The sequence below is a fragment of the Castanea sativa genome, chromosome 3, assembly GCF_040712315.1.
Source record: "Castanea sativa cultivar Marrone di Chiusa Pesio chromosome 3, ASM4071231v1".
In the NCBI taxonomy this organism is placed as follows: domain Eukaryota; kingdom Viridiplantae; phylum Streptophyta; class Magnoliopsida; order Fagales; family Fagaceae; genus Castanea; species Castanea sativa.
Genome location: NC_134015.1, coordinates 7685218 through 7744084, shown reverse-complemented (window position 1 = coordinate 7744084; position 58867 = coordinate 7685218). Strand labels below are relative to the sequence as shown.

Below are 58867 nucleotides of genomic sequence, written 5' to 3'. Positions count from 1 at the left end.
AATGGAAGCTGAGGTTTTTATATTATAACTCAAAAAAGGGTTGATTTTACTGTTTACAAGTTGAATTTGATGCTAAAGTAGTTATTGAATTCATCTAATTAAAGGGCAGATTTCAACTAACGACTTGATTTTTACTACTGTGGATGAATGTAGACTGTAGAGAGTCAATGATGACATTTGAGCATATTTTACGGTGAACACAATTGGGAAGACAAATTCATGTGCTAATACTTTTTTATTTTTGATAAGACATGTGATAATACTTTGACTAAATGGAAATGTACTCATTCCATTTCACTTCTTAGTCTTATTTTAGGTCTACCTTGTTTTATAATAAGGTGGACTATGGAGATAAATAATAGAATCATCAATTATTAATATATTTTACAGAGTCGTGCTTGACTCAATAAAAGACTGTACTATTGAATCAGGATTGAACCAACGATCGTTTACTTGATCTTGCTCAAAATTTTAGTCATTAGAAACCATATATACTACTTGAGCTTAGCTAGAAAATCTATTATCAAAGTGGACTTGGCTCATTTCTAACTCCTCATTATTCGTAGCTATACAGCAATATCATAAAGTAAAACATAATAATCTTTGCACTTTAATGCTAACTTTCCCTTGACAAATCCAATTGGTTTTGAAAAAAATCACGGTAGTGTTCTACTTCCCAATCTTGTCAACACGTGGTCTTTTGCTAATCATAGTTACATGGAATGTGAGACAAAGCTGTTTATCAAACCAACCCATCAAACTATGCTATGAGAACCTAAAGCACAAACCGTGCATTAGGTAAATGCATGTAATTAAACATAGTGTTTGTACCATTCGCCCAACTTTTGGGTGGTTTGGTATGAAATTTTAAGCAATAATTTTCAATTTTTAAATAATATTACACATATTTTTACATTTTTTTTAATGTTTCTCTAACACATAACACATAAAAAGAAAGAAAATGAGTTATTTTTAGAAATATTTTATTGAAAGAATAATAAAACAATAAAATGTTAATAACTTTTTATATTTCTCATAAAAATTGTGTAAAAAATTTTGGTTTATAATTTATTAACAATTATTCTAATTATATTAGTTAATATGACCCAAACATAAAGAATAAGTATCGTGTCACATAAAGTGGCCCAACTCACCACATATATAGCAAATTGTGGTTGACGAAAGAGTTGTGCCACGTGGCACTGGAAGGACTCAAACATAAAATGTTGATGACCTTCTTGACCAAAGATTGATGGCAGTGAAAGATTGGATGGTGGTCATGAAAAGCCAGAAATGTGTTTTTGGTTTTGGTATTTTGAAGATTAGATAGTGGTGGTAAATGGTGCAGAGAGAGAGACACAGTTTTGGGGGGCACTGCAGCACTGCACGTTGGGGTTGCGTGTTGGACACAGGCTTTTGATTAAAGAGAGTGAGAGACTGTGTGTGAGAGAGAAATATGGGGGATTGGAGGAGTTTGTGTTGGTTTTGAGGATAGCAGGGTGAGTCCCAAGGTTGATATGATTCCCTATCTTTTTATTAGTAGAACTTGGCCTTCCCTACTCTATTTTTATAGTATTTTTTTTTCCCTTTCATGATCCCCCATGGTTTATGGTGGATTTTTAAAATTCTGACCAAAGACCTTTCTGAATTCTGATGACCCACATCATAGACTTTGAGTGGTTTTAAATGTTAATAGTTGCAGCCCAGTCTTGGGTTTCTCCATGCAAATCTGGCTTAATTGTTGTTTTGTGCATTGTGCAATGGAATTTGGCTAATTCCATTATCTATATATTATTATAGCATTATCTAGATATTTACTACATTGGTATCTGTCTTCATGACCATTTTCACAGCTAGCTCTCTCTCTCTCTCTCTCATTTTTGGCTTTTGTTTTCATTAATCTTTTGGAAATTCATATTGTTGGTGAACCACAATCATGGGATTAAGATAGGACAGCATGATGCTTTTTTTTTTTTTTTTTCATTTTAAAAACATGAAATCATCCCCCTTTCACATAAGTTTGATAAGAAAAATAATAAGATGGACTAAATGGTTCATATTGAGACCCACTTCATAGTTCATACTTCATACCAGCTAAATTCATGATGTGAATTAGATTCCAGACTTTTAAAATAAACAAAATATTAATGATATTATTAATTTTATTATAAAAAAAACTTACAAACTAATGTGATAATAATTATAATGATTAACTCAACAATATTCATCCCATCAAAAAAAAAAAAAAAACTCCACAATAATCATATAATAAATATATTTATTAATTACTTTTTGTGTTTAAAAAGTGACATTGATTTACAAACTAATACATATTACTAACTGCTAAAATTATTTCCATAATCCTAAGCATTTAATCAAAGAAAATATGGCTTATGAAAGACCAAAACATAATTAAATTGCAGTGGCTCTTGACCAGAAAACTGTACTAAGGTCATATGGAGACAGTTTATAGAGTTATGTTCATTTTTTTTTACTAAGTATGAATCACTTGTCATTACTAGTATGTTCATTAAGGGCTTTTGTTCTATTGCTTGATGGCTAGATCTTGTTTCTAGTTGGTAGTTTCTGTGTTTGATGTTGATGGGTGTATTGTTGGTTCTCTTCTGTGTATGTCTATCGTCGGCGTCTTCTTGTTGTTGTTTTTTCAAAGTTATCTACCTTTCAGCAAAAATAATAATATAAAATCCAAAAACTACTAAATAATTTTTCTCAAATGGGATTTTTTTTTACGCTCTGTTTGTTTTAGTATTAATATTTTTTGAAACAATGGTTCATTTTTCAATGAGTACTTTTTAGAAAACTATATCATTTTTTAGTGTTTGGTAACGACCTTAAAAATGAGCTTGAAAATGTTTTCTGCTGTATGATATGCAAATTTTATTTTTATTTTTTTATATTTTTTGTGTAATTTAAAACATGTGTATTATGTAAACCAACTAATGTAATCAATATAAATAATAAAAAAACCAAGAATGAATTTGATTTTCATACTAAAATTTTGACAATAGATACAATCAAAATTAATTGTCAAATTTTCATAATTTCTACCACTCATCTTGCTCATGTATATGGATAGAAACGTCTACACACACACACACACATATATATATTAACCATTTGTTTATATACATAAATTGATAGGGGAATACATCTTTAATAAGTACAAATAACAATAACTTTTAATTGTCTATTTTTTTTGCTGGTACACTAATTGTCTACTATGGTCAACCATAAGTTTTTAATATTAATCAAAATTATGTATTCATATAATGTATCCATATAATAGATCATCACTACATAGTATCTGCATAATGTATCTATTAACGAAAAAGATTATCCTATGTAAAAGCAATTTAGAGCCATATAGGTACTGTGTTTAAACTTTTCGTCTTTTACTTCATTCATTCATTCTTTCTTCTTTTTTATTTTTATTTTTTTAGCACTTTTATGTGCAAAAAAAAACTTCTTCCTGGAATATATCAAATCAAAAATATCTTAGAGAAAAAATAAAATCAAGTTTGAAATTCAAAGTAAAAATTTGGGATTTTGATAGAGATGAATGAAATAATTATCGTTGCAAATATGTTATCTTTTGCAAGTTGGTAGAGAGGAATGAAATAATTATTGAGCAATGAGGGAAAAAAATCTACTCAGAGAACTGTGTTATAAAGGGGAAGAGAAATATAGAGAGAGTGAGGGAGAAAAATCTATGGAAGAGGAGAGACTAGAGTTAGTGACAGTGAGGGTGTGAGGAAAGAAAAAGAAAAGGAAAGAGAGAAAGAGTAAGAGAGCGTACTGTGAGAGCGAGATTGTTTTCCAAAAATTTTATTTGGAAAACAACCTATAAAAAAAAAAAACCTTTTTTTTATTAGAAATTTCTATTGATTAAAGATAGTTTTCCGTTGAACAATTTTTTTTTTGTGCTACCCAGTATTAAAAAATGTGGAAAACTATCTTTACAGAAAGTTTTCCAGCAAAACAAACAGAGCGTTAGATTTCATTTAAAAAAAAAAAATCTCAAATAGGCATTCGACCATGGCTTTTAAAAATTGGACCGGACTAGCCCATTGAATCAAGAATCGGGCCATAATCCAATATGATGAAAACTGTAAAACAATGTCAGTTCAACCAAAAAACACCAAAAACTAAACCCTTTTTTAGTTCTTTGACCAATTCAGTTTTTAAAACCATAGATTGAACACTACTTGTTGTAACAATTGCATATGAAATAATGGAAGGGGAGGAGATAGGTCATAGGGATTCCATTAACCGAACAAAAGGGAAAACAACAGTACACATTTTCATCAATGTTTCACTTGCATAAATAAATAAATAAATAAAAGAATTCGCTACATTCATTTTCTTAGAACAAAAGGGAAAACAACAGTACACATTTTCATCAATGTTTCACTTGCATAAATAAATAAATAAATAAAAGAATTCGCTACATTCATTTTCTTAGACGTACATAATATATATATATATATATATATATAGACAATTATTTAAACCCTAATCCCTCAAAACAAGAACAATAACATGCCAATGGCTTTTCATCCTAGTGGCACCTCCACCCTTGTCAATGAAAAATTATTAAAGTTCAATCCCTTCTGCTTCCACTTTAATCACATTTCCAGTGTCATTGTCAACCTAACATAATGCTTTCACCATTGATGTTCTCTCCAATCTTTTCACATTTTTTTGCTCCATCGGAAATTCCCTCGGCCCTTATATAGGGTGTGTTTGTTAGGAGGTGAAATAAGGTGGATAAAAAACTTTAAAGAGAAAATGGGAAGAAAAACCTTTCTAGAGTATGTTTGGTTGAGTGGAGAGGAAGGAAAATAAATGGTAAAACCCAGGTGTTTTCTCTCCGAGTCTACCAAAATGTTCTCTCTAAAATAGAAATCGAAAAAATTGAAGGGAGAAAATGAAATTGCTTAATGGACGAAAATGCTCATGTGCATTTGCATATGGGCAATTTGTCCAATTTTTTTTTTTTTCTTTTCCTGGACGTTTCCTTCTTTTTTCTTTTTTTTTTCTTCGTGGACGTTGCCTTCTTTTTTTTCTTTTCATTTCCTGGACGTTGTCTTCTTCTTATCTTCTTCTTCTTCTTTTTTTTTTGGATTTCTTGGGTTGTGGGTTTGTTAGTTGGTTTTTTTTTTTTTTTTTTTTTTTTTGGATTTCTTGGGTTGTGGGTGTGATAGTTGGTTTTTTTTTTTTTTTAACTAGACATGATTTTTTTTTGGAACATGATTTTTTTTTAATTAAATTGAGTGATTATTATTATTATTTTTGGTTGTTTGTCACTTTTTTGTTTTAATTGGCCATCATTTTTAATAAGTGTATATGAGTAAATTTATACAAACTCACTTTTTCTATCCTTCCACTTTTTTCACTCCCAACCAAACAAAAAGGAGAGAAATTAAAATATTTTCTATCTTCTCACTTTTTCATCCTCTCACAATTTTTTATCCTCCCACTTTTTCACCCATTCAACCAAACCAACCACTGCAGCCTAGTATTTTCCACCACAGAAAAATTTAAAAACCCACCAAAAAAAACATATAAACAACAATGCAGCCTCAATGCCCAAACTTCATATGGGCCTAGTCCAAACCCAATGGGCCGAGCTATTGGGTTACCAATGCTTTTTTTTTTTTTAGAAACCAAAATTTGGCATTTTCAGTGAGACTTCTCGATGTAGTTCTTTTGTCTGTGTGCTCGCTAGAGTCTGAACAAGTGCAGAAAAAAAAAAAGAACCCATCAGGTACTCCCTCTCTGCATTTTCTATTCCTCTCTGTTATTTTCAAAGTTTCTCCATAAAAATGTTACCTTTGCTGTTATGTTCTCTATTGATTTGGTTCCTGGAAATCACAGTTATCTGAATACTTTAGAGTAGTTTCCATTGTTAAAGGGTTTATGGGGTTTTAGGAATTAAAGAACTTGAAATGTCAATGCTCTGAATATGCATCCGGTTTCATTATATTTTTTCCTTTGTTTTTTCGGGGACCAAACAGAGGTCTAAGTTTAAATGAAAAGAAAGGTTTTTGCTGTACTATGGGTCGGGTTATGAAGAACCCATGTCCTGAAATGTGTTAGATTTGCATGTTTTGTTTTTTATTTTTTTATTTTTATGGTTTAGAAGTTGCAGGCTCATTGTTTGATTGAAGTTCCGAATGAATAGCCAAATGTAAACGAAAAGGTAAGAGCTTAGTTTATTATTGTTCGTCTGTGCTTGCTCCTTGGTTTGATACATGCCAATCAGCATGTTGTAAGTAGTGGATCATGTGGGTCTGAGACTCTAAGGAAACAATGGTTTTCGTTCATTCATTTTTTTTCTTAGTAAATTATTGCCCTGTATTTTCTGGAACTGTTTTCTCCAACTGATTGCATAATTTTTTCAGGTGCTTGTTCTTGTGGCAGCTCTAAAGAATGATTAAAAGTTAAAAATATTGAGAATTATATTGCTTGTATATTGAATCTTAGCCATCATCACTATGAACTACAACAAGGACGTAGTTCCAAAATTTGGGGTTGGCTATGAATTCTTATTAGAGTAATTGGGTCAAGCACGTGTATTCTTCTCCACTATTCTATCTGTTTGGAATGTTTACACGTGGGTCATGTGGTTAGCTAAGTAGTAAAGTCCCACATTGAATACTAACTCATGACAAGAACCAATGGTTAATATATCATAATTGGTACCAAACCCATTGGCTTAAGCATTTGGGTCAAGTGGTACCCTATATGTTATGTTAAACCCTCAATTGGATTCTCCCCAAGGTGTTATCTCCACCAACACTATCTTATCCAACATTATACTTCATTCACCTCTATAATTGAATCTCAATCAACAAAGAAATTTTTTTTTTGAATTGAAAGTATTCAAAAAATAATAATGATGTCCGCTCTTCAACTTTCAAATGATAAATAATAAACATAGAAATCAAGATGAAAGAGTTCTTGTTAGCTTAACCTCAACTTGTACTTTCTGTGATATATTTCATTTGAATTATGTCTGTTGTTGTTTTGGACCTTTTGGTTGTGAGATTATATAGGAAAAAGAATTTAAATATTTTAAGATGGAAGCAGCATAAAGCATAGGATTCAAAAGTAATATTCTTTTCAGTTTCTTAGTAATTAAACAAGAGAATTCTGGCAATTTGTCTTTTTTGTGTGGGGTGATGATAAGATCTTATTAATCAAAAGATAACTGCTTTTGGCCAATTGACTGTCTTATAGAACTTTTGTGATATTGTCAAAACGTAATGATAATGAGCAAGGAAAAAATTAGAGATTTGTGTTAGTACGAGGCTTAATTCAAGTTTGGTTGCTAAACAAATTATGGTTTGGTGGAAATGAAAAGATAATGCTTTTGTATTATCTGATACTTTCAGATTTTTTTTTAATAAAAAAATAATAAATTTAAGGGTAAAAGATAGTTATTTGCACTGTGTTGCTTTGATTATAGAGATACAAAGATCTTTGACTAAATTTCATTGTTTGATATGTTGTATTTTTTAATACGTTGGTGAAATTGGCAAGAAAGTTGTTCATTTGTCTTGTGCATGAACACTAAGCATTTCCAATTGATTGCTACAAGAGATATGCAGTAACACAAAAGAAAATGAATTGAAGAAATGACTTATGTAGTTTGTTTGGTGAGTTGGATTTGCCTATAAGGTTGTTGGGCAGACCACAATTTGGCTCCTTATGACTACTCTAAAAGTAGGTCTGCAGATTGCGATATTGAATACCATAAAAGACTTGAATGTGTTTTCCCCATCATTATTGGTTTTGAGGTGGAGTGGCATAGTTTTTGGTCTAACAAATGGTATGAGAACCAAAGTTCGGGGTTTGAGTTGCGGAAGCGTCATCATGAGGGGGAAATGTTGGGGGAACCACAATTCAACTCTCTATGACCACTCTAAAAATTGACTCTAAGTGTGCGATGTTGAATGTCATAAAAGACTTGAGTGTATCTTTCTTATCACCAATTGGTTTTGAGGTAGAGTGGCACTGCCCACGGTCCGACAAAGGTGAAGTAAACTTTTAGAATATACTGACATGGAAGCTCTTACCTAGATAACAATTTAGGGCACTTCTTTTTCTTTTAGTCTTCTTGTTGTTATTATCCTCCCATTAGACCAGAGTGTAAGGTCAGGGGCTGAAGGCATGACCTAGATAACAATTTCGGGCACTTGTTTTTCTTCTAGTCTTCTTCTTGTCATTATCCTCCCATAAGACAGGGCAGAGTGTAAGGTCAGGGGCTGAATGCATGTCTAATTTATCAACAACAAAAAAAATTAAAAAAAAATCTCCATGCCTTAAACCAAAAAGATTCCTTTCATCTCTCTTGTGGTGGATATGAAAGCTTCCATACCTGATGTTCTGTATACCTGATGTTCTGTTCTAAAGAAAGAGAGAGAGACTGTCTATCAGTGTTTTAGTCCAAATTGAAGAAACGATTCATAAAATATAAGCATGTGGTCCTTAGGTCTGATACCATGTATTACTCAATGGTAGAACTTTTCAAACACAATATTTGTATTTATCCTTTACTTTCAGTTGCCTGAAGTCCAGTGTCTACTGATCCTATGAACCACTTTCCATTAAAAATTCAGGTATTTCCCCTTTCATTTAGGGAACAATAGCCTAATTTTATAAAGCAGCTGTCTCTCTTTGGCTTTCAAATAATTTTTCAACCAAAGTAGCTGGTGGTAATATGTTCCAGCACAAGTAAAAATCATTTAAGATATTTTAACCATATAATGTTCTTGAGTATGCTATTTGAGATAATTAAAAGTTCATAGTTCTATATTATGATTCAACTTCTAATTTATATGTGAAACAGAATGGTTATTCCTCCACCAGTTAGGCCTCCAAGAATTATGCAGTATCTGAAGCCTTATGTCCTGAAGATGCACTTTACAAACAAGTATTTGAGTGCCCAGGTTGTACACATACCAACTGCCACTGTTGCCTCTGCTGCAAGTTCACAGGAGAAGGCCTTAAGGTCCTGCATGGAATCTACTCGGGATGTGGTTGCTGCTGCAAAGATTGGAAAACTATTGGGGGAGCGCCTGCTGTTCAAAGACATCCCAGCTGTTGCTGTTCATTTGAAGAGGGAACAAAAATATCATGGTAAGGTCAAAGCTGTTATTGATTCTTTGAGGGAAGCTGGTATCAAACTGCTTTAAATTTTCATATGCTTTATACAGTGAAATGTATTGCTAAATTTACTTTTAAGTTTGTAGTTTCTAGCAATTCTAAGAAGATTACTGGGGGGATATCATTGGGAAGAAAGGTTGATGGAGTTTGTGTTCCATGCTGTTCAATGTAATCATGATGAAAAGGTTTCCTGGGAATTCAGATTTTTACTGTAATTGTATCATTTTCCCCGTTTCTTGTTGCATGTTAATTTGTAGACCAAGTAAATGCAACATATTCTCATGGAACTTAAACAACTTAAACATATATGCTTTCCATATAAAATGATGACAGGATCTGAATGTGATTTGCAGATGTGAGTTTGTAATTTTGCTTAATATGACCTGTTTTGGCCAGCCAGGACTTAGACTATTGACCATAGCATACTGTACCCTCATTACATTACCTTTGTTATCCATTGTGGTGGCTGTGTCATGGTGGCTGTGGTATTGGCAGTGATGTGATGGTTTGTGAGCATGCTAGCACTAGCATTGTGGCTAATACCTAATGGTGGGTCATGGTTCTGGGGCTATCTGTCTTTTACTCTCTTTTTGTGTGTGAAGATATGTGGGTTTTATCTTTTGGACGAAATTTTTCTTCAAACTATATTGAAAATCTCTTTCAACTCATTACACAACAATTCATAAGATCAATCACATGTTTAAATAACATGATTTATTAAATCATTTAAATAAGGACTCGTTTGGTTGAGTAGTTTAATAATATGTTTTTAGTTTTTAAACAACATTACACGCATTTTCATACACTTTTCCACTCGCATGTATTTCAAAAAAAATAAACAATATTACTAGAACAACGTTATCAAATGGCCCCTAAGTTACTAAAGTATATGTGGATACTCGTTTGAGTTGTCATGTAGTGAGAGAGAGAACATATAAATGCACATACACATAGGCAAATCTTTCCTTCTTTTTTGTTTCTTGGCTCTTCTTTTATTTCTCTTTGGTAGTTGAACAATGGGTTTCAGGCTCAAGCTCATTGTTCAAAGTTTAAAGAAGATTCAGTACCTACATCTTTACCTTTTTGCAATTTCAAAACAGTGAAAAGGTGAAGGGTATGATCAACTTTGTACATATAGATGACTAGTTACATTCTAAGTGACATAGAAAAGGACAAAAGCAAACTTGTCTCCAACCAAAATGGCCGTGGATAATGACACTTCAATGCTTGTATTATAAATAAGTTTTGCTTCTAGTTCTAGTGTGAATCATGGCGTTTGCTTTATTTTTAAATTTTTAAAGGGAGTAGTAGTGTTTAGTAAGGCATATTATGTTAGGTAGATTCATACATCAAAAGCAGGAATCTTGACCCTATGATTTAGGAATGAGACAGAGAGAGGAGGGCCACAATATGATAATCTAGTTACAATAATGTTGCAAGAAAAAGTAACAAATTTCACATCAACAACTTCTTTTTCTTATTTTCTAAACTCACTGCAATCTTTTCATTGGCGAGTTACCTCACGCACAAACATGATGAGTAAGTGGTTCTTTTGTCTCTTTGATGTGGATAAGAGCCAATTTTCCTGAAAATTACTTCATTTGTGGTAGTGTCCCATACGTTTTATTAGATTCTAATCTCTTCTAAAATTTGCTTAAGACTCTACTATAATTACCAAAAAAGATGGATTCTACTATTTATAGCAAGTGACCGTTTGGATCACGTCCACGTTTTAGCGTTTTACGTTTCAGACTTTTTTTTTTTTGGACCAGTGCCTGATGCACTATTCATGGGACATGAATAGTGCATCAAGGCAATATGAACAGTGTTTTTTAGTGTCAACAGTAACCGGAAATTATTTTTTTATTATTTTCAGTTTTTAGCAAAATAAGTGGTATCTAAACGCACCCTAACAATTAATCTATGTTTTGCTTTCCTCAAGCAAAATATCTAGCATTAGAATATTTATACGCTAAAAAGGGTTTCTTTATATATATTGTAAATTGCAACTATCCACAAAAAATTATAAGTAATTGCAACATGTTTTTTAAATTTCAAAATTTACGATTTACATCTTAATTTAAGAATAATTTATGATATCTATCCATCATCCAAATTAGAGTCCAAATTAGTGATGCACATTATAAACGTTATTTTAATTTAGGGCAGAGATCGCAAATACTCTCATAGTTGAATTGGTATATTTCTAGTGTTATCATAGTTCAGGCTCCCTAGGGTAGATAGTTGCCCACAAAATTGTTATTTTTTTATTCCAATTTGATTGTTAGGTTGGACATTGCTAGTTAACATTTGATGAAAGTGTTCTTTATAAAATTTTGAAGTGTGAGGCTTATATTTCAAATACCCTATAGTTTAGGATGGGTGGTTGTAATTAACCCTTTTTTTTACCAATTTATTGTGCAAATACTTTAAGAATCTTAATCCCTTGTGTTTTATATAGGAAAAGAAGATAAAGATGACATAAATAGAGAAGAAAGGATAACAGAAAAAGTAGAAAGTTGCAGCCAACTTTAATAAGGTGCCTAACTTTGTAAAAATATTTGATGGTTGGATTATCTGTGGGGACCTAAAGCATAAGTTAAGATGCATTTAATATTTCATTCATTGATATTTTTATATATTTATTTTCAGAAATTTGAAGTGAGAGAGTTATTCCAATATATATTACTACTAAATTAGACTTCTCTAGAGTTGTTAAGGCAACTCCATCATATAGTTCTTAAAAGCTACCAGTATATTTTGAAGTGATTGGATTAAATTTTCTCATGTCATAAACTTTTTTTTTTTATAGAATTATTTATCTCCATTTTGGTATTTATTTAGGTTATTAATAATGCATCAAAATCCAATCCACTCATTTTAAAATGAATCAATGGGATTTTAAGATCTATGACTATGCTAGAGTTACTCTAGAAAGTCTTTAGGACTTTTTATCATTAGACTAAGATACCAATCTGTTTTTGTTGTAGGTAGAAATTGAACCCAAAATCTCTTATTCAACCATCCGAAACTTTATCAGTTGAGCTAACTAGAACCTACAAGTCTTTTGTACTTAAATCATATTTGTCATTGTCAGAAAAGAAGATAAATTTTACTAAATTAGACTTCTTTAGATTTGTTAAGGTAACTCCAACATAAAGTTCTTAAATGCTATTAGTTTATTTTTAAGTGATCTCATTAGATTTTATCACATCATAAACATTTTTAAAAAGAATTAATTATCAACATTTTGGTGTTTATTTAAATTATTAATTAATATATCAAAATTCAATCCACTCGTTGTAAAATGAATGAACAGGATTTTAAGAAATTTATGCTAAAGTCGCTCTAAAAAGTCTAGATAATTTAAAGAGAATTGTCACATCTATAATATTTTTATGACAAATCATAGGTGATAAGTTCTTACTGTCTCTAATTTATACTTACTACTAAAATTACTTATTTATCCACTAGTAAATGTCAATAACAACTTGTTACATAAAATTTGTTATGAAAGTATTATAGTACATAACATTTCTAGGATTTTTAATTATATTCTGTCATTGTCAAAAAAGGAGATAAAGATAACAAAATAGTGAATATAAGTTGATAACTAAAAAGTAGCATCTAGCTGCTCGACTTAATAACATTAACCACCCCACTTTTAGATATATTTTAAGGTTGGATTATTGCGTGTGAGTTTAAGGTTTATAAAAAAAAAAAGGTTGGATTATTTGTAGAAGGTAGCAGAGTTTTAGTATCCGTTTGGTAAAGATTATTTTTGCCAACTGATTTTACTATTCAGTTTATTTTTGCTACTATTCATGGATTCTATCGCATTTTTTAGTATTATTCATGAGTCCCATCGCACAAAATTTTACCTTTATTTACAGTACTTTCAGTAAAAAAAATTTCAATTTCAACAAAGTAAGCGAATCCCAAACAGATCCTTAATGACACAAAAAACAAAAATACCTAAATTCAATCACCTACTTGTTTGTGCCTTGTCATATTTTGAAGGAGAGTTTTTTCCAATATATATATATATATATATTTGAATCCTGACTGGGAGATGCCAATAGGTGAAGTGAGTATTTTTATATAGTTATTTATTTTAGTGAGTATTGGTTATTCATTTATTTATTTATTTTTGAGAAGAGAGTACTGGTTATTTTAATATGTAATCTACTATTATTATCCTTTTATATATATATATAAAACCGAAACTTCTGAAACTGTTACAATTTTTCATGCTAGTATAATACTTAAATAAAATTATTTTTTTTACCGAAACCTCTGAAACTCTCACAATTTTCCACGTTAATACAATACTTAAATAAAATTATCATTTCATTTAAATAAAATTATTTTTGTTTAGTCCAAACTTAACAAAAAGTGAAACTCTATCTCTCAAACAAGTCCAACTTAAACTCAAACTCATCATTTTTTTTAAACAAAATTATTTTTGTTTAATCCAAACTTAATAAGGAGTAAAATTCTCTCTCTCTAACAAGTCCAATTTAAACTCAAACTCAAACGTTATTATTATTATTATTATTATTATTATTATTATTATTATTATTATTATTATTATTATTATTATTATTGTGTAGGTAAAAATGGTCAAAACACGCATTTGGGCCTTGGGTTTGATTTGGCGGTGTGAGCCAGTCCGAGCAGAGCCTTTGTGGCCCACAAGTCAGTTCTTGCTAGAAAGATTGATGAGGTTGTCTGAGGAGAGACATCTCTTCGGCTAAGTCAAGTGAAGATCGTGTGATACGTCATAATGTTTGGGGAGAGAATTCTGGAAAACTTGTTGGGTAAATATGTGTTCCACACAGTTAGAGAGAGGGGGAACGTATGAGAAATATCAAGGGAAAATGCTGCTACCATCGCATTAAAGACTCTGCACCTACCTCTCTGGCTGTATTAATGGGGAAATGACCTCTGAACAGTAATGTTCAGCCTTCCAGCTATTGTTTGAAGATTTCAAGAAGGTGGTGGATGTGACAAGTATCTAATTGGGTGATCTGTGCTACACGTGGAAGATGAAAAGGAGAGAAAAAGGGATATAAGAAATGAAAGACGATGAGAAAAAGGGGGGGAATCGGAGAAAAAGGAGAGGAAGGGATAGAGAGAGCATTGTACATATTATCTTCAGTCTTAATATTTTATTTAAAGAAGGAAAGGCAATATAAGTGATCCTCGGCTTATGTTCGATGAGAGTTTCCATTATTTTCATCCATTGATTGCGTAGGTAGTGGCGATCTAGCCCACCTATCTGTTGTCCAATATTCGTAAAGTCTAGGTTTCAAGCCCACGCTCTACAAATTTCATTGTATAAGGCTTTTTGAGCCAGAGCCCATCACTCATTTGGGTCCGGGTTCAAATTGTGCTCTTACAATTATTATTATTATTATTATTATTATTATTATTATTATCTGACAAATTTTTTATAAGCTATTGCATGTTCAAGCAATAACTTCTTCATCAAATTGTAATACAAATTGAATTCACACAAGAGAAAATCATGCAATGGTGTAGTTTCTTAATGATTAATTTAAAATTTTATAAAATTATTTTAGTCTATTTCACAAATAGGTTCTCATGCATAGCACAGGTTAGCGATTAGTTTATATTTATACATACACACATAATAACTTAATAATGACATTATTATTGTGGGTTCTAGTTAGTTTAATTGGTAAAGTTTCTGATGGTTGAAGGAATCTAGGGTTCAATCTCTGCCTATACCAAAAACTGATTGGTATTTTGGTCTGATGACAAATAACGCTCATCAGGAGCGAACGCCATAGGTTGAAACTCTTTCAATTTTTTTTTTTTTTATAAAAATAACATTATTATTGGGAGCAAAAAAAAGTCCTCTTGTTTTTGGTTAAAAGGGTGGCCTGCACGAGATAGTATTACTCCTTTTGTTTTTCGTTTTTTTTTTTAAACTATTCTTACGAAAACTTACCATAACTCTTGTGTGTGTCTATATATATATATATATGGCAAATTTGGTAATACTAGATATTTCATCAACACTGAGTTTGTAACCTTGTGGAGCATTAAAGTGATGAATGTACATATATTTTAATTGTGGAGCATTAATGTGATCGAATGTATATATATTTTTTAATTTAGGCGTAAATGCACTTTTAGTTCCTACATTTTGACGTTTTTCTATTTTAGTCCCTATATTTTATTTTTACCACTTTTAGTCCCTAAACCAATTATCGCGTGTTATTTTCGTCATTTCCGTCAGTCAATCGACGAAAATTGCTGCGGTGGCTGCCAAAGGAATTAAAAAATTATAAAAAATGCCACATCAGCATCTTTAAAAAAAATTGTCAATTTTAATTAAATAAAAAATAGAAATAAAACAAAAAATCACTAAAATTAAGATAAAAAAGTATTTTTACTCTCTAGTGTTTTCTCTTCCATCTCACCTGTGTCTCACTTTCTCTCAAATTTTCTCATTCTCTTCTCTCTCTCTCTCTCTCTCTCTCTCTCTCTCTCTCGCTCTCTCTCTCTCTCTCGCTCTCTCTCATTTGTGGTAACTGGTGGTGCAGTGGCTCGTGGTGGGTTGAGATCGGGTTAGGGTGGGTTGAGATTAGGGTGGGGTGGATGGGTTGAGATCGGGGTGGGGTGGGTTGAGGTTGGTCTGGGGTTGGTGGGTTGAGATTAGGGTTGGATGGGTTGAGATCGGGGTGGGGTGGGTTGAGGTTGGTCTAGGGTGGGTAGGTTGAGACAGACTGGGGTGGCTTGAGTCGGGGTGGTTGGGGTTGAGTTCGGGGTGGCTAGGGTTGAGGTGGGTGGGTTGTGAGCAGGCTAAGGTCGTTGGGGTTGTGGGTAGCTGTGGGTAGGCGTTTGTGAGGTCAGACTCCTCTGACCTCTCTTCTCTTTTACTTTTTTTCTTTTTTCTCATCTCTTTCCCTCACGCTCTCTTCTCTCTTCCTCGGTGAAGCTTCTCTCTTCTAAAGATCGGCTTTGGGTGGGTGGGCTTCAGATCGGTGTGGGGTCGTTGGGGTTGTGGTTGGTTGTGGGTAGTCATGGGTTCGTGAGGGCGGGGGTAGCCATAGGTGGGTGGTTTTGCACACTATGGAGTCGTGGGTAGCCATGGGTGGGTGGTTTTGCTCACCATGGGCGTGAGTGTTGTGGGGTTGTGGGTCTTGTGTGTGTTGTGGGTTGGTGTTGGTGTTGGTGGGCTATTGTTGCTGTTGGTGGATGTGGGGTTTCTGTTATGGGTTGCCGTTGCTGTTGTTGGTTGCAGGTGATGGATATTTGGCTGTGATTTTTTTCTATGGGTTCAGATTTGGTTAGGTTTGGTTTTTGGATTTCAGTTTGGGTTTTGGGGTTTGATTTGATGTTTAAATGGAATTTCAAAGGTGGTGGTGGTGGTTGGGTTGCAATGGTGGGTTGGGTTTTTTCTTCTTGTTTTCATTTATGTCCTAGTGATCTGAGTTTGAGTTCTTGGGTTGCTGGGTTTCTGTTCTTGTGATGGGTTTGAGTTCTTGGTTACTGGGTTTGATTTGGGAAGAATATGAAGAACAAGTTGTAAAATGAAGAACAGTCTGAAGAACATGAAGAACAATCTTAATTAATGTGAATTTTAGTTTTTAATTCTATTTTTATTTTTATTATTTAGTTAAAATTAATAAATAAATTTTTTAAATTTATATGCTGATGTGTCATGGTGACGTGGCATTTTTTATTATTTTTTAATTCCTCCGGCAGCCACCTCAGCAATTTCCGTCGGTTGACTGACGAAAATGACAAAAATAACATGCGTTAATTGGTTTAGGAACTAAAAGTGATAAAAATAAAATATAAGGACTAAAATAGAAAAACGTAAAAATGTAGAGACTAAAAATGCATTTACGCTTTTAATTTTTAGAGTCGTATGTGGTTACATCATACATGTTTCCTTTGTGAATATTATTTGTGAAGTTTCCCTTTAACATGCTCCCTAGCCCTTGGGTTAAAGGACACTCCCTCCATCTACCATCATGGGTGGGTAGCAATGTCTTTATTGATAATTCATTAACTAAAATAATGAGCACCTTAAAAAAACACACACACACACATTGATTGGTTAGAAAATCTTAAAGACCCACCCGACGAGGCCATAATGTGTACTATTGATTATTTGGATCACACCCATGATTAAAAATCTACCAAAAATTTCCACTTATTCTTCACTTCATTTTCAGAAAATAATAGACTTTTTTTCATTAATCACATGAGACATTGGTGGACACAATGTGAATCACATAAACAAGGTCACCAATTATCATCATTGATGTTTTAGAATCCTTTTGTTTTATTTGTGAGACATACTGACATCGATACATCACAAAATGCAATTATGGCTCACAACATCACAATTTTTTTTTTTTTTTTATAGAATAAACGGCAGAATTTTATTCAAAGAAGGTAATAAGTCTATACAAAAGCAAGGCAGCATCATAGATCAACCATGCTAAGATTGTGCTTGCTATGGAGCTTTCCCTCACCTAACAAAAAATGCAGCAACTATATACAAATTTACATCAAGGAATGCCTAAGAAAAACAAGACAATCTTACAAATATTCAAGACAGGCTACCATAATTAGCTTCAAAATATTCTAAAGCATGGGCTGTAGCAGACATGGATGGAGAAAGGGGATCAGGACGTGGAGTACTGTAGCAAGCCTCATTCCACTTATTCCAAATCATCTAGCTAGTTGTGAAAAAAACTGCAATCTCTGGTTCATTTTTTCTTTGCATTATTTGATCAACCACATTCACAAATGAAAGATTTGTGCAATGAGTCATGATCTCTCTCAAGCATGTGGACTTCCAAACCATGTATACAGCATCACCTTATTCCATGGTAAATCATATGTACATGGTTTTCTTAGTACCCCTTTTTTTTTTGTCTCCCATTGAATTAATTTTTTGAAATGACAACATGAAAGATGACATTTACTTTCAAAATGAAGAAGAAAAAAAATATAAAAATCTTCTCAAAATATTTTATGCACTAGAGACGTCATAAATTTTTATAAATTTTACTTTGTTTGTTTAGAACATACTAGATTAATCAAGTAATTGGACCATCACTTTTGAAAAATTTCATTGCTTAATACTACCGAATTATATGGATTGTGTTGTGCATAAGATTGTTAAGTCTTAAATAGGATGTTTACAAGTAGATTAGACTTGTACAACAACCGACTTGATCTACCCAAAACGTCTTACTTGCTTTGCCTTACAACCTTACATAAATGTGATATTGATTTTCAAGTAGGTTGGACGGTTTCAACTATTAAAGTGGTGTGTTGAGTTTTTTTAAAACTACTAAGACCCGACCAAGCTCTCCTATTTGTAGTTTTGTCTAATATTAAAATTTCTTTTTGGTTAATACCATGATATACACATATAATTATGAAAAATGTATGATATTTTTCCAACATATTTGTAAGCATACATAATGACATAGATATGGTACTCATAGATTTTTTTTTTTCTTCATTTTTTATAGAAAAATTTAGAAAATACTCTTGCTTTAGACATGTATACTTTGATCCAGAGGAAAATGAGCCACTTCCAATGATTTTCCCTTAATGGTTTATACAATTTAGTGGAAATACAAAATTATATTTCCAAGTTGAAATTGTACAAATTTTTAACTGACTTGTCGTTTTTGGAGGTTGATGTGTCGACGGCAATTTGGAAATTTTCCAATTTGCCAATGACAGATACGTTGAAATTTTTGCCCCTAACTCACTCAATCCAACGTGCACATAATTTGCAATCAAATTAAAATCTAAACATATTAACATATTTCAACTTATAGTGTCCACTCCATGATAATTGTTTATTATCATCGCTCAATTTGTTTCAATGAAAAACTTTATGTGAAGATGGTTTTCAACATTTTCTTGTGTTCAGTAGTATTGAAAGGAAAAAAAAAAAATTGTCAAAGAAAAAATTTCTCCTAACTTCTTTTATTTAGTTTGGCATGGTGTAGAGTTGTTCTCACTACCAAACATAGAAACATGATAATTTTCTAACAAAAGATTTTTGAAAAACAATTCATGTAAAAAAAAAAATGTTAATATTAAAACAAACATTAGTGATGTAAGTAAAGTTTAAACCCTAATATCTTATCCGATGAGACAAGAAAATTTAGCAGGCGAGTTGGGTTATCTAGCTAGGACCCCACCTAAACATACCTGATACTACTAAAAATTATTAAGATTTTGACATTGTATCCCATTCCATCCACACAAAAAAATCCAGCAAAAAAAATTTGATCTGTTTATCATCACCACAGGTTCCACGTATCGAGATCAATATTCATACGGCGGCTAGCTTATAGCAAAAAACCAGAAAACAAAAGGGCCTGGGTCAGCCTTTGTAAATTCACAAAACTATAGGGCCATTTTCATGTCGTGCAGATTAAAGTCAAGGGCATTCTCGACTCTTAAGTATTAAAGCGACCCGTCACGTGACAACACCCACGTGTCGCACATCCCAACAAACGATGTCCGACTCTCTCGGACCCCACGTGTCATTTCCGACCTTATCTTCCCCGTACGTGCCACATCGATCCACTTGCCACGTCACTGTTTACAATCAAGATCTTGATCGACGGCCACAGATCGTTCTCTTTTTCCACAGACTTGCCCGACCTTTAACGCTCGTCGTTATAAATATCACCCTCGTTTCGCTACTTTTATTTCCTCTTATTATCGAAGGTGCCTTACCTTTCTCTCTCTCTTAACGTACGCCGTCCACGCTAACGTGCGCTTCTTCTTGTTGTTGTTATTCGGCTAAAGTGCGCCATGGGACTACTCGACCAGCTCTGGGACGACACCGTTGCGGGACCTCGGCCGGAGAGCGGCCTCGGAAAGCTCCGGAAGCATTCGACCTTCTCGTTCCGATCGAGCTCCGGCAAGGGTAGGCTGCGTTTTTGCTATCTTAAGCCGGCGGCGCATTTTAGTGGATAACTATAACTCTCTGTATATATAAATCTTTCTCTACCAATCGAATCAAATCAAAATGATTAAAAGAAACAGAGAAACTGAAATTGTTGTAATCGAACGGCTACGATTAATTGTTTCCGTTTTTAAACAAATCAGACGGCCAAAAATGATCATTTTAGGTTCTGAATCTTAATTATCCTGCGCATATTAGCGTTAACGGCGCATTTTAGCGCAAGAAATAAACATATAGTATTATATTATGTTTAATAAACGGCTTAGATTAATTTCGGTGGAGGATCACACGGTGGATGTTTATTTGTGTATTTAATTGTTTTTTTTTTTTTTTAATGAACTTTTTATTGTATTTATGGGGTTATCTATTTCAATTATGTGTTGATGATGGATGGTGGATGATCAGAATCAGATGGCGGGAGCGTGAGATCGTACGGTGAGGATTCGTCAGAGGAGGCGATGAGAGTTACACGCAGCATCATGATAATAAAACCACCCGGATACCAAAACGGGTCGCCTCCGATTTCTCCCGCCGGGTCCACCCCTCCGGTTTCTCCTTTCTCTGCTGGTAAGCACTAGATTTCTCCTTTTTCTGTGAAATGACAAACATGCCCATGGGTTATGAATTACTAGAAATATCATTGAGGGCATTTTCGTCTTTTGGGGGTAGTGTGTTCACTTAGTCAATTGGATAGTAATGATGATGATAATTAGAAGGTGTTAGGTGGTGATGAGGACCGCAAGGGTTAGGATTTTAAGGGAGGTGGGGGGTAAAAAGACATAAATGTCCTTGTCAACGTACAATTATGCATGGGGTAGGTAGGTATTATCATTAACTGGGTAGATACTAAATAGATGTATGTAACTAACTATGTAGGGCAACATTTGGTTATTATTTATTTATAAGATGGGGTAGTGGATTATAAAGTTGCCCTACTTGGATGGGAGTTATTATTGAATGGTGTCCACTTCTATTGTGGACACATTAGTCTCATCTTCCCATGCACTGCATTTGTCACATCATGTTAGATTTTTAAATTTTTATTGGTAAATTACGCATACATCCATTAAGTGAATTTTAATATGGGACCAATGGAAGAGGTGGTGGTTGAACTCAGAGTATAAACTATTTATTGACTTTGTCCTTGTGATTAGTGTCATGTTGCCCTTGTTGTTGCGTGAATGTTGTTAGACTTAAAAAGCGTTTTGATTAAGCTTGTATTACTATTTGAAACACAAAATCGAAATATAATATGATTTTAGATACGATAGAACACTGAAGAAGATTACATGTGAATGACGCGGATTGGTCTGTCAAGAGTCTATAATTGATTTCATAGTTTATCTCTTACAAGAGGTGGAGGTGTTAACTAGGTGAAGCTCATTAATATCTACTATAGGGGTTTATCATTGTAGATGTAGGATTTTATTGGTGCTAATTAGACATTCATTGGATTCTTTTAGCTGTTTTAGATATTCATTAGATTGTCTTATGTAGTAAATTTTTTATGTATCATTTATGCATATATAGATTATAAGGTAATAATTGATGATGTCCCATGAAATTGCATATTATGAGGCTGCCATGTTTTGGCATTATATGTAAGAGAACTTAGCTGTTGACTTAAGCTAATAACCTAATGAGTATTAACACAAACTTCTAAACTGTATATAGATGCTTCAGCATAGTTTCATAAGATGTTACATCATAATTAAATTCTTGTTGTTACCTTACTGTTTAGTTGGTTATCCATTTTATAATCTAGCAGCTACAATGTTAATACATTTTGGATCACATGGCACACATTTCCTCCGTATGATCCGCACTGAAATGTTACTGATGGGTTTTTTCTAGGAGGTAGAGACTCATTTCGATTTCGAAGGAGGTCAACATCGGACGCATACGAGAAAACAAGCGAGGCTAGACCCAGGAGTCCTGCTTCTCCTTACGACGTGTGAGATATGAGCCTCTTTTCGTGCTCAATGGGGATGAGAAAAATGTTTGCACTTTTGTGTTCGTCAATGTTATATCTAAGTATGTATGCGGCTGTGCGGTTGTTTATCTAGTTTTGTAGATATATAATCTATGTAGCCAATGGTGGTGTATCGTGGTCTTTGTGAGACCAGTTTGTAGCTAGGTTGTGATCATGTACCGGTTGTAGTATAATGCACTTTGCTATCTGTATATATATAAAGCTAGCCTTCCTCTGTTCTGTTCTGTTTGAGGTTTGTTATGCGTGATTTTGTTTAATGGAATAAGAAAGCAAAAAATTTCTCCTCCTCTCTCTCTCTCCTTGCTGTGTCTATTTGGAGTAGCATGTTAATGGCTTGAATTCTAGGATGGATAATGTTTGCTGAAGGCAGAACAATGAAGCTTTGCTTGTGGTAGTTTTAGAATGTGCCCATCAAAATCGTGGGGGTTGGAATGTTGGGGAATCTCTTACAGGGGTCAAGCTCAAGGTTTTGTATTACGGTAATGGCTGTTTTATTATTTTAAATCATGGGTTATGATTGGTGGGTGTAGTGTATCTTTGAAGGATCTTGTTGCAAAAGTAGACATAATGAATGGAATCTATATATGCTGCATGTCTACTAGATTGCTTCATAAGCGGGCCATAGTTTTAATAAAAAGTATATCATGCAACCGGACAAGTCTAGTCTAAGGATACAACTTTGGTAACTCTAATGTGATCGGTCAAGTTTAAGGATACAACTTTGGTAACTCTAATATGATGGGTCGTGCAGTGGTAATGAAAAAATGATGGTTTATTCATAGGCTCGATCATTTCAATTAATTGTGGTAAATCGTGTAATTTCTTACTTCTTGTGGTTGTGGTAAATGACTTACTTGAATTTCAATTTTAGGTATAATCTCTAATTTATACAACCATTAAAAAAAAAAAGGTACTGTTCCATGTTTATATCCTACTATGCAATAGGACAAGTTTATAAATATAATTTTTGTCCTAAACTTTGATGTGATTGATCATGAGTGGTAGAGAAAAAAATGATAAATTCATATTATCTATTATTTTCAATTGACTATTTAAAAAAGAACTATACTAAATTGTACGGAGTATCATTTTAAAAGAATTATATATAAAATCAGTATGTAATGTTATGTGAGTTTACTTTAAATCTTAATTTTACCATAAATATAATTTTACCTAAAAGGTGTATTATGTAATATGTGTACTCCTACATATATGCACCCCATGTATCATGTGTAAACTGTGAAGGACTTTCCGTTAATTCCGTTTCATGTGTAAACTGTGAAGGACTTTCCGTTAATTCCGTTGTAAGTTCAAACTTGTCAAAGGCTCATCTAACCCCTTGGTGAAACTTGCTTTCACTTCGGTAGGAACTTTCTTGTACTGTAAACAAACCTATGTCATAAGCCCAAGTCAATTTACATGGAAAACTGGTTCTCAGGTGGGAAATTATGTACAACATATTCTCAGTCACTCTTTACTTGTCTTTGATTCTCTTCTAAAAGTAAACAGCAATAATATGGTCAAAAATAGTTGACCAATCATTGTGTGAGTATGGGATCCATTAATTACTTGCTTTGATAAATTATTACACAAGAATATGATGGCTTGTGTCTGTCACTTGTTTGAGATCTACTTATTTTGTTAAAATTAAATTTTTTTTACTGAAAATACTGTAGATAAAAGTAAAAGTTAGCTGAAATAATACAATGAGACTTATGAATAGTACCAAAAAGTGCAGTAGGACAAAATTAAAAGTCAGCTTATTTTACTATTCATCTTATTTTTGCTACTATTCATTGGCCTCACTGCACTTTTTGGTACTATTTATAGATCTCACTGTACTATTTCAGATAACTTTTATTTTTATCTACATTAGTTTAAACAAAAAAATTTTCAATTTCAATAAAATAAACGTATCCAAATAGATAATAAAGATGCAGTTCAATATGGTGTCTTAATCATGGAATCCACCTAGCATTAGCAAGTTGCACAAGTTGTCCATATCAATTTCATTGTGGAATCTGTCTATGTTTCGGTCACTTTGATTATTTATTATTTTAAGCTGGAACTTCTAGGAGTTTCTGAATTAGTATAACTTATAATGTAGATTAAAAACTTTTTTTTTTTTTTTTTAAATGTGTGGTTGCTCAAATATTGATAAAAAATTTTAGTTGAAATAAAATGAAAGATCGAGACTGCGTCCTTATTACTATATATTTTTGTTGAGTTTCCATCGTTTTGATCGTCACCATTGTTTGTTTGATTGAAAATTTTCACTTTGATGATATGTCTTTCTCGCTTTGAGGTGGTATCAATGATGTTATATGATTTCGTGTTTAAACAATGTGGCTCCAAGATGCCTTAGTGAGGGAACTTTGTCAAGCAGTTAAGAAATTTTGATTACATATCACCCACGGATATAGCTTAGTGGTAGGAAGTACTCATGACTCATTAGCTTACGATTTTAAAGTTGTGGATTCGAGTAATGATAACTAGCAAGTCCTAGTCCCACGTCATTCATGAGTAAGGTTTAAATCAATCAAGGTTTGTTTGGTTGGAAGAGTGAAAAAAATGAGAGGATAGAAAATTGGGAAATGATAGAAAAGTAAGGGGATAAACGAGATTTAGTTTTCTTCTATTTGTATTAGGTTGGGAGGATAGAAAATTGGAGAGATGAAAAACTTATTTGTTTGGTTGAGAAGAAAACTGAAATGATGGAAAATGAAGTTGGTATAAATTTACAATCTATGTCCACCATTAAACAAAACAAAAAAAATAACACATTTTTGTATTAAAAAAATTGTGCATGGAAACTTCCAAAAGGGAAAAAAATTATAATAATAATACAAGCCAAAGGAAAATGAGCACAAAAAAAAAAAAAAACACTATTGAGAAGTACAAAAAAAGTATAAAAAAACAAAGAAGTAGTAAAAAAAAAATAAAGAAAAAAAAGGGGAAACTTTAGGAGAGAATTACGGAAACAAAAAATCAAAGGAAAAAAAAAAAAACTGGCAAGAACAACGCCAAAAAAATATTAAATAAATAAAATAGTGAAAATGATACACATGTGCACTTGCACATGAGCATTGTTCTTGCTAATTTTGTAAAGGGAGAAAACACCCGGGCCTACCATTTTTTTCCCCTCTCCCCTCCCAACCAAACAAGCACTAAAAATGTTATCTATCCACTTTTCTCCCCTCAATTTTCCATCCTCTCTAAAATCCCTCCAAATAAACACACCTTAAAGGTAAGGATTCAAACTCTGGACTAGCCCTGCAACTCAAATCATTTTCCCTTTAGATATCTAAGCACTTTGTACATGGAAAAAATGTCAATTAAGTTACAAAACTCTTAACTACACTACTTTAATGTAAGACATATAACCATAAAGAAAAAAAGTTTGATGTTATTTTAAGCTACTTGCATGAAAGATAAAACATCATAAGAAAACTTATTTGCATTATGTAACTAGACAACTAAAACAAGGATTAACAAAAAAATTATTGCAAGGATAAACAAGTAGAATGGGTTTTAGATGTGTTTTTCTTTTAAAATGCAATCCTTACTTATCCTTGAGGCTCGATAATTCTTGAGAAATTCTAAGAACACCACTTTTGGCATAACTTTGTGCCATAACTCGCTACATGGTGAGTTGTGATTAGTAAGGGTGTGTCCCCACATGACCAACTGACACAACCTTACCAATCACAACTCGCCATGTATGTAATAAGTTATGACACAAAGTTATGCCAAAATTGATGTCTCCAACATTTCTCATAGTTCTTAGTAGTAGTTATAGACTATGTGTACTTCATATTTGTCTTAGTTTTTGAGACACATGTCTCGATGTGTTATTACCCTTCCTTTGAATTTTAGGATAGTTACCCAATTAAATTCTAACCTACTTTTATTTTAATTTCTACTTCTCTGTAATTACTTAGCAGATATATGGCAGTCATGTAATTTCTTACATGTTAATTATGTACCAGATTCACACAAGACACATTATAATCCCCTCGTGTCACATGCTTGTTGTTAAACTAATTTAATACTGTATATAAAAATAGAAGCATTGCCCTACAATTAAGGCTATTTTGTCACGTAGGAAAAAAACTCATTTAAAAATCTGTCGTGCTTGCAATTAAAAAGTGAAACATTATACTGTTTCATTATTTTATAATAATACGAACAACTGACACCAATATGATTGATAATGAGAAAGAGATAGTAAAATTTCTCTACCACTTATATATATTTGTGTTTTTTTATCCTTTTCAGCCACAATTTCTCTTCACTTATTTGAATATTTAAATATAAGAAATATTTTATTAAATTGTTATTATAATCTTTTCCCTTATGCATAGTATTTTTTTGATTACATGCATTGTATGTGAAAGATTTGAGTGCTTCTTCTACCCTAATAATAGTAATTATGTTTGTCGTTTTTATTCTTTTTCCCTCATAATATATGAGCCATCTTTTTGACCTTAATCACTAGGGAAATTCTATGGCAACTTTGTATTAAAAAAATTTTCCCCATCACAATAACATGTTCCTTATTTTTTCCGTAGAGTTATGAAATTGTGCATTGAAATACGAACAACTATGAGTTTACTTTCGTCGCCAAAATGATTGATAATGAGGAAGAGATATTAAAATTTCCCAGCCACTTATATATATATATATATATATATATATATGTATGTATGTATGTATGTGTGTGTATATGTTTTTTTATCCTTTTCAGCCACAATTTCTCTTCACTTGTTTGAATATTTAAATATAATAAATATTTTATTGAATTGTTATTATAATCTTTTCCCATATGCATAGTATTTTTTTTATTACATGTATTGTACGTGAAAGATTTGAGTGCTTCTTCTACTCTAACAATAATAATAATAATAATAATAATAATAATAATTATGTTTGTCCTTTTTATTCTTTTTCCCTCATAATACATGAACCATATTTTTGACCTTAATCACTAGGGAAATTCTATTGCAACTTTGTATTAAATTTTTTTTCCACCACAATAACATGTTTCTTCTTTATTTTTTCCATAGAGTTATGAAATGGTGCATTGAAACTCTTATTCTTCAATATTTTAAACGGAGGTTTATTGTCAAAAGTTTGGTAGTTCAGTGACAATGCCTTTACAAGGAGAATTAAGATTCAAAATTTTCATCATCTATTTGTTAAAACTATCAAATTATCAAAGAAGAAGAATAATAAAGTATGCTAATTGTCCTATAAATAATGAATGAAGGAGAGAGCACAGTTACACATATGACATTTTTCTCCTTTGCCCTTATAAATTTTGTCTTCACAAACACATATTTTGTGACGCTTTTTCTCCTGTTGCATTGCAAAAGACGCCATTTAAGAGTATCTTTTTAACCTATCAAATATGTGAATGCTTAACAACTAATGAGTCCAAAATTGTTTTGAGTTTTTTTTTTTTTTTTTGGTTGTGGCAACGTCTATAAGCTCTTCAAATTAAGTTATAGAATAAACATATTTTGTCTCATTTTGAATATTCTACTTTATATTTCAAATAAAATAAACCGACATTCAATCACACTTCGAATAACTCCGAAACTTGCTTAAATCATCTATAGTAATAAGTTGGGTATGTGACACACATGGGTCCCAACTCTGATTCCTATCCTTATGCCCATTTGAATTATTGGGTTCCTAAAAAAGGTATAGTGGCATACAAATGTAGTCATCCATATTTGGATTGCAGCCTAATAGAATGGTTGCTCCACAGGTTGGCATAACCTATTGACCAAGAAATAAACACATCATTAGTAAAACGAAAGTTTGATTATTGGCATTTTTGATTGTTAGTGCTGCTATTTCAATCATGAATTGTCTGAATAGTACAACCAATTGGAGCCATCACTTCCTATCAAAAATTCAAATAATATCAATCAACCACAATTTTTTTTTTTGATACAAGATAGAATTCTACTCTGGTACAATCTAAGTGTATGTGTGTGTGATACTCCCTCCTGGAGACTTAAACCCCGACCGTTGTCCCCCACACCCCATGGATTCCTAACAAAGTCTTCAAAATTTTCAACCCAAAACAAATAAATAAATAAACAACCACAAAACTTTTGACTTTGCAAAGTTGTGTTATAATAATCAATGATGTGGCACTTTCCTTGAATTAGTTGTTTATTCTTAGGGATAAAACCTGTAATTTTTATCTCCTCTTAAGGATTCATACATGCCCATTAGGTCAATTCATAAAATTAGTTAACAAATACGAAAATGACAAAATTAGATAGTTATCGCTCTCAATGTGGACTTTGTCAATTTAGAACCTAACAAAAAAAAAAGGGTAAAAGGGGCCCACTGAAGGTGGTTTTCCTACCTTAATGTAACCATGGTAGTATCATACTGGTTGAATTAAGTGAGCCATAGTTATCTCATATCCACTAGAGTATCAATGGATACTAAATTAGTGTTTCACCAATAATCTATAAGTGCTTTCCATTCTGTGAGTCAAACTTAAGACCTAGTGTTCACCACACCAGTTAGAAGTAAGTTCACTAACCATTGATCCATCACCCAGCTTGATGGTTAAACAAGTTTTTCACACTTAGAAGTCCATAATTGCCAATATTGCTTGAAGGGGGGCTTATTTACTAGCATTATTCATTACCCTAAAAGAATTTTTCTCTTGGACAGGACAAAAGATTTGTATATATGTGTGTATGTGTGTGTGAAAGAGAGATAATGTCATGAGTAGCAAGAAACTTGTAACTCAATTAATATTTGTTGATAAAGTAATGAGATATTTAAGATTTTTAATACTTTAAATCCCCTTTTTATCTAATTATCATATTATAAAATAAAGTAGTATCATGAGTAGAGGATGTGGTTGTGTTTTACCTATAAGACAAAATCCATATAACAAAGAAGTATAATATTTCACTCTCAAAGCAAGCGCCATAGGCCCACAGTGACAGGCACAGTAGTGAAAGCCACCTTTATTTAGTCAAGCAAGCAATTTGAAAAAAAAATTATGAATGGGCCCTTTTCTCACCGTACCCAATTGACTATTCAAATAAGACGTAATTGCACTTTTAGTCTCTATATTTTGATTTTTTTTTTTCATTTTGATTCTTATATTTTCATTTTATCACTTTTAGTCCCTAAACCAATTAATATGTGACATTTAAGTCCTTACCGTCATCCAACTAATAAAAAATGTTAACGTGGCTGACGGTATAGTAAAATAATAATTAAAAATTCTATTTTGGTATTAAAAAATTGTCACATCAGCATCTAAATTAAAGAAAAAATTAATATATTAATTTTAACTAAATGAAATTTTTTTAAAAAAAAAAAACTCGAGAAGAACATGAAAAAAAGAAGAACTCCAACCCAGATCAAAGAACTCAAGAACACAAATCACAACCACAAAGAACTCCAACCCGTGACTGCCCTCAAATCACAACCACAAATCCACCAGAATTTGCCACAAAACCATCAACTATCCACCGCAAATCCAAAACAATAAACCCATCCACTACCCACACAAACCCATCGGAGCAAACTACCCCACCCAAATTTGATTAAAAAATATATAATAAAAATAAATAAAAAACTCAGCAAGTCCGGCGCCAATCCTCTTTGATCTGAGAATGAAACTTATCACCAAACTCCAATCTGTGAACGAATCCCACCACCAAACTCCGATCTTTGCCATCACCGAAACCCACCACCAAACTTCAATCCAGCCACTGAAACCCACCACCAAACTTCAATCCAGCCACCAACCATTACTAATCCAGCCATCGAACAATCATGCAACCTATCACCGACAGACCCAAACTCTGATCTATGCCATCACCAAGACTCCACCACAGACGCCAATCACCACAAACCCACACCCTCCACCACACCAATCCACAAACTTAGACCTCCACCACGCCGATCCCCACAAACCCACGCCCTCCACCTCACCACGGCAAGTCGACAACACCATATGCACATAAACCCACAAAAAAAAAATGCCAAAGAGAGAGAGACTCATTGATTTGAGAGAGGAGCTTGAGGCATATGGGTTTGGGTTTGAGCAAAATCAAGAGATAAAGAGAGTTCAAGAAGGCTAAGCACCAAGATAGAGGGAGAAAGAAGAAAGAAACAAGAAAAGGAAAGAATGGAGGCGGAGAAACTGAGATACCGATCTGGGGAAAAAAAAGAAAAAGAAAGAAGAAAACAAAAAAGAGAAAGAAACGAAGAAATTGTGAGACCGATCTGGGGAAGAAAAAGAAAAAGAAAGAAGAAAACAAAAAAGAAAAAGAAACGGAGAAACTGAGAAACCGATCTGGGGAAGAAAAAGAAAAAAGAAAAAGAAAAAGAAACAAGTACAAACAAAATCACACACAAAACCCACAAGCACCGTTGAGACAAGAGAGTTTCAGAGAGTTGTGATCTGAGATTTTGGTGTTTTGATCGGGTGGGCTTGATTTTTTGTTTTTAATTTTTTTTCATTTAATTAAAATTAATAAATAATTTTTTTAAATTTAAATTCTAACGTGGCAATTTTTTAATGCCAAAATAGATTTTTTAATTATTATTTTACTGTGCCGTCAGCCACGTCAACATTTTATGTTAGTTGGGTCACGGTAAGGATTTAAATGTCATGCGTTAATTGATTTAAGGACTAAAAGTGGTAAAAATAAAATATAGGGACTAAAATAGAAATCGAGTCAAAATGTAGAGACTAAAAGTGTTTACGCCTTCAAATAAAGTCAAGCTCATTGATCTGATCATAAAGATAAAATAAATGTGCTTTGTGTTATGTGAATATATTATGTATATATTGGCAAATTTGATCCATACTTTAACCTTACCTTTTCCAAAGTTTATTGAATTTAGGAATTTGAATTAAATCCTTTGTAAGCTTGTAGCCCGGGTTAAATTAAATTTGAATTTCTACTCTCAGGATAGCTGTAGCCTATACTTAAATATTTTAAGTGTGTATGTAGTTTAGATCAAGTTACACATGATTTTCTTTCTTAAAAAAAGTTACACATGATATATGTGTGTGTTTATCAAAAAAAAAAAAAAATGATATAACTATTTTTTAATTTTATACTACTTAAAAACTTTTATTATATTAATATTTGAAAATCCCATTGTAGGATTTCACATTCTCCTAGATATTGTCATACATGTCAAATATCATATTAATGGGAAGTTATTTATTATTTGAACTATAAACTCATGTTTTATGTATTATTTGGAAGTGAAAAAAAAAAAACTTGAAATTCTATATTTTTTAGATGAAATAGTTATTAATTTCCAATCATCTTAGTATTTTGTAGAAATAATTGAAACAAGGAGATGAAATAATCTAATATAGAGTTTTTAAGTGGTGTAACTTCAACTTAATCCCTCTCAAGCTTGTAAAATTTTTAAGGTCATGTATTACATTTTCTCAATGCTTGTAAGATTTTAAGATCATTAAAGATCAATAGCCATCTCATTTATAAAATTTTAAAATTTCAAGTTTTTTGTACATATAAAACTATGTATAAAAAGATGAGTTTATAAATAGAATTATAAAAAAAAAAAAAAAAATTATGAGGAAATTTGGTGTGTGCATGAAGTGCATAAAAAACATGTAATGAAGTGATATTTTCAAAATATTAACTTGAATTTCACCTATCTATCTACCGTCTACACACACATGATACACCTCAATAGTATGCCTATGCAATACACAACTCAATTAAGAATAGAAAATATTTCAATATTATTGATTAATAAAATAAATAGTAAAAAAAAACATTAATATACTTTAGGAATAGGCGAAACTGCAATATTGGTCCTTGAAGTTAACCCTGTGTGCGTAATTGGTCCCTCAAGTTTGAAGCGAGCACAATTAGTCCCTTAAGTTTTAAAACTGAGTTGTATTGGTCATTTTACTAACTGCTATTAACGATGTTACTTACGTGGCTAACGGAACAATGATTTGGCTTTGGCATTTTTTAATGACGTGAAATGTCTTTAATTAAAAAATTAAAAAAAAATTTCCACAAATTGAAAAAGCATTGACCTGATTAAAAACAAATTTGATATTTGTTTAACTTAAGGCATGACAGAGAGAGAGAAGGGGAAGAGAGATTGACAGCCACAAGCCTAGCCACCGGTGGAAACCAAATCCCTAGCTGCCGCCAGTGGAGACCAAACCCAAGCCTAGCTGCTGCCGGTGGAGAACAAAATAAATACTTTCTATCTGTTGTAAAACCCACAACGAGAGAGAAGGGGAGAGAGGAGGTGAGAATTTGAAGGTGGGTTACCTTCATTTCCGGCCACCACAACCTTGAAACAAGTCGCTAATCCGAGCCTCCACTTCTTCCACACCATACTTAATAAGTCTATCCGCATTCTTTCCTAGTTCAGGTACATTCTTAAACAGCTCGATAAAGTTGCCATACGCAGGCAACAATATCTTAGTTATCGAGATTCTCAACTCCTCCCTCATCTGATCATCAAAAATGGCTCAACTAGTTTGAACTTTACATATCTCCTCAAAGTAAACATTAAACAATTTGAATTTCTCTTTCAATGTCTTTGAGGCCACATTAGGAGCTAACGAGCTACTGTTTACTTTCAATGCTCCTAAAACCTTATTCCACGAGCTTCTTTGGTAGCTCGAGTAGCATTGCCACACCTTGGCATTGTGTTTTCTAATCCAATCTTCTCCTAATAAGGCTCCCAATTCACTATCCTTTACTTTCTGAACTACGTACCTCCCATTATTCATCATGAAAATAGAGGACAAAGCAGAGTCCTTGTAAATCTTCGACTTTGCCTCCAAATTACCCTCCAACAGTTCCATAATCCAATCCATTTGAACTGACAACGAAGAAGACGAAGAGGATGACACTCCTTTTGATGGAACCACATTCTCGTCGAAGACTTGTTCGAGGGTTTGGCAAGATCGACAAGCGGCTCTGAGATAATTCATCACGTATCGAGTTTTTGGAAGGAGATTGCCGCTTGGTAGAGCGGCCTTAACCGGGTCTCGACGGATCAAATTCTCCAATTCCATGAAAATTCCTCTGATCGCTTCACCTAACCTCTTCCAAATCGTTATAGCTTCATTCCTCAAAACCACACAGTACTGATCGGAAAACATAGACTCGAATTCTGGCATTAAGTCTCTCAGAGTCTCGAACACGTCGAGGATTTTGAATAACCGCTCCGGCTTCCGATAGCAATAGCATCGGCGAAATTCAAGAGCTGAATCGTCGATCCTCTGCAGACCTACATAAAAGAGAGATCGAAAGCGGAGGAGAAGCCGAAGAAGATGCGATCGCAGAGTTGACGCTCGCTAGGGAAGGAATGCGAAGAGAGACATTAGCAACTTTGATCCAGCATTCGATCTCGTCCCCGAGGTCCTGCCATGGCATTTTGTGAACTTCCTCAATCCTTAGCTTCTTCAACCCTAGCCTTGACAAGCTCTCCTCGAGAAACTCACGCCTGAAGCTACTGTACACATGTGAACACTCCTTGCCTTTAGTTAAACAAATATCAGAGGTACGTGGAAATTATTTTTTTAAAATTTTTTAATTAAAAACATTCCACGTCATTAAAAAAATGCCAAATCTTTGTTCCGTTAGCCACGTAAGTAACACCGTTAATAGCAGTTAGTAAAAGGACCAATACAACTCAATTTTAAAACTTAAGGGACTAATTGTGCTCGCTTCAAACTTGAGGGACCAATTACGCACACAGGGTAAACTTTATGGACCAATAGTGTAGTTTCGCCTTAGGAATAAGTCCAATTTGTTTAATAGAAAAACCAAAGATTATAATAAAATGGGCCCAATGGCAGAAGAAGCTCAACAATATGAAAAAAAAAGGAGAAAGAAAATAGTGAAATAAAGATCATTAGGTTAGAATGGCAAGAATAATGGTCAAGAGGCCCACAAAAATAATAAGTGGCCAAGAAGAAAGTAAATGGGTCGAGGAAGCCTAAGGAATGAAGTAGTAAGCCTATGAGAATTGTAAGAGATAGAGAGAAAGTAAAATGGGCCGAGGAAGCCTAAGGAGGGAATTAGTAAATTCATAGGGTTGGTACAAAGGCGAATAAACCCGAAAGGTAAGGATGTAGTAATTGGGCTAGAAAAGCCCAAAGGATTTAGCAAAAGCTCATGGGGTAAAAAGAGGTAAGGAAGAATGAAATGGGCCGAGGATGCCCAATGAATGAAATGGGCCAAGGAAGCCCAAGACACTAAATAGGTTGGCCCAGTAGGAATGCTGGCTAGTAAAGCCCAAAAGAAGAAAAGGAATGTAAGAAACGAATTGGCAGGAGCTTGAGCCCATAAACCCAAAAGAAACAACAAGGTAAAAGGATAAGTGTCATCATAGCAAGAGTAGTGCAGTGGCACGATAGGAGCACTAGCCAGCCCACAGACGTAGGATGAAAGGGGACATGGGCCAATTAGATGGGAGAGAGCCCACACCCAAGCAACGCCTAGTCCAAAGAGAACAGGTCAGAGTTATGAGAGGGTGTAATCTAGCGGTGAGGAGAAGGGGGAGCCTATTTTGGGGTTCCAGCCCAAACTCTTTTGGAAGAAATGACTTGTTGGGATGACATCTTACCCAAAAGAAGTAAACATAAGCTGGAATCACTAGATGCCCATATAGGTTGATAAGGAAAAGGTATAATTGTTATTCGGATGAGAGTATTAAGGGAGGTAAGAGACAAAACAAAACCACTTTTGTGTTTTGTTTTGTCTAGGAATGAGGTATGGCCCAACCAACACTGTGTAGTGGTGGTGGCTGGGCAGTCGGCAGGCCAGTGGACAGTCTTGGAAGGACGTCCACGACAAGCCAAAAGTGGTTGAGGGGTAAAAATAGTAAATCTTATCACGACAAGCAGTATAAAAGGCTATAGTCGTGAATAATGAGGGAAGGAACAACGGAAAACAAAAAACAGAGAGATAGAAAGAAAGAAAAGAAAACAGAGTAAACAAAGAAGAAAAGGAAAAAGAACATAGAAATCCAAAAGAGAGAGAAGAAGCATGAGTGATAGGAACAAAAACATGCATCAATAGACTGCCCATTTCTCTCCCTCTCAATAGCCTACTCTCTAATGAACTAAGAATTCAAGATTAGGTCATCTAGGTCCTTTTTTCAAAGTGTGTAACTTTTACGGTAGGAGCTCCTTTTGAGGTTACCCACATTAGAGATTGGTTCACTTTTTGGACTTGTATCTGCTAAAGAGCTAAGTCCATTCATTTGACAGATGAATCTTCTTTTTTGTTTTGGTTGATCAATGACTAACTTATTATCTTACTGCAAAGCTTGTCGTTGTGACCTTGTTATTCGAACCATACTGCCCTATCCTCTTTTGTTGTATTATTTTTATAAGTAGAAATGTTTTAATTATCTTGTTGCATCGTGATTTCTACTATAACATCTACAACAATCTTTCCTGCCGTGAGCACGTGGTACACTCAAGGTTCTTGCCAGGACGCATTTGTATAGGGATAGCCCAACTTGCGCACAAACTGGCCTAAGGCGTGTTTTAGTTAGGCTAGTCCCAACTTTCCTACCCTAGAATCATGGGCCGTGGTACAGCAGGGGAGATTAAGCCCAAAACAGTAAAATGACCCACCACAAGTGTAAGACGCAATTTGTATTAGGTAATATATGAAATAATATGGAATGAATTTATATCATATTATTTTTACTAAAAAGACTATGTTGGTGACAATAACTAAATAACAAATATTAGAGCAAAGGTTTTATACTTTCACATGGAATATATTTGTTTGTATGTGTTTGTTAAGTTGAATCACAATTTATGTGAAGAAATTGTTAATTGGAAAATTAAAATTTTATGGTCAGAATTAAAACTATTTAAAATTTATGATTTTATTTGGAAATATCACAAGTTATTAGAGAATTATATAATTACCAAAATGTTTAATGAAGTTTAGGGCATGTTTGGTACATTGAATGAGGATTACAACAGAAATTGTAATTTTTATTACTAAAAATAAAATGTATTGTAATAGAACAACTAATTAAACAAATTTATAAGTTTAGATGTGAGTTGTAATATTAAAATAAAATTTAAGATTTATTTTAGGAAATATCTTACTCATTCAATTATATTTCCTTAAAAATAATTTTTTTTTTAATTTAAGAAAGAGATGAGTTATTTTTTATGATTTTTTATTTTTTATAATTGTTGTGTATTTGGAAAAATTGTTTATTTTGAAATATATTGATTTTAGAAAATATTGCACTTACTAAGTAATAGCTATTACAACCTTTTTAGAGAATAATAGTTATTCCTTATTTTGAAGAATAACTATACATAATGAATGGCTATTCCTTATAATAAAAACACGACCAAACTAGAGAATGAATAAACTATAGGAATAACTATTACATTACATTATCTGTTACAGTCTACCAAACACCCTTAGTCACTTGCTAACCACAAATTTTAAGAACCCAACTTTTATATACAATATATAATGTATGAAAATATAATATTTCATAAATTAAATTTTCACAAATTTTGTGAAGTTTAATCACAATTTATGTGTATTTATTTTACAATTAAAAATAACTTATTGAAAATGTGAATTAAAAAGATTAAAGATTTTATGGCTTGAATTAAAATTGTTTTATGGTTTAGTTTGAAACAATCACAAATTATTGGGGAATTATATAATTTACTAAAATCTTTAAATGAAGTTTAGTCACTTTGCACCACCACAAATTTTGAGACCCAAAATTTTTATACAATAGATTATATATGAGATATTATATAAATATATTATATACTTGTGGTGTGAATGTTGTTAGACTTAAAAAGCGTTTTGATTAGCTTGTATCACTATTTGAAACACAAAATCGAAATATAATATGATTTTAGATACAATAGAACACTGAAGAAGAATACATGTAATGACATTGATTGGTCTGTCAAGAGTCTATAATTGATTTCATAGTTTAGGATTCTTTTAGCTGTTTTAGATATTCATTAGATTGTCCTATGTAGTAAAATTTTTATGTATCATTTATGTACATGTAGATTATAAGGTAATAATTGATGATGTGCCATGAAATTGCATATTATGAGGCTGCCATGTTTTGGCATTATATGTAAGATAACTTAGCTGTTGACTTAAGCTAATAACCTAATGAGTAATAACACAAACTTCTAACTGTATATAGATGCTTCAGCATAGTTTCATAACATGTTACATCATAATTAAATTTTTTGTTACCTTATTTTGTTTAGTTGGTTACCCATTTTATAATCTAGTAGCTACAATGTTAATATTACATTTTGGATCACATGCCACACATTTCCTCCATACCATCAGCACTGAAATGTTACTGATGGGTTTTTTCTAGGAGGTAGAGACTCCTTTCGATTTCGAAGGAGGTCAACATCGGACGCATACTAGAACACAAGCGAGGTTAGACCCAGGAGTCCTGCTTCTCCTTACGACGTGTGAGATATGAGCCTCTTTTCGCGCGCAATGGGGACGAGAAAAAATGTTTGCACATTTGTGTTCGTCAATGTTATATCTATGTATGTATGCGGCTGTGCGGTTGTTTATCTAGTTTTGTAGATATATAATCTATGTAGCCAATGGTGTCTCGTGGTCTATGCCAGACCAGTTTGTAGCTAGGTTGCAGCATAATGCACTTTGCTATCTGTATATATATAAAGCTAGCCTTCCTCAGTTCTGTTCTGTTTGAGGTTTGTTATGAGTGATTTTGTTTTATGGAATAAGAAAGCAAATAATCTCTCCTCCTCTCTCTCTCTCTCTCCTTGCTGTGTCTATTTGGAGCAGCATGTTAATGGCTTGGATTCTATGATGGATAATGTTTGCTGGAGGTAGAACAATGAAAGCTTGCTTTGGTTGTAGTTAGAATATGCCCATCAAATCGTGGGGTTTGGAGTGTTGGGGAATCTCTTACAGGGGTCAAGGTTTTGTATTATGGTCATGGCTGTTTTATTATTTTAAATCATGGGTTATGATTGATGGGTGTAGTGTATCTTTGAAGGATCTTGTTGCAAAAGTGGACATTATGAATGGAATCTATGCTGCATGTCTGCTAGATTGCTTGCTAAAGCGGGCCATAGTTTTAATCGAAAGTACAGTATGCAACAGTACAAGTCTAAAGATACAACCTTGGTACCTCTAATGTGATTGGTCTAAGTTTTAGGATACCACTTTGGCAACTCTAAAATATGAACAGTTGTGAGTGGGTTGAAAAAAATGATGACTTATGTTGTCGATCATTTCAATTAATTGTGGTAAATACTGTAATTTCTTACAACTTCTTGTGATATATCGTGTAAATCTTAAAGAATTATAGTTTACTTAAATTTCAATTTTACATACAAATCTCTCTCTCTCTCTCTCTCTCTCTCTCTCTCTCTCTCACACACACACATATACATATAACCATTAAAAAAAACCGTATTATGTGTACATTGTACTATGCAACATGACAAGTCTATAAATACAACTTTTGTGTTAAACTTTAATATGAGCAATCATGAGTAGTGAAGAAAAAAGTAATAGATTCATATTATCTTTTACTCATAGTCGAGCGTTTCAGCAAGTTGTTATAAATTGTATTATGTTAAAAGAATTATATATAAGATGAGTATGTAATGTCACACTAGTTTACTTTAATCTTAATTTTACCATAAATATAATTTTACCTAAAAGGTGTATTATGTAACATGTGTACTCCCACATATACGCACCCCATGTATCATGTGTAAACTATGAAGGACTTTCCGCTAGTTTCGTTGTAAGTTGAAACTTGTTGAAGGCTCATCTAACCTAGACATGGCAAAACGGGTCAGAATTTTCTGACCCGACCCAACTTGACTCGAAAAAGACCTGACCCAAACCATTTTTTAAAACTTTTTTTTTTGGGTAAAAAAATAGTAAAATTAAGATAATATTAGTTTAATTGTTTGTTGTGAGCTTTAAGGAAAGAAACAATTGATACATTTACATAACTGCATGCAAATTAATTGATAGATAAATGGTTGAGCATTCGGTAATGAGTAAAGATTTTTAAATATCAAATAGCAAAGTACATGCTAAGATAATCTAGTTACAATAGAGTTAAAAACATAGATTTAAAATTGTAGACATGTGTGAGAAACAATCACAAATGTGAAAATAGTAAAGCCAAAGTATCAAATTAGCATAAATTATGAATACTTAGACCTATTTTTTAACAATTTATGTCCAAAATAGATAGTTTTTCAAAATAAATTATGATATTTCCTAGAATATGTGTTGTTTAACAATAATATGATATTCATAAAAGAGACCATGTATAAATAAGTAAGCAATTTCTTATATGTTTTTATTCTTTATCAAATGAGTTATCCAATAAGTCATTTGTAATTTTGATTTATATTTTGGAATGTTGATATTGTGTAGAACTAAAACTTGTATATTTATTTTACTTATCTTTGTGTTATTTTGTTTTAGATAGCAATGTTAGGATTTGTATAATTTTAAAATTATTGAATAAGTATTAATAAGTTTAACTGAGCTCATTCTTGATATAAGTAGTGAATTCAAAGTAATGCATTTTACATTAAGTAATTTTTTACATAACTTTCCAAATGGCAAAGACATGTTGTTTTCTTTATAATAATAATAAAAAAATTCATATGAAAAATACGGGTCAACTTGACCCGACCCGCAACCCAATTGGCACGAACCTGTTTTTAACCCTCTTAAAATGACCTATTTTGACCCGCAACCTGATTGACCCGACCCAACCTACTCGTTTTGCCATGTCTAATCTTGCCATGTCTAATCTAACCCCTTGGTGAAACTTGCTTTCACTTTGGTAGGAACTTTCTTGTAGTGTAAACAAACCTATGTCACGAGCCCAAGTCAATTTACATGGAAAACTGGTTCTCAGGTGGGAAATTATGTACAACATAATCTCAGTCACTCTTTACTTGTCTCTGATTCTCATCTAAAAGTAAATAGCAATAGTATGGTCAAAAATAGTTGACCAATCATTTTGTGGGTGTGGGACCCATTAATTACTTTCTTTGATAAATTATTACACAAGAATCTGATTGCTTGGGCCAGCTCTTTATTTAGGATCCGCTTATTTTGTTAAAATTGAAATTTTTTGTTATTGAAAGTACTATAAATAAAGGTAAAAATTAGTTGAAATAGTACAGTGGGAGTCATGAATAGTACCAAAAAGTGCAGTGGGGCTATGAATAGTAGCAAAAATAAGCTGAATAGTGAAATAAGTTGACTTTTTAATTCAGCTTATTTTTGCTACTCTTTATGGGCTTTACTGCACTTTTTGGTACTATTAATTAGTCTCACTGTATTATTTCAGCTAGTTTTTACCTTTATTTACAGTACTTTCAGCAAAAAGTTTTCAATTTCAGCAAAATAAACGGATCCCAAGCAAATAATATAGCTCCAATTAAATATGGTGTCTTAATCATGGAATCCACCTAGCATTAGCAAGTTGCACATGTTGTCCATATTAATTTCATTGTGGAATCTGTCTAATCTTTCGGTCACATTGATTATTTATCATTTTAAGTTGGAACTTCTAGGGGTCTCTGAATTAGTCTAACTTATAATTTAGATTAAAAACTTTTTTTTTTTTTAAATGTGTGGTGCTCAAATATTGATAAAAAATTTTAGTTGAAATAAAATGAAAGATCGAGACTGCGTGCTTAATACTATATATTTTTGTTGAGTTCCATCGTTTTGATCGTCACCATTGTTTGTTTGGTTGAAAATTTCCACTTTGATGATATGTCTTTCTCGCTTTGAGGTGGTATCAATGATGTTATATGATTTCGTCTTTAAAAAATGTGGCTCCAAAATGCCTTAGGGTACATTTGTTTTGGCTTCAAACCACTTTCGGAAATGCTTTTCCATAAAAGTGTGTGTTTGGTTGTTACTGAAAATTGGGTCAAACTGAAAATGTTTTCAGGGTTGACTATAAAATAAGGGACCCAAGGTGTAAAATAATTTCCGTTCTTATTTTCACTTCATACCATTTTTCGGGCTCACAGACGCGTAAAGAGAGAGAGAGAGAGAGAGAGAGAGAGAGAGAGAGAGAGAGAGAGAGAGAGAGAGAGAGAGAGAGAGAGAGAGTAATGAGAGTGAGCTAGATCGCGCCCCAACCCCAGACGCGCCTGCGAGATCGCACCCCAGCAGCAGCGCTGCCTTCGCGATCGCGCGATCTAGATCCCTCCGCCTTCGCGATCGCGTGATCTCGATTGCGCGCGCCTTCGCGATCACACAATCTCGATCGCGCCGCCTTCACTATCGCGCGATCTCGATCGTGCCACCTTTGCGATTGCGCGATCTCGATCTCGCCTCTCTCTCTTCCTTCTTCTCTCTAGGATTTTATGATATTTTTTTTTGGGTTTTGTTTCTTTTGTATTTCTCTGCTGAGAAATGATGTTATATATTTGTTTGGAAGCTGAGAAAATGTGAGCAACAAGTAGAAAATGTATTTTCGATAATATTTTCAAGATCACAACCAAACACTTGAAAATATTTTCCAAATTATTTTTTAAAATGCCACCAAACACCTAAAAATATTTTCCTTTCCCGAAAATATTTTCACTTGAAATAATTTTACACCCGGAAAATATTTTACACCCAACCAAACGCAGCCTTAGTGGGGGAGCTTTGTCAAGCAGTGAATGCAGGTTTGATGATTGAGACAAGACATGACATGTGAAATTTAAAAAAAAAAAAATTGATATTAAGTAATTTTGATTACATATCACCTGTAGATATACCTTAGTGATAAGAAGTACTCATGACTTATTAGCTTACAATTTTGAGGTTGTGGACTCAAGTAATGATAACTAGCAAGTCCTATTATTACACAGGTAGTCCCACGTCATTCGCGAGTAAGGTTTAAATTAGTTAGGGTTAGTTTGGTTGGAGGAGTGAAAAAAATGAGAGGATAAAAAATGGGGAGAGAATAAAAAAATAAGAAGATGGAAGAGATTTAGTTTTCTCGCATTTGTATTTGGTTGGGAAGATGGAAAGTTGAAAAGATTAAAACTTATTTGTTTGGTTGAGAAGAAAAATGAGAGAATAGAGAATAAAGTTAGTATAAATTTACAATTTATGTCCACCATTAAACAAAAAAAAAAAGTAACACATTTTTGTATTAAAAAAAATAGTGCATGGACACTTCAAAAAAAAATTTAAATAACACAAGCAAAAGGAAGATGAGCACACAAAAAAAAAAAAACACTACTGAGAAGTACAAAAAAAAGTAAAAAAAAAGTAGTAAAAAAGAATAAAGGAAAAAAAAAAAAAAAAACGGAAAACTTGAGGAGAGAGAGTCACACAAACAAAAATCATAGGAAAAAGAAAAAAAAAAAAAAAAAAAAAACTTCTGCATTTTGGTCAGCTTACACTTTCACCTCCCCCCCCCCCCCCCAAATTTTCTCCCCATTTTGGGGAGAAAATATTTTGATGGGCTCAAGGAAAAAACACTCGGACCTACCACTTTTTCCCCCCTTTCTCTTTCTAACCAAACAACCACTAAAAATATTATCTTTCCACTTTTCTCCCCTCAATTTTCTATCTTCCCTAAAATCCCTCCAAACAAACACACCTTAAAGGTAATGATTTAAACTTTGGACGTAACCCTGCAACTCAAACCATTTTCCCTTTAGACCTCTAAACACTTTTACATGAAAAAAATGTCAATTAAGTTACAAAACTCTTTACTACACTACTTTAATGTAAGACATAACCATAAAAAAAGCACGTTTGATGTTATTTTAAGCTACTTGCATGAAAGATAAAACATTGGAAAAAAACCGTTGAGGGCCAAAATTTCACAAAGAAAGCCCATTCCATGAAAAGTAAGGAAAGACCATGGGTCTTAATAAAGAAGGTCCAATTCATGAAGCTAAGAAGGACCATGAAGGCCTAAAATCCCAAAAAGAAGAAAAAATAAAGAAATAATAATAATAATAATAATAATAATAAAGAAAAAAAGAAGAGGATCTCAGGCAAGGATCTCGGGAAGACCAGAGGACATGTAGCAAGGATCTCGGTCAGGCCAGAGGACATGCAGCAAGGATCTCAGTTAGGCCAGAGGATATGCATGTTCAGATTTCCAGCAAAGAACAAGCCATTAAAAATCTAGTAAAAAAAACCAGGTATTATCTTTGTAACCCATGGTCCAAGCCCGTGAGATCCCGAGTGGATAGTAAGGGAGGAATGGTTTGGTCGGTAGGGGACTAATTTCAGGTGAAAGGAGGATCCCGAAGCTTTCCCTTGGTTCATATATTTGCTTGAAATGCATGAACCATTGGAAAACTCAGTTTCCCCATATGCATGACACCTCCCCACAATTTCCTCTCGATTGTCATTTTCAACAAAGCTGTCACAGTACACCGAGCAGCCCACCCATTCCATTTAACTTTCCAAGAAGGAATCTTTCATTTATAGCTAAAGCCAAATGCTCCTTTTGAGTTATAATTGTTTAAATAAGCTAAACCTCTACCTAATGCACCTTTTCAGGTCATAGAGGACGTAGTTTTACCCAGCAGACCTCCCGGGGTACTAGACCAAGTCTGCTATGACATTTTCAACAGAGCTGTGACAGTACACTGAGCAGCCCACCCATTCCTTTGACTTTCCCAGAAGGAATCTTGCATTTATAGCTAAAGCCAAATGTCCATTTTGAGTTATAATTGCCTAAATAAACTAAACCTCTGCCCAATGCACCTTTTCAGGTCACAAAGAAAGTAGCTTTACCCAGCAGACCTGGCACGTCCTCCCCCGGGGTCCCAGACCAGGTCTGCTATAAAAGGAACACAAAACATAGCAGAAAATGGGGGATTCGGATGGGAGAAAAATGAGTATTCAAGGGAAAAGTTTAGAGGTTTAAAACACATATTCTTAGAGCTTTAAAAGCCCAGCAAGGAAAAGAAAGAAGAAAACAAAAAGAGAGAGCCAAGGAGTAGGAATTTGTCCAATTTCCTTGAGATTATTCGAAATATCACTTAACCTCCAAAGAAATATAAGCCAAAAAACATGCACACATCAGATATCACTCTCTCCCACAAAAATCATCCTCACCTAACTATCTTGGATGACAATGCCCAAGCAAAGCCACTTGGACTTGAGTTCCAAATCCCACAAATCTTGTGCAAAAGCACTAAGTCTGTGAGAATTGGGGCCAGGATCCTCGTGGCTGAATTATTCTCATGAAATTCATTTACATATATGTATATTTATTAAAATGCATTATCATAATCTAAGAAACTAACAATTATTTAAAGATATGTATATTGTGTAGTGTATTCTTATGCAGGACCTATGAAGGTAAAGGGAAAGGAAAAATACTCCATTGCATAACAAGAAGGAAATCAGACAGAATCATTAAGAAAAAGCTCTGTAAAATTCAAAGAAAACAGAGGAATATCTCCCGGTATCCTAGAAATAGCCACTACAGTACATACTTGGATTCAAAAGGATTCAAACTTTGCAAGTCTTAAAGGCTTAAATAGTCATCTAAGTCTATAATTTTTGAGCTTATTTGGACCTTGTAATACGTCTTAGTGAGCGCATTTGTAATCCATAATTAAGAAAAATTAATGGATTAGTTCTTATTGATTTGAGGATCCCGAACAATTACTCTGTGTTTTATTGTTATAATCTTGTCTTCTTTTGCTGTTTTCTTGTTGCTCAATACATATTCTCACTTGCTAGTGTGTATGTATTGCAAGTGTCTTGCCTTGTGCACCACTTGGTTTTGTAAATAGCCCATTTAGCTGCGGTGAACCAAGCCCAGTCCCTTCAAACTACAACAAGAGGGTCCGACATCCTTGCTTAAACTTGGGCCTGGACACCGTCCAAAAATTGACCCTCACAAAAGCTTATTTTCATTATGTAACCAGACAACTAAAATAAGGATTAAAAAAAATTATTGCAAGGATAAACCGGTAGAATGGGTTTTAGATGTGTTTTTCTTTTAAAATGCAAGCCTTACTTATCCTTGAGGCCCAATAGTTCTTAGTAGTAGTTATAGACTATGTGTACGTCATATTTGTCTCATTTTTTGAGACACATGTCTTGATGTGTTATCACCATTCCTTTGAATTTTAGGATAGTTACCCAATTAAACTCTAACCTACTCTTATTTTAATTTTTGCTTCTTTGTAATTACTTACTTAGCAGATATATGGCAGTCATGTAATTTCTTACATGTTAATTATGCACCAGATTCACACAAGACACATTATAATTCCCTCGTGTCACATGCTTGTTGTTAAACTAATTTAATACTGTATATAAAAACAGAAGCATTGTCCTACAATTAAGGTTGTTCTGTCATGTAGGAAAAAAAAGCTCATTTAAAAATCTGTCATACTTACAATTAAAAAAATGAAACATTATGCTGTTTCATTATTTTATAATAATACGAACAACTATGAGTTTACTTCCATCACCAATATGATTGATAATGAGGAAGAGATATTAAAATTTCTCAGCCACTTATGTGTGTGTGTGTGTGTGTGTGTGTTTTATCCTTTTTAGCCACAATTTCTCTCTACTTATTTGAATATTTAAATGTAAGAAATATTTTATTAAATTGTTATTATAATCTTTTCCTGTATGCATAGTATTTTTTTTTATTACATGCATGGTATGTGAAAGATTTGAGTGCTTTTTCTACCCTAATAATAATAATAATAATAATTATGATTGTCTTTTTTATTCTTTTTCCCTCGTAATATATGAGCCATCTTTTTGACCTTAATACTAGGGAAATTCTATAGCAACTTTGTATTAAAATTTTTTGGAAAAATTACATTAAACTACCTTGTGGTTTGAGGAAATACCAAGCACATCCATAAATTATTAAAAATGGCTAATTTAATCATTCAGCATAAATGCTTTTCATTTGCCGTTAATAACAAAGTTATCTCTCTCTCTTTCTCTTCTTTTCTTTTTCCTAATTATCTCACCGTACTCTCTCTCTCTCTCTCTCTCTTCCCAATCTCATCAAATACTCTCTTTCTCTCTCAATTTTCTTTGCCTTGGCTAGTGTGATTGAGTTTTCCTGGGTTTTTTTGTGGAGGAGAAAAGGGCTTGTTTTTAAGGAGCTTTTTCTTTTGGTTTTCTCAGTTGCCAAACTTTACATGGAGGGGATGAGACTTTTTCCATTGCCTTTTCTTTTGATTTTCTCAGCTACCAAACACAAAGTAGAAAGGAATTAGCTTTTTTGTTAAATTTTATTTTAGGAAAAAAGAACCAAAGAAAACCACTGCTATGTTGTTAATTTTAAGAAGAAAAGGGGAGGAAATTTCATAGAATGAATCTCTGAGTCCATAAACGGACTATTCAAAATTTTAAGATTTGGATAAGCAAAGAAAAAGAAAGTTGAGAGAGAGGGAGACAGTAAGATTATGAGAGAGAGAGAGAGAGAGAGAGAGAGTGTGTGTGTGTGTGTGTGTGTCAAATCTGAGTTTCATTTTTTTTAGGTAACATTAACACCATTTGTGTTGAAGGATTAAATTTGTTAGAACATATGCGATTCTTGTTAAGAACATATGTTATAATGTATTGGCTAATCCTTTGAAAAAACGTACTTTACTTGTAATGGGGTAGATCTAGGACGTGTTTAGTACTTCAAGGAACAAGGTTTCAAGTTTAAGTGTTAAAGCCATACAAGTCAGTCCAAGAATCAAGTGATGAAGTGCTGGATTTTAAATCTCGACAGCTAATATCTATCGAGATTTAAAAAGTTGTCTAAGTCCGAAGCTTGACAGCTGCTAGACAGATAGGGTATCTATCGAGAATTATGAAAATCAGATTTTCAGTTCTGATTTTATTCCAATCCGTGAGTATGTGTTTAGGCTTTTTTTTCTCACAACCCTAAACATATATAAAGTTATTTTAAGAGCCGTCATAGCTAATGCTCATTAATGCAAAAGTTCTTCACAAGCATATTGTGAATCGGAGACATATGCCCTAGTTCATCTTTTTCTTGAAGAAGCTGTTGTGTTTGTACACCGTAGAGTTTTGTGACCAAGCAACTTCGTGATCTTTATTGTGTGATGAATTGAAGAACTTTGCAGCTAACATCCTTCTCAAGTTGGTGATTAAGTTGCGTATTGGGATCTGCGCATCTATTGGTTAGTCACGTACTAGGAGCTGTGCATTGAAATGAGAGATTGTCACTACAGAACAAGTCCAATTGGATATTGGGGTAAGAGTTCAATTGTAGGTTGGTATAAGGTATTGAGATTCTTTTACTTATAACCGTTTGTTGTGATAATAGTGAATTCTCAGGAGTGGTGACCTTAAAATCACCCGGTGGGGTTTTTGCCTTGGAGGTTTTCTCCATTCGAAAACAAATCACCTTGTCAACTTTATTTTCCGCTACATTTTATTTAATTGGTGATTTGTTTGTGTAGTCACGTATATTACATGTTAATTTAATTAATTAATAAACTTGGCTAATTAATCAATTAATTCATCACAATGGGTCAATACATTCTTAGTCTATCAAAATTGATCATTTTTAACAAGTTGTGAATATGCTTGGTATTTCCTCAAACCTCATGATAGTTTAGTATAATTTACCCAAATTTTTTTGTCCCATCACAATAACATGTTTCTTCTTTATTTTTTCCATAGATTTATGAAATGGTGCATTGAAATACAAACAACTATGAGTTTACTTCCGTCACCAAAATGATAGATAACGAGGAAGAGATATTAAAATTTCCCAGCCACTTGTATATGTGTGTGTGTTTATCCTCTTTAGCCACAATTTCTCTTCACTTGTTTGAATATTTAAATATAAGAAATATTTTATTAAATTGTTATTATAATCTTTTCCCATATGCATAGTATTTTTTTTGATTACATGCATTGTATGTGAAAGATTTGAGTGCTTCTTCTATCCTAATAATAATAATAATTATGTTTGTCTTTTTTATTCTTTTTCCCTCATAATACATGAACCATATTTTTTACCTTAATCACAAGGGAAATTCTATGGCAACTTTGTATTAAAAAAATTTCTTTTTCCATCATAACAGCATGCTTCTTCTTTAATTTTTCCATAGAGTTGTGAAATGGTGCATTGAAATTCTTATTCTTCATTATTTTAAATGGAGGTTTATTGTCAAAATTTTGGTAGTTCAATGACAATGCCTTTAGGAAGAGAATTAAGATTCAAAATTTTAATCATCTATTTGTTAATACTATCAAATTATCAAAGAAGAAGAATAATAAAGTATGCTAATTGTCCTATAAATAATGAATGAAGGAGAGAGCAGAGTTACACATATGACATTTTTCTCCTTTACCCTTATAAATATTGTCTTCACAAACACATATTTTGTGACGCTTTTTCTCCTGTTGCATTGCAAAAGACGCTATTCAAGAATACCTTGTTAACCTATAATATAGGTGAATGCTTAACAACTAATGAGTCCATAATTGTTTTGAGATTTTTTTTTTTTGGTGGCAACATCAATAAGCTCTTCAAATTAAGTTATAGAATAAACATTTTTTGTCTCATTTTGAATATTCTACTTTATATTTCAAATAAAATGAACCAACATCTAATGGCACTTCAAATAACTCCGAAACTTGCTTAAATCATCTATAGTAATGCTGTTAATAAGTTGGGTATGTGACACACATGGGTCCCAACTCTAATTCCGATTTTTATACCCGTTTGAATTATTGGGTTCCTAAAAAAGGTATAGTGCCATACAAATGTAGTCATCCATATATGGTTGTTCCGCGTGTTGGTATAGCATTGTGACCAACAAATAAACTTATTTTACTATTCAGTTTATTTTTGTTAATATTCATGAGTCCTATTACACATTTTGGTACTATTCATGAGTCTCACTGTACTATTTCAGCTAATTTTTGCATTAATTTATAATACTTTCAGAAAAAAGTTTTCAATTTTAGCAAAATAAATAAATTTGAAGCAGATAAATATCTCCAATTAAATATGGTGTCTTAATCATGGAATCCACCTAGCATGAGCAAGTTGCACTGTTGTCCATATCAATTTCATTGTGGAATCTGTCCAATCTTTCGGTCACTTTGATTATTTATCATTTTAGGTTGGAACTTCTAGGAGTTTCTGAATTAGTCTAACTTATAATTTAGATTAAATTTTTTTTTTTTTTAAATGTGTGGTTGCTTAGATATTGATAAAAAATTTTAGTTGAAATAAAATGAAAGATCGAGACTGCGTGCTTAATACTACATATATTTGTTGAGTTTCCATCAATTTGATCGTCACCATTGTTTGTTTGATTGAAAATTTTCACTTTGATGACATGTCTTTCTCGCTTTGAGGTGGTATCAATGATGTTATATGATTTCGTGTTTAAAAAATGTGGCTCCAAGAATGCCTTAGTGAGGAAACTTTTTTTTTTTGGTTAACAAAACATAGTTAGTGAGGAAACTTTGTCAAGCAGCTAATGCAGGTTTGATGATCCAGACAAGACGTGACATGTGAAATTTAAAAAAAAAAAATTGATATTAAGTAATTTTGATTACATATCACCTGCGGATATAGCTTAGTGGTACAAAGTATTCATGACTCATTAGCTTACGATTTGTAGGATGTGAATTTGAGTAATGATATATAAGTAGCAAGTCATACTATTGTATAGGTAGTCCCACGTCATTTATGAGTAAGGTTTAAATCAGTCAGGGTTTGTTTGGTTGGAAGAGTGAAAAAATGAGAGGATAAAAAATGGAGAGAGGATAGAAAAGTAAAATGATAGAAGAGATTTATTAGTTTTCTCTTATTTGTGTTTGGTTGGGAGGATGAAAAATTGAAAACATGAAAAACTTATTTGTTAGGTTGAGAAGAAAAATGAAAGGATAGAAAATGAGGTTTGTATAAATTTACAATTTATGTCCACCATTAAATAAAACAAAAAAGTAACACATTTTTGTATTAAAAAAAATGGTGCATGGACACTTCAAAAAAAAAAAATTAAATAACACAAACCCAAGGAAGATGAGCGTGCGCGCACACATGATGTGCATGAAATATATACAATAAAGTACTCACATATCTACATATTTAATCCTACTTTTATGTTATTTTGTTACTGATTATATAATATCTTTGTGTTATAGGTAACAAGAGTTTTACATGCAAAGTGGGGCTAAGCCAATTGAATCAAGCCAACTTTCATCCAGCCAAGCATGAATTCAAGAGAAGACCAACCCAATTAAATTCAAGTCCAAGTGGAGCAAGGAATCAAAGGAAATTTGCACCAAATCCAAGTCCAATTCGGATTAAGATTCCAGCCTGCACATCAGTAGTATTTTTGGCATAAATTTTGGCTCAGATATCCAATCGAGATGATTCAAGTTGGGATGGAAACTTAACTTAAAGGGCTACAACTTTTTAGTTTACCAAAAGTCCAAATTCTGACATTAAATGGGCCAAAATTATCGGTTAAGTGAAGCCTAAAAATCTGAGATTTTCTCTATACAGGAATAGGATTCCTTGACCTATTTAAAGGCTCTTTAGGGAAAAAAGAAGGAAGACCAGAGAGGAAAAGGGGGTGCCGCATAGAAGAACTTGATTTGGGAGTCATTATGAAGAGAAGGATTTGAGGACAAAGGCGAGAGTTTCATGTTGATCAACCAATTCAGATGAAAGACATAAGTTTTATTTGTTTTCTTTTCAATTTTATTATGAACTAAATTTATTTTCTAGAGCGTTGATGTAGTCTAGCAATGAACACACAATTTATATTCTGAGTTATTTTATTTTTAATATTTCCATGATTGAGTGTTTAATTCTTATTCTTAATGCTTACTAAATTTTTACGAATTATTGTTTGATCAATTGAATTACAATGAGACCGAGAGGTGATTTGTTGTTTTAGTTCTAGAATTAAACATCATTAGTTGAGCGAAAGTAGAGATGCTTTACTGCGATTAATGTGATTTTTCAGAAAATTCAAAGTACGTAATGAGTCTCCACTTAATTAAATTCACATAGAGATATGGGATTGTTAGTTGAAGATATTTTTGATATTATTCGAGAGAAGATATTGAATACTTAAGGAATTTTTAATCATCAACGGGAGATTATTAGAATTTAATAATTAGGAAGAATAAATTGTGTGGGATTTGTTAGGTGAAATCAACCGCTCTAGATCCATTATTGTCATATTTTTTACACCTTTAGATTTTTGCATTTTGTTAATCTTTTATTCGTAGATTTATTTTTATTAAATAGTTTAATTTAACTTAGATAGTAGAACATTCCATTTATTTTCGATTTTCCAAATAGTAATTAATTTAGTGAATTTCAGTATTCAATAACATAGTTAATCCTTGTGGGTTCGATATTCGTTTTCTGAAAACACTTTACTACTTGTTACGATTCTGTGCGCTTGCAGATTATTTTACGCGAACAACACACACACACACACAAACTACTGAGAAGTACAAAAAAAAGTAGTAAAAAAGAATAAAGGAAAAAAAACAAGAAAGGGAAAACTTGAGGAGAGAGAGTCACATAAACAAAAATCAAAGGAAAAAGAAAAAAGGTAAGGGTTCAAACTCTGGATGTAACCCTACAATTCGAACCATTTTCCCTTTAGACCTCTAAATACTTTGTACGTGGAAAAAAATATCAATTAATTTACAAAGCTCTTGACTACACTACTTCAATGTACGACATATAACCATAAAGAAAAAAAAAAAGCTTGATGTTATTTTAAGCTACTTGCATGAAAGATAAAACATTGGAAGAAAACTTATTTGCATTATGTAACTAGACAACAAAAATAAGGATTAAAAAAAATTATTGCAAAGATAAACAAGTAGAATGGGTTTTAGATGTGCTTTTCTTTTAAAATGCAAGTCTTACTTATCCTTGAGGCTTAATAGTTCTGTAGGTTGAATTTATTCAATTATTTTGTTGGCTTTATTCCGTGCCAAATTTTATTGTAATTCAGCATTTAGAAACCCTGTATTTAGGTGGAAATCATGTAAGGGTAGTTGTAGACACCCTATTTCGTTCCTCAATTATAATGCATATCTTTTGCGCATGCGTCCCCCCAATGATGAATTGATTAAATGATATGTATAACTCCTTAATCTCTCTCTTATTTGGCACATCTTTATTTTATTTTATTTTTACTTTTTTTTTTAACTCCTATATTTATTTATTCTTAGTTTTAACTGTCAATTTTTTATTTTAAGTGCATTTGAACCAACCATTTTTATTTTAATCCATGCATGCCTCTCTTTTTCTTTTTCTTTTTTCCATTTTTTCACAAAATCCTTAATTTTTGAAAGTTATATAAAAAAAAAATCAAGTTTTGTCCCTCAATCTCCTTCTCTGTTAATTTAACTTAAAAACAATTGCATTTTATTTCAAAATATATTGGTATAAACCCAACTTTAGTGGGGAAAAAGAAAAGGACAAAAAACACAACAGAATGGTGAGAGGATACACAGGACAAACACCTCCCACATTAAGCAGGTCCGGCATACCCTCTTCTGGGGATTTTGGTCATGGCTGTCATACCACTGTTCCAGTGAGGGTAGCATGGATTTTGAAATTTTGAAAAAAAACACAGAGGGGCAGACCATATAAGGCTGAAAAAAAAGAAGAAAAAGGGGAGGCAATGGAGAGTAAAAAAAAAAAGTGAAGAGAGGAAAACAAGGAGACCATTTTTCCTTGGTTTTCCACTGGATTCTAGAAAGAGGATAGACCCTTTTTTTTTCCCTCATTTCAAAAACTCATTTTCATCACACCTCTTTGATTCTAATCTTCAAAAAAAAGAAAAGCTTTCAAAAAACACAAAAAAAAAAAAAAAACATTGAGAGATTGAGATTTCTTGAGGGAAGATCTGTTCCTGAGGGGGGACAAATCCCACACTGTATACGGCTTTTTCAGCGCCTCTCTGTCAACCGTTGCCGGTGGAGCGTCGCGTGGTGGAGCGTTGCCGGTGGCCATTGCCACTGCCGTCGCCGTTCGTCTCAATGAAGTCACCATCAAACTCATTTGAGGGTGCTGGGTATGTATTCATCCTTCCCACTCTTTTATTCTTGTGTGTTTTAGCCGTTTGAAGCTTGGTTGCTTTGCTGGGTTTTTTCCTCTTCAGTCTGAAAGTTAAAACTTGAATCTTGGTTGCTTTGAACAAAGAGTAAAGCTGGGATGTAATAAAAAGAAAGCTAAAGTGAAAGAGTGGGCTTAAAGCATGTGATTTCTTAAAAAGTGGACCATGCATTGATGGCTTGTGATGAGGAAATAGGTTCTTTTTTTTTCTTTCTTTTTTCTCTCACCGTAGCTAATCTCCCCTAGTTGCCTAGACCCATGATTTTCCCAACAACTCCCACTATTTCGGTTTCTACAAACAAAATATAAAAAAAAATATACTTTTGTTTTACTTCAAGTCAAAAGCAAATGTTTGATTCCGATTTTCACAAACAATATAAAAATATATTTTTTTTTTTTACTTCAAATCAAAAGCAAGTCCATGTTTCGGATCCCACAAACAAAAAAAAAAAATATGCATTTTTTTACCAAGTCCATGGTTTCGGTTTTCACAAGCAAAAATAAGAATAAAACTTTTTTTTTACTTCAAATCAAAGCCAAGTCACAAGCCAATCTGATTAAACCCCCACTCTTTTATTTAAAAAGATTACAATCCTTCTAGTCCCTTAAAATGAAATGTTCTCATATTGCTCAGATTATATCTTGGAAGAGTTTAAGCTTACACCTTTTTTTTTTATAGTAGTTGTTATGTCAATTTCTTAACATGCTTGTTAATTTCTTGGTCATCATTTTGTTTTGTTATTAACTTGCCGCTTCTTTTTATTTATCGTTATCTTGTGTTATGATCTAGCTCTAGGCCACCATGCCATAAAATTAACTACTTGCTTGATTTGGTGTAATGAATTTGGTTAATAATATTGTGCCCATTGAACAATTAATTGAACATCAAATAGTCCTTACTTATTTAGAAGAGGCCGGTAGACATATCGGGCGTGCATGGGTGCCTCATACCTTTCCACGGCGTAATTTGACCCCCGAACTTGTCCTTGGTGGACGTAGACCGTTTTCCTTATCCATTGAGTCAATCAAATAAAAAAGAAAGGGTTTTTATTTCTTGTTTTGTTTTCCCTTACAAAAAAAAAATAATAATAAAATAAGTGGCGACTCCTCAACTTTTTTTTTAGACTCATGATTTTCTTAGTAGTAAAAAATACTCCAAAAATCAAACCTTTCTTTTTCTTAAAAAACCTTTCTCGAGAAGCGTCACATGGCCGTGTCCACATTAGTGTGTGAGAAAGTGTGAAGAAAAACTCAAGAGTGTGCATTCAAGAAAAGCCTCATGATTGGATCTCACGATTGGCTCGCGACTAGCGAGTCGCCAAAGGAGGCACACGTGTGAAGCATGTAGAGGGAGCTGAAGGGTCACGCCAACTATTGCACTACAAGACAAAACCTCCAGCTGGCCAGACAGTTAGCTAGCGACTCAAACTCACGACTCGTTCTAGTCGCGAGCTTGAGTCGCCAGAATGCCCTATTTCGCTGTAACTGACTCTTCACATTCCATACACACCCTACTATAAATACCCTTATACTCACGAAATGTAGAAAGCTTTCAGAAAGAATTTTGAGAGAGAAACCCTAGAAAAAAACAAGATTGACTCATCCACAATCTTCATCCTTTGATTCTCCAAATTCCTCTACTCTCACCATCTCCATTGTTACATCCTTGAGAGGTACATTAGCCAAATCCTTATCTCACCATACCCATATCTGTGAGGAGGCATTTTGGTACTTGGGAAGAAGTTAAGAAGGGACCAAGTCATTTTGGTTGATACAATGGGCTTATTGCAGGATCTGGTAACCTTGTTGGAGCAAGAAGCTTGGAGGGCTTAAATGCACTGGGTAGATTTGGCTTGGAGGGTCTTCTACTATTCATGTATCGAAGGGACCAATTCATTTTGGTTGATGCAATGGGCTTATTGCGGGATTCGGTAACCCTGTTGGAGCAAGAAGCTTGGAGGGCTTAGGTGCACTGGGTAGATTTGGCTTGGAGGGTCTTCTACTATTCATGTATCCCAACTTTATTCTCTAGTGGATTATTAACCATTTGGAGGGCGGCGGAGAGGTATTTCGCCAAGGACTTCTGTTTTCTCTTCAATAACACATCGTTGTGTTGTCTTTGTGTTTGCATCTCTCTTCCCTTAATCTTTACCTTTTAATTGCTGCTGTGGTTGTGATTAATTTTGGTTTAGATTGTTTTACCAATTCTGATTTAGATTATTTTCATATTTCGCACATACATTGTTTGATAATAAGCTTGTGTTGGTAATTTGTAAATTGGGGGTCTAAACGCTCATAGGTGTTTTACACACTTATTGAACATTTAATTGGTATCAAAGCGGGTGCACTTGCTGCGGTTTAATTACCTAAGTGCGATCCTAGACCCCTTAGCTATGGATGAAGCTATGAAGAAGGCTGTGCTGAATGGTGGTTTAAATGTTTGTGATAATGACTCTATGAGTATGTTTGAAGGGTGTCCTAACAATAAACTCCTAGTGTTATTAAAAACAAAGAAACATGCTAGAATATTTGTTCACATGCTGAAATATTTTGAAAATGAAAATCACATCTTACACAATAGTCTATGTGAGTCTAATTCTTTGATTAAGAAGTATAAAAGAAGAAATAGAATCTTGTGTGTTAAGGTTGATAATTTGAAAAAGAAAATGGTGTAAATGCATTTTTAGTCCCTACATTTTGACCCGATTTCTATTTTGGTCACTACATTTTATTTTTACCACTTTTAGTCCCTAAACCAATTAACGCGTGACGTTTAAGTCCTTACCATCAGCCAACTAACAGAAAATGTTGACGTGGCTAACGGCACAATAAAATAATAATTAAAAAATCTATTTTCACGTTAAAAAATTGCCATGTCAGTATTTAAATTAAATAAAAAAATTAAAAACAAAATTATTCCGCATCAAAATCAAAACTCACTAACAAACCCAATTTTTTTCAAAACTCACTAACAGATCAACTAAAACTAACCCAGCTACCAAAACGACAAACACTAAAACCCAATAACCAAAACTAATAGCAAAAGAGAAAGAGAAAGAGAGAAGAATTGATGCGCGAATCCTCCTCCTCCATAACAATACAAGTCACACACAGTCGCATATGGGTGCGCGAATATCTTTATCAGCGCCATTTTTGCGAACTCGTACAGCTTTTGGGTGGGTTCAGATGGGGTTTTGATCGGCAGAAGGAGATCGGGTAGGTTCTGATGGAGTTTTGATCAGCGTGGGTTTTGTGGAGATCGGAGTTTTGATCGGTGTATATGGAGATCGGGTTTTGATTGCGTGGGTTTCGTTCCAATGGGGGTTTTGATCGCGTGGGTTCTGTGGATATCGGAGTTTGATCGTGTGGGTGCCGAAATAATGGGTTTGCTGGGGTGATTGTTGATTTGTGTGATTTGTTTAAGCGCTTCAACGGCGTCGACGAAGAGGGAGAGTTCGACGCGCCTCCGCCACTAGGTTTAGAGAAAGAGATGGTGGGTGCTGGGTTTGATGTGTTGCTAAGTTTGATGTTCATGTTCATGTTCAATTCATGTAATTTTTTGTTTTTAATTTTTTTATTTAATTATTATTTTAATTTAAAATTAATTTATTTTTAATTTAAATGCTAACGTGGCAACTTTTTAATGAAAAATAGATTTTTTATATTATTACTTTACTCTGCCGTTAGCCACGTTAGCATTTTCTGTTAGTTGGATGACGGTAAGGACTTAAACGTCACGCATTAATTGGTTTAGTGACTAAAAGTGGTAAAAATAAAATGTAGGGACCAAAGTAGAAATCAGGTCAAAATATAGGGACTAAAAGTACATTTATGCCAAAGAAAATTCAATCTAACAAGAGCATGGAAAATGAAGATAAGTTTATGTTTGAAGGTCAAAAGTGTTTGTCCCATGCTTGCTTATTTGTACACACTTCTTTGAAGGTGTTTAATTCATGTTTATGATATCTTGATAGAGGTTGTTCTCATCATATGACAGGAGATAAATTACTGTTTACGACACTCAAAGAGAAGGTTGGTGACTATGTGACATTTGGCAATGGGAGTCATGCTCAAGTTCTCAGCATAGGGACTGTTGAGATACCGAGATTACCTCTATTAAAGGATGTCTTATACATCAAAGGGCTAAAGGAAAATCTCTTAAGCATCACTGAAATATGTGATGAAGACTTCCTTGTTCAATTTTCAAGAAGGGGTGCATAATCATTGATGAAGAAGGGATTCAAGTCTTGGAGGGAAATAGGACTACTGACAATTACTACGGTGTAGTTCCTACGGCATCAATTTCCTGTAGAAGTGCTTGTGTTGACATGTTGGAACTTTGGCAACACAGATTTGGGCATGCAAATTTCAAATATTTAGCTAAAGTATCTAAACTTGAAGTTGTTGAGGGACTTCCAAAATTTGGAAAGGTAGAGAAGACAATTTGTGGTGCATGCCAAATGGGAAAGCAAACAAAGGCAAGTCATCACAAGGTGAATGTGATTGCCATCTCATGTTGTTTAGAGCTTCTACATGTTGACTTAATGGGGCCTACAAGAACTGAAAGTCTAGGAGGAAAGAGGTACATTATGGTCATAATTGATGATTTCTCAAGATACACTTGGGTGGAGTTTCTTAGAGAAAAATCAGAAGCATGTGAGAAGTTGGAAATTCTACGCAAGAGATAATGAGCTACAAAAGCCATCGCACATACTAGTATTTGACTAGGAAAAAGGGAAAGCGACTTTTGTGAAACGTGTATGATGCCAAAAAAGCAAGAGGCTTGCTCATCAAATTGAAATATAAAAAATTTTAGGCTTCGATCTCAAAATGAGATGTATTAATTATAAAAGATCAAATGATATGATGTGTATGAAGCCAAATGAAAAGCTTCAGTACTATGTAACCAAGTTTTGTGGGAGGTCATATATGCATATTTCTATAATTGGGTTTGGTTACTTTTCCTCGTGCTAATTGTGTATGTCTTAGTTGAATTGATCATTGAAGCTTCACATTAGACTAAGGATCATCTCACCTTTGGTACCCACACACATCACACATGTCTATGCTCCATGAATGCCTTATTTATTTGTGTAATTGTACATGATTAAATATGTTGCACATGCTCAATTATGTGTTGATCAAATACAAAAATATTTTTGAGTGTTTTGCTTGTTTTTGGAAAGTATTTTTGTTTTGAAAAATTTCAAAAACCATGCAACCTTGTTTTGGAGACTTGCCTTGCGAGTTAAGTCAGTCGCAAGCTTACATAGAAGCTCCTGGCGACTCTCTGGCGGGTCATATCCCCAATAGCGAAAAAGACTTAGAAAATTTTTCAAAATTTGGGTTTTTAAAATTCTCACGACTCATTTTGGCGACTTGCTCGCGAGTGAAAGCTCCAGTCGCAAGTTTACTCAGAGAGTTTAGCGACTCCTGTCGTGACTTACTTGCGGGTGGAACTTCTAGTCGCAAAAAACACTTAAACAAATTTTTTCCAAATTTTGTCTCAAGGGTTTTTGGCAACTTGCTGT

General features: G+C 33.3%; 2 protein-coding genes and 1 pseudogene across 4 annotated transcripts; 2 read left to right on the top strand and 1 right to left on the bottom strand.

Moving 5' to 3' along the window:
* Positions 1 to 5706: 5706 nt before the first annotated feature.
* LOC142627273 (uncharacterized) lies at positions 5707 to 9494 on the top strand. Of its 3 annotated transcripts, none has more exons than XM_075801095.1 (2): positions 5707 to 5788; positions 8876 to 9494. In XM_075801095.1, the coding sequence occupies exon 2, from the start codon at positions 8877 to 8879 to the stop codon at positions 9219 to 9221; it is 345 nt and encodes a 114-aa protein (XP_075657210.1). In that variant the 5' UTR covers positions 5707 to 5788; position 8876; the 3' UTR covers positions 9222 to 9494. The 3 variants fall into 3 exon arrangements, with proteins under 3 accessions (XP_075657210.1, XP_075657213.1, XP_075657212.1); XM_075801098.1 differs by lacking the exon at positions 5707 to 5788 and adding an exon at positions 6162 to 6223; XM_075801097.1 differs by lacking the exon at positions 5707 to 5788 and adding an exon at positions 8510 to 8645.
* A 10423-nt stretch (positions 9495 to 19917) lies between these two features.
* On the top strand, positions 19918 to 22462 carry LOC142627832 (dormancy-associated protein homolog 3). The gene is made up of 3 exons (XM_075801728.1): positions 19918 to 20143; positions 20588 to 20749; positions 22037 to 22462. The coding sequence occupies exons 1-3, from the start codon at positions 20029 to 20031 to the stop codon at positions 22138 to 22140; spliced, it is 381 nt and encodes a 126-aa protein (XP_075657843.1). The 5' UTR covers positions 19918 to 20028; the 3' UTR covers positions 22141 to 22462.
* Positions 22463 to 32505: 10043 nt separating this feature from the next.
* LOC142628433 (exocyst complex component EXO70B1-like) lies at positions 32506 to 53307 on the bottom strand (annotated as a pseudogene).
* Between the last annotated feature and the right edge of the window lie 5560 nt (positions 53308 to 58867).

Bases quoted from the DNA above. Each gene is read 5' to 3' on its own strand.
- LOC142627832 (XM_075801728.1), top strand. From the start codon at position 20,029: ATGGGACTACTCGACCAGCTCTGGGACGACACCGTTGCGGGACCTCGG. The intron at 20,144-20,587 runs GTAGGCTGCGTT...GTGGATGATCAG, and splicing joins CCGATCGAGCTCCGGCAAGG to AATCAGATGGCGGGAGCGTG. The intron at 20,750-22,036 runs GTAAGCACTAGA...GGTTTTTTCTAG, and splicing joins GGTTTCTCCTTTCTCTGCTG to GAGGTAGAGACTCATTTCGA.
- LOC142627273 (XM_075801095.1), top strand. From the start codon at position 8,877: ATGGTTATTCCTCCACCAGTTAGGCCTCCAAGAATTATGCAGTATCTG.